At 39.5% G+C, this 72,089-nt stretch overlaps 2 protein-coding genes across 2 annotated transcripts; both read right to left on the reverse strand.

Annotated features, from left to right (window-relative positions):
- Positions 1-3,323: 3,323 nt before the first annotated feature.
- On the reverse strand, positions 3,324-9,692 carry LOC306875581 (epidermal retinol dehydrogenase 2-like). Its single transcript, XM_079426253.1, has 7 exons — positions 9,510-9,692; positions 9,021-9,359; positions 8,273-8,404; positions 8,089-8,188; positions 7,854-7,998; positions 5,308-5,433; positions 3,324-4,794 (listed from the first exon to the last, which is right to left on the reverse strand). The coding sequence occupies exons 2-7, from the start codon at positions 9,339-9,341 to the stop codon at positions 4,698-4,700; spliced, it is 921 nt and encodes a 306-aa protein (XP_079282379.1). The 5' UTR covers positions 9,342-9,359; positions 9,510-9,692; the 3' UTR covers positions 3,324-4,697.
- A 4,495-nt stretch (positions 9,693-14,187) lies between these two features.
- LOC306870290 (proenkephalin-A-A-like) lies at positions 14,188-45,786 on the reverse strand (the record flags this gene model as incomplete). Its single annotated transcript, XM_079417477.1, has 3 exons — positions 14,188-14,829; positions 18,263-18,403; positions 45,589-45,786. 3 exons carry the CDS (start codon positions 45,784-45,786, stop codon positions 14,188-14,190), a joined length of 981 nt encoding a protein of 326 aa, XP_079273603.1.
- Positions 45,787-72,089: the final 26,303 nt, after the last annotated feature.

Genomic DNA, 72,089 nt, shown 5'->3' on the forward strand with positions numbered 1-72,089 from the left:
CTATGTTGACCCTGCAACAACAATGTGATTAACAATCAGATTTGAAGAACCAGTTTACAGTTGTTGTGAAGTTTAGGCTTACAATCAGGGTTTGGTGCTTGTACATCAGTGTCATTCATCTATCATTTCCTTTTTAGGAATTAGGAATCATTTTAGGAATTACTCATGGTTAAGTTTAGGTTTAGGCATAGGGATATGGTCAAGACTCAATTTTTGGATTAAAATGTTCCAGGGTCAACAAAATATGTTGACCTAGGAACACATCTAACTCAGCAAAATCAGGACGTGCGGCAGAAATATAGGTATTGTTCAGTAGAATGTACGTTATACTACAACTACCACAAAAATTATTAAAACCTTATTTTTGAAGGAATAATCATACAATATTTCTTCAGCGTTTTAATGTTTATTTTCCAAAACATTTTATTTATTTAATTTTCATGAATTAAAAACTAAATTAAATGAATGTTTTATGTCTTCATTTAATAATCAGAAAAATGTAAATAACACAATTTCTGAGAAAAAAAAAAATGAATAAAATTGTTTTTATGCATTCATATAATTAGACATGCTAAAACAGAATTTGCTAACAATAAAACATAAGGTGGGGAGAAAATTTAAATGTTAAATTGTTTCATGATTATAATTATGTTTCATGATTTTAATTAATTAGACATGCTTTTTGATCAATAAAATAAAATTTAATTTAACCATTAAAAAAAATTAAAATGAAAAAAAACAAAACCAAAAAAACAACAACTGAATTTGGGAAAAATTAAAGCGGATTTCATAGGGCCCTAAAGTAGTAGTTGCATCTGTCCATGCCACCATCTTGGATTACATTACATGAGTGCTATTGATGGCTCCAACAACTTTAGGGAAGTTCGCAATCCTCAGAAAAGAGGCTTGCTTTTGCCGTATGGTTTGAAGGTCAGTGGGGAAGTCAATGAAATGCCATACCATGTTTGGTATGGTTAGGGCTGCAATAGTGGTATTTAATACTCTGCTTATTAGGGACTGTGTCGGGCTCCAAGTTATCACTTGTGCACTGCTGCATTTTTCCAGTTGCGAAAAATGTAATTGAGTCATTATAACTTTCATTTCTGCAGTCAGAGCATTGTTTCATAGAGTTGGAGAAGTTACTGAATTTCTTGCAAGGTCAGTAACAAAAAGAATACTTTCACAATCTGTATCATTTTCGCAACTCTGTGTCATCATATATTTCCAACAAATTCTTTCTTTAATAGAAAGTGCATGGTCTCCGACACCTTACTGCCATCTTGTTACTCCTATAGGTTAGGATACCTTAAATCATTTTTAATCATCTAATTTAGGAGCTGTGATCTAGTCTTAACATTATGAACATCCTTTGACATGCATACGGCCCCAGATTTATAACCGAGGCACTGTCTGTCAAAATTACAATAGACATAAGATAAAGGAAATTGCCTGGTGGTGATATCGGCTATTTCTACATAGAAGTTAGAAGAAAAAGAATGCCTTATTTTTTTTATTTTATTTTTTTATTATTATTTTTGTTTGTCCGTTTGTTTGTTTTATACAAAGCACAGCCTCAACTGAATAAACTGTTCCTCTCAGTTTATTCAGTGCCTCAGTGGGAAACCAAGACTTTGTGATACTGCAGTATTGGTGAGTGTCTGAAACTATATAAAAAAGTCTCTGCCCTGCCTGAGTGGAGGTCTGTGCATACTACTGTGCCTGAATAAGACACTGTGATAAATTCATAGTAAATACATATTTATAAAGCTTAATGCTGTATTTAAATCATCATCAATCATTAGTGAACTTGTGGGTTTTGTAGTCCTTCTTCATGCATGGCCCTACAAATTTGTGTCCACATAGTGGATCACCGCTCCCACAACAGATACTGCACTGAGATGTAATGCCCCAGCTAGTTTAGACCGCTTTAATGTTCTTGTCACAAGGCCAAGGGACAGTCTGATTCTACATTTAGAAGTCTAAATTATTATTTTTTTTATTTATTTATTTGTTTGGTGGTTTGTAACATTGAATTATTCCTCCTAGGTAAAAACAATAGGAAGCCTTTAATGTCCCTTCATTGGAATTACCGATATCCTGGGATTGTACACTCCTACTCATGTCATGATCCCTAATTTGTTAGTCATTTACAGATGAGTCACACCCTATTGCATTTTGAACATTGTTGACTCCACGATGAAACATGATTACATAAGATCAAAGAGACAATGTCATCGAAGACAGGACTCAAGATATAACAAAATGTTTAATTCATGTAAAAACCTAGTGCCAAATTAGCAGGCATTCGGAAAAAAAGAAAAAGAAAAAAACAACAAGAAATTCACATAAATTCTAACATTTTAAATAAATGTTCTCTGAAACAATAAAAGCAAGTGATTTAAGGAAATTCTGATCATTTCCTTCCAACACTTCAGTATAACTGCAGTATTCCGAAACCACACTGCCAAAAGCGCCTAAAAGCATTCTGCTTATACCCTAACACTGCGCCCCAGGTCTGCCTCCATTCTGGTGTAATGTATACCCACTTGTAACATTTCAATAAAATTATATATTTCAATCAAATAATAAATAATAAAATCATCACAAATGTAAATGTATGTTGATTTCAATTATATTTGAAGTAGTCATGTGTTGTCTCTTGTTGACACTGCATTGTAATTTATGATATATGTGTTTAAATGTAATTTTACATTAAATATATTAAGATATAAACATATATAAGTAAATACATTAATACATTTATATAATATAATGGTATAGATTTTAGCATAGACTTTATAGGATAGTATAGATTGTAGGATAGAAATTCCACTGAGACCAAAATGTAGGCCTATTTACTGCACTTCTCTAGTGTAGTTATACTAAATTTACACAATTCCTGTAGTATAAATAACGTTTTAGTGTTTTATGGTGCTGTTTTGTTTTCATAGTAGTGCATTGATTAAAAAAAAAAAAAATCCAATTCTCAGCAACCAATTGTAGCATACAGGCGACAGAGAAGTTAAGGCAATGATCAAAATGCCACAGATTTATAAAAAAACAAAATGAAAACAAGGTAATCCTAGAAGTCGGAAGTATCAAAAACAATGAAAAGGGAAAATGGAAAGAAATTAATGGAGAGATAGTGTGGTCTGTTCTGTGCATTCAACCCAGCCAAATGGAATGGCCAGAAGGAATTCTCTGGATAATGCGATACACATGCCAGATCTAAATACAAAGATGTGGTGGAGGAAGTGTACTGCTGCTGGCAGAGCCATGCCTTTGTTGTGGTCGATTATCCTGTAATGTGCAGGCTAAGGGTGAGGATTAAAATGCAGTAGATTTATTTAATAAATAAAAAAATAAGAATAATTTAAGTCATATGTATCAAAAAACAGGCAAAGGTAAACGTAACAGATCTGCTTAGCAAAGACAATAATCAGCCAACAAATGAAATAAACAGGGGTATAGATACAAGAGATAAGTAATTGAACAGGATACAGGTGAACAGAATGGCTGTCTGAAATCACCCCCATACCCTTAAATGGGGCACTGTTTGAAGGGAGAGCATTTGTAGTGGTGTCTGAAACCATAGTGGATGTTATCGAGTGTACTCATTCAATCCCATAATGCACCGCAATAATGAGTGTATAATAGATGCACACTCAATGAGTTGAGAATACCCATAATGCACTTAGAGGGTAGTGCCAAATTAATTCCTACATCTCACCAGATGATGACTCTTGCAGCTGAATCATCTATCCATCCATTTTCCAAACCGCTTGTCCAATGTGTGTACAGCGTAATATCATACAAGTACAAATTTCCCTTTTAATAAATTATTGGATATTTTATTAGATATTGTTAGATTTTTTACTGGAGCTGCCAGTTTGGTAAGTTATGATTATAAACTGCAACCACAAACTATGCTAAAGCGGCAGTCCTTCCCGTGTACTCAGTGTCTGAATTTGCTCACTTGTTCTCATTCACTCCTTCAAGTGGACTATAATAGTGGACTAATGTAGGGAATAGTGAATGAGGGTATAGGGGGCAATTTCAAACACAGCAAATGATTAACTATGGAAACCAACAAAGGAACACTAGCCACCAAGGACACAGAAACTAAGCACAGGAATTGAGAACATAAGGACAATGGAAAGCAATGAACATAAGAACAAAACAAAATATGAATAATGCACAAAATAAGAGTCGCAGAACAGATGATTTGTGACCAATATTATTATTATGCATTTATTAAGGAGCCATAATAATAAGCCAAGTCAATTGCTTGCATAATACAGTCAGCCATTAAATAATTAGAAAGTAGTTTGGTACTACTAAATACATAATAAAAAGAAAAAGAAAATCAACAGAAATAACTATCTACAATATGTAACCTAAAAGTTTTTCTTCATCAAAATGTTTTATTGGGTGCAAATTATGTGCAAATGGCTCAAGATGAGTTTATCGCTATTGTAAAAAAAAATAATAATAAAAAAATAAAAACTGGTTAATTGTAATGGTTAAAACAGTGCTGAATGTAAGAAGTGCTTTTATGCTTGTTTTATGTGTAACTATTCCATTCACTCTCTAGGTACTTTGTGGCAGAACACGGTTTTGTTTCCTCAAACATCTCAAAACATGTGATTTGTCCATCTGGTCCACTGGTTGGTTCTGAATTCCTCTGGTGGTGGAAATTATTTGATCTTTTTTCCATGGCCTTTGAACTTAGCCATAAAGTTGAACGCTCCTAGATATTCACCAAGCAGCACACCCATTTTAGTGGGTAAAAGACTGTGACAGAGTAAAAGACAGATGGAAAATGTTATACATGCAAACTGAAAGAAACACACACACACAAACAAATGAAACCATTTAAATTTCTCAATTATTTCTATTGCACCTGAACCAGAAAGCAGCGTTAGATTTTGGCTTCACTGAGAAAAAGACTTTAGTAGTCTTGCATGTGCCTGTCATACTGTTTGTGAAGAGACAGGCAAAAGACTACCCTAGATCATAAGGTTAAAATATAAGTTTGTTTTGTATTCTCACATTGTTGTAAATGAACAATGCCATACTCTTTATTATCCCTGTTTATTGTCAGAGCACAATAAGAAAAAAAAAAACATTTTACTGTATATATAGCTAATTTTTATTAAAACCCAATTGTGACAACGGTGATACCACACTATAAGTTGTATAGCTTTAGCATAGTAGCTATTTTATAACAGCTTAAAATGCTGTTATTATAATAGCTAAACATTAAATTAAAATAGATCTTTAACACTGAGGTCCAGCATGACTTACTTCTTCAAAACGATGGCAATGTAGATGCTTCGAGGCATATAAACATAAACCTGTTCCCTTCTAACAGCATCCACAATTTTCCTACACGCATACTCCGGCTCAAGAATAGGCATGATTCTGGGCCATCTGCAAAAAACACACATACACACCAGTATAAGCACTTTGTATTTGAAGACATTTACAAAGCAGATAAGAGGAACTACACGAATAATAAGGCATCCCAAGAAGCCCAAATATTACTCGCAAGTGACATTTAACTTCCCACATTCACTTCCAAAATATTCGCATATCTCTAGCTCCTTCTGTCTATCTATGAGGTATTTCATCTAATTTGAAAATACTTGTAGTTACCAATAATACTGTAGCACTCTTTGCTGAACACATTTTAGTTTTAATTTGAATTGAACAAATGTACAAAAGTAATCAAAAACCTCCTTAGAATCAAACAATGAAATGTATGTGTAAACTACACAGACCCTACAATATGCAAAATTATTAACATGATAAAGGCTGAATGAGAAAACTGACCATTGAATTTCAGTGTTTTCATGCACTGAACCCACCTGCAGCCCACCTTTTGGTTGTGAGAAATGTTAGACAATAGTTCCTAGTTGCATTTAGCATTGCTTTTTTCCCTATTGTCTGCAAACAGACCTGTAACCCATCTTTTCGACCAGCAATAAATTCCAAACAAACAAACACTCTTCCATGTTGAGAATAAGAGAAAAACACACTCACGCACAGATCTTAGAGAGCACTGGGTGAATTACATGACCTCTTATCGTATTATGTCTGTCCTACATGAGTGTCTCTTTCTCAAGCAAACTCACCGTTACTTTTATTTCATCATAATCCAGATGATAATTAAAACTGCATAATGCATATAGATATACAGAAACTCTGGATAAAAATGTTTCTATGTTTTTCAACATATTATATAACAATGAAATGCATGTTTAAGTGCACTGTATGTTTGTGTGCAGAACAGCCACTTGCTCTGCACTCTCTTACCTCCACTCATACAAATTTACATCCACTCCAAAAGCCTACAGTTATAAAGTGAGCCGTGACTCATACCACCACAGAAAGACACATTATCACTTTCTCATGTATTCACACATTTCATGTACATTGTTCCTCACTGGTAGAATGCTCTTAACCCTACAGACAGATGATTCCCTTATAATATTCAAGAAATGTTTAAAAAACTGCCATAAGAACATTACATTATCCGGTTGATGTTAAATGTATTAAAAAGAAAACTATGCTCACTAGGGTTGGGCCGATAGATAATGCCATCGTCCATCGCCGATGGCTGACAGACATCACGATGTTGAGCCAGCATCGTGATTTCTTTCCCCACCCCCTTTTCCGCAATCTACCACATCCCAATTCCGAGTTCGGATGGGAAATAAAGTATACTACGGAACCCCTAAGGGAAATAAATAGCCTACGAGAAAAAAAATAGTAGTGTCCTATCATCTCTCATTACTCTGTGTATGTGGTAAGTGAACTTTCATGTACTGTAATGTAACAGGCTGCTACTGTAGCAAGTGGCTAACCATGTCCCTTTAGTGGCTCCGTATAACTCGTTATTTGTTTTCCGTGCGTTTCTGCATACGGATTCACCCTTCAGGCACACCCCTAACCCTGCCCCCCGATGTCATCGTCCATCACGATGTTTCACTGTAGACATCGTCCGATGCCAATTTGTTAGGTATCGCTCAACCCTAATGCTCACTATTTCGTATTGTTCTAGCAAGTACTCTTATAGATTTTGTATTTTTAACACTTCTCATGTGATTCTTTCTATAGGATGAAACACTTTTTTATTTCTCATTTGTAAGCTGCTTTGGATAAAAGTATCTATTAAATATAAAGTTCTGTAATGATACTCTAGATGGCACAGGCCAATATGTTCTAACTCAATCTGATGTAATTACATCATCATTCAAATGGTGCAGTTGATTGGTTTCTTTTCACATAAGTAGTCAATGAGCTTGCTGCTCAACATTTAAATACTTGGATATTGCTTGCTGTAGCAGTTGCAGCGTGCTCAGAAACCCTCCACCTTCCCCAGCTCCACCTGTATAGATCTGCTACAGGTTAATTTTATGCGTGTTACATATGGGGGTTATTTCATATATGTTATATGTGCAGCAGCAGTATTTTCTACATGCTCACAGTAGCAGGTCTGTGGACGTACTGGCAGTAGTATTTGCTGTGCCGCAGCAGTGTAGTAGATCTATTCCGCCAAGACCAAACACATTAACATTGACATGTATATTATCATGCTAAACTCTCTGAGAGTTGTCATGACAGAAATTAATAATATGTAAAATTACATGCTTCTACAATGTACTGAGGCAGGTTGTACATGCTACATTGTCACAGATCTAGCATTCATAAATTATGCAGCCATGTCCACAGGTTTATCATAAAAAAAAAATTAAAAATAAACTGTGCTGAGCAATACAGAAAATGTTTGGTTAAGTAGGCAGGAAAAGTAGGTTATGTTTATTTTTTAGAAACAGTATGTTTCTTACTTTGTGTTGGCACCATCAAACATGCCAGTGTTAATGAAAAATGGGCAGACTATGGTGGTCTTCACTCCATCACAGCCCATGGCCAGCAGCTCTAGTGCCATAGACTCAGCAAAGCCAACTGCAGCAAACTTACTTGCACAATAATCTGTACAAAACATTCAAAATCACAATTGTCATATGAAATGTGTACTTATTTCTAAGTGAGAGATTTACATTATTAACTGAGAACATCTACCTGCCAGTCCATTTACTCCAATAAGTCCAGCGGAGCTTGCAATACTGACCAAATGGCCATGATTAGCAGCAATCATTGCTGGCAGAAATGCCTTGTACATCTAAGAGGAGATATAGTCTATCATGCATGCTTTGGCATCATTTAGAGGCAAACAGACAGACAGATAAATAGATAGTATACATACCCAGAAATGTGCCAGACTATTGACCTCCATAGACTTCTCTATGAGTGAATCAGGAGATTCCATGAACTTCTTCCCAGTAACGATTCCTGCATTATTTATCAAAATTGTGATATCACCAACCTCACGCTTTACCTTAATAAAACAAAGGGATTGATAATGAATTACGCAAGAGCTTATTAGACTGTCAAAATGTAAACTCACTAAAATTTAACACTTAAGGGATTACTGTCCTAAAGTTGAAAGTGTCAAAGAGGTGCCAAAGTTGAACTTAGTCACAGCAGTTCATTGTGGTTTTTCAACCATTTTGATTATACTTACTAATTACGAAAATGCAGCTGAAACCATAAAAAATTATTAATAGACACTGTTATAATGATCCAACATTTTACAGTGTACTGAAAATAAACGTTTAAGCAAAAGAGAGTGGATGTTTATAGTCATAACATTTATGGTCATTACAAATTTGGCACTTATGTGGCACACCTGTGTCCTTGTCCTGTGACACACAATGCCATTATTTTCCTGACCTCCAATAAATTAAAAGGCAATTCCCATTAAAATTGACAGATAAATGAATCCTAATACACATAAAGCATGAATGTGAAATATATATACAATATACCGAGTCTAGGCCTATGTCCAGTTGTCAGCTATGTACACTGCAGTTACCTACACAAGTATGTAGACGGAAGATTACATATGTAGTGTACTATATGTCTTTGTACTGAAGTGCAACCGTGTATTTTACCTGGTTTGCGATTCTGTACACTTCCTCGCGGTCGCTGCAGTCGCAGGTATATGTGTACGCTCGCGCACCGTACGTTTCTTTAATCATATGAGAAGTCTCTTTATTACCGTCCTCATTAATATCCCACAGCACAAGGCGCGCGCCCAGGCGCGCGAACTCCAGGGCCATGAGACGACCTATTCCGCTGCCCGCCCCGGTCAGCAACACGATCTCCTCGGTCACATTCTTCTTTCGAGGCGGTATAAATAACCTAACGAATGCTTCTAAGCTGTAGACCAGTGACATCAAAAGCACCTGTAGAGTCTCCAAGAGGAAGTTCATGATGATGATGAATAGATCCTAGAGTCAATGGTTATACGTTTAGCAAGTTTATTAATTTTTTCAACAATTGTAAATTTATGATGTCATCACAAATTAATAATTTAGGCGAAAGTTATCATGTAGTCGTATTTACTCGTTGTCTATTAATGCGCAACAACTGCGTCTTACCTCACTGTTTTCGATTAGCGCTCACTAATAAAACAGCAGGTTTGTTCCATTCATTTAGAATCTAACCGAGTGGATGGATGATCGACCTTCGCTCTGGCTGTCCAATTATTACCCTTCGTGTTTACCGAAAGACAAAGTTCAGTATTTGTGTAGCAAGAGAAGCCTACTAACGGGACAGGATGTGATGGGCGCGGCATATGTTTAACCATTTGACGCCCGCGAGTTTCCTTAACGCGCATAGGAGAAAATAAACTGGCTGACTATTAAATTAAACCTTTATCATTTGCCTTGAATAAATTCATAAAGTGAATTACAGCTGCAGGCAGCTCATTTTATTATAGTGATGGAATTAATATGCAACATTTACAAATCTTTTCTAAGCTAGCATTGTCAGGAAAACTTGTTCTGTAACAATATTATACAAGAAAGGTCTGCTCAAGCAAACATTGATAACCATAATCATAACAATAACAATAGTTTATAACAAAAAGAGAGCGAGAGAGAGAGAATAGAAAGCAGAGTATCACTAACATCAGTGTAGCCTAACAATATAATCGACGTCACTTACTGTGAATTTTGCCCAGCTGATGAATGATTGGCTAAAAACAGAACTGCAGCACATACATACACTGAATGTTTTCGTCTGTTATGTGGATGCTGGCTATTTAGTTACAGTTAGGTTATCATTCTTGTATGGTTTGAACAAGCATTTAGTTATTAGGTTACACTCCAAATAAACTGTATGAAAGATACTTGTGAATCATGAGACTTCTCACATTCACAGAACAAAGGTTAGCCTATATCTTGTCTTGATACCATTGCCTTTCATAGCCTTTAAAGGCCCGTTCACACCAAAAACGATAAGTATAGATAACGATACAGTTCTAAAAATCGTTCTCAATATTAAAGAATAGCAGAGTCCACACCACAACTATAAAGGCACAGAGAAACGATATCGTTGGAATCACTTTCAGAATGTTTTTTTTCCAGCTGATGAAAACTGACATCCAATCAGAATCCATCTGCTAAGGAGCTCGAGAATTTAAAGAGGCAGACGTGGCGTGCGCTTAGAATAAACAGATGATATCGTTCGCCGGTGTGGACGCTAATATCTGATATCTTTATAGTTATCGTCCTTGGTGTGAACGGGCCTTAAGTGACAAACAGTGCAATAAAAGTGGGATTTGGAAAGAACACTTACTACTATTTACTGATATTACTGAGTGAACTAGAACCTACAGCTTGCTTGATAACCTTAATTGATTTTATATACAGTGTACAAAAAATACATAATACTTTTAATTAACGCATGACAGACCTCTTGTTTAGCAATCACAGGGCTTTGCTAAGGATCAAAGGTAAGAAACATCTGGCTTAGATGCCACGTGTAAAATACATTCAAATAGAGACAGTGATAACATGCTGTATTTATTGCTTCTTCACACTAGTGGTGCTTAATCTGTATAACAAAGACCTTGCATGGTGAATTATTATTATTATTATTAAATAATGCCATAAAGATTTGCATGCGCAGGGTAAGATTTTTGAAAGTTTAAATCACTTTTCAAGCGCAAGAAAAAAGGATTTTGCAGCATTTTGCTGTTACTCGTAAGTGTAATTCATGTATTGTGAAACTGCAGCTTCATGCTAACACAAAATAAATATGATCTGCATTCTTATGACTTCCATTTTTCCGTGCTTACACTTTTGGCATGTTTTTTCGCCAAAATACAGTCAAAAGCACTGCAAGCCCGTGAACAGTGATTTGCAAGCGAAAACAACAGTTTAAAGAACTGCAAAACGGATTGACCGCATAGAACCAATCTGTATGTGTAAAAAAACAGACTTGTTGACTTGTTGTGTATGTAGGGCAAAACGTTTCCAAAATAATCCGATATGTACAGCTCCATCTTTCTTTTATCTGCGCTTACAGTTTTGGCACGATTCTCTCACTAACTGAGTTTTGCAAGCATGAGGGGGAGGGCGGGTCCACCTTCTTTTTTTAGCCAATCAAATTAGGCTCTGGCTGACTCTCCATTTACTCTGATCTGATTGGTTCAAATAAACACTTCATACGCCAAGACATTTATCTTCATTTAGTTTGGGAACATTCTCGCTGCCAGAATGATACTTTTAACATACACATACAGTAAAAATAAATAAATACCAACTTAATTAAAACATGATATTTTAAAAGTTGTGTACCATTAGGCTATGTTTTCATACTGAATTTCGAGCTGTGTAGTATCCTTCTCCTCCTAAACAGGCTATATGATATATTTAGTTTGTAATATTATATTGTAATTTTGATGATAATTAAAGAAGGCCTAATATCTGCACTAGCCTAATACATGCATAATTTCACCTGTCTACTGATCAGGGATGGTTACATTTTTTAATAATAATTGAACCAACAGAAGCAACAGTGATATTTTTTTGTTTAACATGTTGCAATTTAAGGGGACTTTACAAAATATTACAAAACTATTTATTATATATTTATCTCTAACTTATTCACTATTTATCATCTGTAATACCACCGTGTAACCACTAGATGACTGTTTATCTCTCTATATATAAACACATGGGAACTTTGGATTCCCACATAATTAGCTACTTGAATTTGGATATAGGCCTATATTTAGACATGATTAAATACATATTATTACATATGCAAGTTTTTGCATTAGTCAAATCTGGTCACAAAGAAAGCATTTTGTTACTCATTTTTGTTTCATATAATAGCTTGATCAGTCACATGAAAGTAATCAGAATCAATACTGGAATTTCAAAATATACAATTGAGTGTTAAAAACCATAAACAGAGACATGGTTTGAAAAATTGACAAATTCAGATTTAAGTAGCTTTATTGGCATAGCAAAAAAAAAGGTTTTACAAAGTGTAGCACTCTGTGTTGAGTATTGTCCCATAACATGATTTTAATTATAAAGTTTAACATCAGTGGTGTAAGTAGATTATGAAATTTCAATGTAAAGCAAAACCAAACCAAGTAATGTTAACACCAGCTCGTAATTCAATATGAACACATGGGAGTCTAGCCTAAAGGAACACAACTTATAAAATATCATGTTTTAATTAAGTTTATTAAGGTATTAAGGTATTTATTTGTTTATTTAATTAACTAATTGTTTATTTATTTTTACTGTATGTGTACGTTAAAAGTATCGAGAACTTTCCCGAACTAAATTAAAATAAATGTCTTGGCTTAGATGTGTTTATTTGAACCAATCAGATAAGAGTAAATGGAGAGTCAGCGAGAGCCTCATTGATTGGCTACAAAAAAAGGTGGACCTGCCCTTTGCAAGCATGAGGGCATGCTTGCAAAACTCAAAAAAAAAGTTAGTGAGAGAATCGTGCCAAAATTGTAAGCGCAGATAAAAGAAAGACGGAGCTGTTCATATCAGATTATTTCGGGAACTTTTTGCCCTACATACACAACAAGTAATTTAGACATTTGACAGTCTGTTTTTTTACACATACAGATTGGTTCTACGCGGTTAATCCATTTTGCAGTTCTTTAAACTGTTGTTTTCGCTTGCAAATCATTGTTCACGGGCTTGCAGTGCTTTTGACCGTATTTTGGCAAAAAAACCTTGCCAAAAATCTAAGCGCAGAAAAATGGAAGTCATAAGAATGCAGATCATATTTATTTTGTGTTAGCATGAAGCTGCAGTTTCACAATACATGAATTACACTTACGAGTAACAGCAAAATGCTGCAAATCATTTTTTCTTGCACTTGAAACACAAATGACACCTTTACAAAGCTTCTCTTGCACATGCAAATTTAATTTACGCTTACAGTCTTATGTACACTTTCACAAATCTTACCCTGCACATGCAAATCTTTATGGCATTATTTTACCTTCATATGCATTACCTTTTGACTTGATTGTATGAGTTCCATGATGATAGTCATGCCATTAGTAGAAGTGCTTTTCACTTCTAACTCACATCATGAAACATGCAATTACACTGCCACTTCAAATAAGCGTGTTTGGTCCGAATCATTATCTCAGCACAGTTCAGAAGAGGTAATGCAACTTGCTTATACTCACTAACAAAAGGCTGCTGAGCCACATACCTCAGACAGAAAATGCTGATGTGCACAAAAAAATAGCCTTTCTATTCAAGACAAACATTCTAGTGCAGTTTCGAGCAGTTTATTCAAGCTATACAGCAAATGACAATATTCAGACTGGTACCCAAAAAAATATACATCTGTGTAAAAGACAAGTGTCATGAAGAAATAATCACCATGTAATGGAGAAATAAATGTCTGTCTTGTTTTCTCTAAAATGTTCCTCTTTTAAGACTGAATGAATGTCTCATGCAAACCAGGATTGTAGTGTTGATTAAAAAAGGACAATGGTTGTGATACAGCATTTGTCAGAAGTAGGTCATCCTGATTATTAAAATCTGCTACACAACTTGTAAATGTAAATTTGAATTCAGATTCGATATGTAATGTTAAGACAATATATCCATGGTCTTTTAGGTCTTTAATTTCACATTAAATCATATCACCACAATAAAGACATAAACACTTCATTAAAACATTATGAGTACATTTAAAGCGTGTCTCCTCTTTTGGTTCTCAGGTGGTATTTAAGGGGCTAGAGAGGAAGTGGTCTAGGGCACAGGAGAAAAGACCATCTTAATATCCCATGAATCCACCATACCTCTTTTCTATCTCTGATGAATTTTCATCTTCATCTTCCTCTTGGGAGCGTTTTAAGAAGCGACCATAGCGTTTAGACTCCTGCCACCACTGTGGTCGATCTACACGCCTCATGAAGCCCCCATATCGTTTTTGTAGTGCCTTAACCCCACTTTCCAAGTCATAAAGCTGTCCCCTCTTCATAAAGCCCCCATAACGTTTTGCCATACCCTTTACACCCTGTGCTTCTCCCTTTGAATCAAGGACGTCTGTCAGAGCCTTCTCCACCCTCTCGCCATCAGACTCAACTTGATTTGCCAGCAATTCAACATCATGATTAGTCAGGATTGCTCTGCCATGGTCAACGTCCTCTGGCTCCAGCCCATAGAGTTCTGCAGTCTTCTTCATGAATCCTCCATAACGCTTCATGAAGCCTCCATAACGCTTCATAAAACCACCATACCGCTTCATGAAGCCACCATATTTTTTGTCTACAGGGTGCTGTTGGGTGTCCAAGTGTTCTGTTTCTGTGGATGCTCGGTTACCCCCAGGAGTGTTATCAGCATTCTGCATAAAATGGTTGCACAAACTCCAAGAGCTGCCTGCACTCAGATGCTCCTCACACTCCACCACGCATTCCTGTGAAAAACGTGAAAATATAGTCAATAGCCCCTTTCACACAGTAATACCAGTAAATTGCCATAAAATTACCGTAACGACTTTACCAGTAAATTAAAAAATATGCTGTTCACACATTTAACAACATTCCGTCTTTTTTCCGGAAAAGCACCATTCACACATTTCAAATTACCGGTAAATTCTGTGACATCATTAACCAGAAATGACCTCTTAACGGCTGTGCCTTCCGGTGTTGTGTTTGTAAACATGAAGGGGTATACGTGGTCAGTGTTTTTGTTGATGTTTTCATTTTGTATCAAACGTTCACATTCACGCAGCGATTTTGGCCCAGAGACATCGCATTACACGACTTCAAACCAAACTACACAGCGCGGAGTAAATGCGAATGTTATGATTGGCCCAGAGCCGCTGAATTTTTGAATTTCAACGGCTCTGGATTGGCCCAAAGTACACGTCTTACGTCTTACATCACCACGTTATGAAATTGTATGTCCTCATACCGGTTATCTTCATTCTGCGTTCACACACAGCAGAATTCCGGCAATTTACTGGTAATGTTACAACTTCTCATACCGGTAAATTGCCGGAACGAATTTACCAGTATTTCTGAAAAGGTCCTGTTTACACATGATCTCTTTACGGCAATTTACTGGTCATTTTTCAGAAAAGTCTGTATGTGTGAAAGGGGCTAGTGAGACATAAAGAAAATTATGTATAATATAATAATAATAAATATAATAAAATAATGGATGTCTCTTTTGCCCAGACACTTACGTTAAAAGAGGATATTAAACACTTGCTTAAACACACTTTTTTTTTCTCCCTCAGCCTTCATCTCCCAATTCATAACTGGGCAATATGCAAATGAGTGAGTGTGTTTTGGGTGATATGGGGATGAGTAGGTGTAGAGTGTGTGCTAAGCTTGTGGGAAACCATGGAAACACTATACAGAGTGACATACTGAATTTGAACAAAATACACCAATACCCTAGTCTCTCCAACACACAAACATCAATTTTTTAATTATATAACATCTGGTGAACTCAGAAACATGGAGAGAGCAGGATCCAGTTGCCTATTATTTAATGTTATAAAATAACAAAAGTACACAAAAGACTGGAACCAGGAAACGAAACAAAAGGGCTTTTATATGGCATATACTGTATATACCAGGGATAGCTCCTGTCATGCCAAACGACAACAAAACAATAATCAAATTTCAGCCGATGGATGACAGGACGATGGTCCAGGATTTTGCGGTGAACGTGGGCCTGGGCTCTCGGGCAGTGGAGGAACTGGAGACCACAGGGAAGCAGGAGACCACCACAGTGGAGCAGAGATCACCACTGCAGAGCAAGTGACCACAGAGGCGCCGGCAGACCAGAACACCACAGCAAAGCCAAAGACCACCATGGCTGAGAAGAATACCTCAGCAGAGAACGAGACCACAGGGGTGTTGGCAGATCAGAGCACCACAGCAGAGAAACAGACCACCACGACGGAATCAGTAGAGCTGGGACATATCATGATTTTTTTATTCAAAACAAGTGTTTGAGCCAAGAGGCAACCTCCAGGTCTCGGTCTTGAAACCAGCACAGAAGTGACTTAAACTGCAATTCATCGACTGGCCGCTAGAGGCTGGCTCCAAAAGGGAGTCAGTCCCACTCCCCATGTTAAAATGTTCAACTTTACATAAAGAAAAAAAACATGTTTACAGCCTGGTACAAAAAGTGGTTTTGGTCTATACAGCTAATTTTGCCCTTCATGACAACTCTGAGGGTGGTGAATTTTTTTTATTACTCATCCGTTTAAATTATATTAAGCCTTAAAGTTCTGCATAATTAAGGGCGTGGCCACTTGAGTGACCTGTGGATTGCAGCTGCTGTCACCACTGTCGCGCTAGGTGGGCGTGGTTTCAGCAACCAGCTCCACCCACGACCCGCCTTTTTGCCCATTTTCGATTATCCGGGAGTGACGCGCAGCCAAGATGGCGACGGCCGGCTCGCCTACTTTTTTTTTTACAGTCTATGGTTTGAGCACACAATCCCTCCTAGTCCACATAGCCAACCAGACCACAGTACGATTCAGTGTTGGCCATAACTTGTCGAAAGCTCATGAGTTCATCTGCTGCCTTCATAATTGGTCAGGTCTTCCAATTATGAATGTTGAAACTAAACACTAAAAGTCCATAACACAAGCACAAATAACAGGACAACAAATGTATAATTCTGTTTACCGAAAATTTTCACACACTGACAAGAATACATCCATGATGTTCAACCATGTTCAAATGTTATTTTCACTTCCTCATGCTTTTTTTTTTTTTTGTCTTGTGTAAAACAAATTAAAATCAAATTTTTTTGTATCTTTGTGTGTGTGTGTGCGTCATTCAATAAAAATAGCCTAAAGGTGATGTCAGAGTTTTATATTTATTTATTTTGGCAAAATGTTACAATTGCTGACATTTATTTGAACACTTAACACTTAGCCTAATTGTTCTGCAAGAATGTCAGAGTTCCAGACTTATTTAGATGAAAATTATTAACAGAAAGTGTGATCTTATGAATTGTTGCTTTAAATCAAGTAGGTCTATAGCTCTTTTAAGATGTATACGATTCTGCTATAAAATTTAAATTACTTGATCACGCCATTATTCTTTTGAGCCATTAGGTGATTAATATTAACAGCTGAGAACATCTTTCTGTTCCGACAACGCAATTTTCAGCTCGCTGTTCTTTAGGATTTAGGGTAAATTAGTGCAGCCTAGTGGTGGTCTGTCTCACAAACAGTCTGGTGCGTTTCACGATTTCAGACTTTTTTTTTTCTCTCTTTCTCAGATCAGTTCTTTGTCACATTAATAGCTGGCTGTAAAATCCAGAAATTTCAATCCTGGCCATGTAAATCGCTGCAAAATATAATTTTAAATTCACTAAATTTGTTGCCACTGCTGAAAATAAATAGCTACTCACCCTATAGTAGCCTACATAGAACTGTTCTTAGAAAAAAATATATTCTAAAATGTCTATTCAGCTTTTTGTAAGCAAGAGTTCATGCGTATAATCTTCCATCTTTTTTTTCGAATAAGTCATTACGAATTACTTAATAAATTAGCTAATTTAATAATGGTCTACAATGACAGTCTACAATGATTAATCTGATAAATTAGCTTCTCCAGAGTGTTGCAATAATTAATGAAATCACAGTTTATTTGTTTTAATTAAATATAAAAAGACTTATGTAAACATGTATGCAAATACCTTAAATAAAAAATAATAGTAATACTTTAGCAAAAGGGCGCTTCAGATAAGACATCAATATTTTGAATTGCCTGTATACCTTTGTATTTTTACAGGATTGAATTCCAAATAAGTAGCTTTTCACATAGGCTATGCGCGGTTTTATTTATGTACGTGCAGTAAAACAGTAGACTTACTATTGAGTGTATTTTTATGAGTTGAAGAGGCAGTTGCTGCGAGCAGTACGCGCAGTCTTCGCCACAGTCCGCGCTCGCTGTCAGCGTCAGATACGCGCTCAGCAACAGTGTCCACCTGGAGTTTACAGGAACTGTCAGGGTCTTTAGCGGAAAAGAAATAACAGATTACACTAATAATGCTTCCTATAAATGTATTCAAATTAGTGGCATGAAAACAAACAATTCGAAATTCATATCACTGGAAATACAAAAAAAAAAAAAAAAAACCAAAAACAAAAAGACATTTTGTATTTAAGCAGGTTTACTAACCTTCATGACGGCGCAAATTACTCCAGTCTGTTTGGTGCATGTAAAATCTGGTCAATACTAAACGTACATGTGTGCGTTACTCCCTAGAGTGCATTGAGTGTTTGGAGATTTGGAGAGAGAGAGAGAGAGAGAGAGAGAGAGAGATACGGGGGGGGGGGGCGGCATATGGGGATATTGAATCAGCTTAGAAAACCAATATGATCACTACACAAAAATAAGCCAATTTATGCAGTGAAATTCTTACTCTAGAAGATATAGTTCCTGACAAAACAGCAATATTATGCGTGAAAACAACAATCGACTGTGGGAGCTGCGGTGTGTACAACCGCCTTAAATTTATTGTTAACTGATGTGCAAATGATGAACTAAATCATAATGATATTTTTTTCTTGAGATTATTCATGAACAATGTGCAGTGTTTGACAACGGTTTATTTCTCTTCATAAAGCACATTTATGTCTGCAAATCAGATTGTTCTTGGTGGTTGTGAAAATATCCGCAATATTTCTGCATTGATTACTAATAAAATGTGTTGGTTTCAGTTAAGCTCAGAAATAAACAAACGTAATTAGACTCAACTAATAATACAAACAGTTTTATGTTATTATTTTATACTTTTCACATGTTTCACATCATAGATGAACCATTCACAGTATGGAGTAACTGAACCCTTGAATTTAGTGGCTTCTACCCTCCCTTTAGCAGCAAATCCTGCACCAAATGTTTCAGTGGGGGAGATATCAAGAGTTCTTTAATGGCCATATAAATATTACATGTGTTATGTGGTTAAATGTTTTTCCTTAATTCCTCATCTGACAGTGCAACAACAAACAGTAATAACAATGAATTAAGGACATACACATACATGATGATGATGATAAAAATAATAATAAAATGTAAAAGAAAAATAAAAGAAAACAATAAAAAGAAAACACAATATATGGAAGATAGAGAGAAAGATTAAAGCAAACATAAAAACAAAACAACAACAACAACAACAACAATATACAATGTTAACAGAAGCTGTAGTCCTAGAGTATAGTGCAATTTCTGCATATGTCTGTCTGTCAGGTAGAAAATAGAATATGGTAGAAATAAGAATAAAGTATACATCTTATTTCTTTTTTATTTTATTTTTTTCAAAATATATGAAAACTCTACAATGTACACAGACGCTGAATTGTATGTATTTAGTGCAATTTCTGTATGTTTCTGTGTATGCAGACTCTCCAATTGTCCTTCTTCAGTAGCCGGATTGCCTGAGGTTACAAACTCCTTTAGTCTGTATTTGTCTTCAGGATTCAGCAGAACTTACCTGATGGGAGCACTCTGAAGAATTTTTGTCCTGGGTGTTGAATGCCTGATCCTGCATGGCTGAATGTAGATGTTTTTAGGTGAGATCTTCTGTGAGATGGTAACATTCAGGGAGTGACTGTTAATGCAACACCATAGAGGATGTCCAGTTTCTCTAAGTACTTACAAGGCATACCACCACTGTGTTGTCAGCAAACTAAATGGCCGTGTAGTCGCCATAGTGGGAGTAAAGCTGAGGGTGGCAGATGAAAGGGTTCAGCCTTATGTTTTGCAATTGAAATAAATGCATAAAATGCCAAAAATAAATGTAATAAATGTAAAAAATTACATTACAATGCTGCTGATGAGAACCAATCTTTGAAAAATTGCGATCTGATCTAGATCATGATGACAATCCAACATGTGCTTCAGCCACATAAACTGGAAACAGATTGTGTTGCTCTCCGATAGTCTGTATGATGAACTGCCTTTGTTTTTCAGTCTTTGAGAGGTCCGTCAAAAGAGGAGACAGTCAAAATCAGTGAACAAAACTGAAAGTGAAAAGTGACGTGACGTGGCCAAGTATGGTTACCCAGGGGCGTAGCCATCATTTCAAAAGTGGGGGGGACGGAATGTCTATATACCTTTTTTTTTGTTGTTGTTTTTTTATAGTTAACCCTTGTCTAATTGACAGGTTTTATTTTTAATCATACCTTTTTGCTTAATATGCTTTATGATTATATTATTATATATGATTATAAAACAGAAGGAAAGAAAGAGAGAAAAAAGAAAAAGAAAGAAATACAACAGCTTGTCACTGGGACAGTACCCTTAAAATGACATCTTTGTACCTTATTTACCCCAAAAAGTTTCATAGTTGTACATTACGGTACATATTGGTACTCTAATGTACTAATGTGCACCTTTTTGAGTATAAGTTACAAAGATGTCCTTATAAAGGTACTATTTTTTAAGGTATAAGAAATATCTTATCATAGACAATGCTGTAAATAATCTTTACCTCTGAAGCCTCACTGAAACTTTCTGCCTCATTCACTCTCAGCTCTGAATTCACTTCTGCCTCTGTCTACAGCAAATAAAGCAGTGTTTGAAACATGTACATACAGGGAATAGTGACATACAGAAGAAAATAACACATTAAGTACACTGCTGGACAATAACCAATCATTTGTATCCTAAATTATTTTTTAACACTTTAGAATGATAAACACATATTCACTATTAACTATGACTTTTGCCTCAATAAACTCTTCATTTACTGCTTATTAATAGCTTGTAAGGTAGTTGTTGTAGTTGTTAAGTTTATAAGTTTATGGCTCAGAATGATGTGTTTATGTCCCACACTTCTGGCTTTTTTCCTCAGAATTGACAAACTCACTATTGCTGAGATAAATCGAGTTATAAATTCAGAACTAGGAGATATAAACTTGCATTTGTAAAAACAAACAAGAAAAAAAAAAAAGAATGTCAGAATTGTGAGAAAAATAGGTAAATTTTATGTGAAATGTTATAGGTTTAAATAGTATTTCATGCTATAACTGTAGGACTAATAAAATATATCCCCTATGAACTGCATATGTGAATATTGAGCCCGGTCTCATGAAAATGCATAGAAGTAGTACGCCAAATAAAAATGAAAACCTGTGGTATTGATACGCAAAAATGGACTTTGGCGTATATATGATACGAACGTATTTGGCATGCATATAATACGCAGTTTTCGCGTGCATATGATACAAAATTTGTTGGTGTGCATATGATATGCAGTTTTCGCGTACATATGATACGCATCTACCCCACAACCCTAATCCTACCCATTGCGTAGCATACTGTATACACGCCAAAGTCCATTATTGCGTATCAATAATACAAGTTTTCATTTTTATTGGGTTGACTCATGAAGACCTATGGTTTAAATCAAATTTATGCTTTAAAAGTAAAGTCATCATAGCAGGTTTCATCCATAGTCTGTCCTTTTAAACATCTGCGTTTAGCTTCAAATGGTGTCTTTGACGACAATATTCTATACAAATTGTTCTTCGGATTTGTATTCCGATTCTGACATCCAAAGTAAAGTAAAGTAAAGTCGTGACGTATTGTCAAGTATGGTGACCCATACTCGAAATTGGTGCTCTGCGTTTAACCCATCCAAGTGCACACACACAGCAGTGAGTAGTGAACAAATGCACACACACACACACACACACACACCGTGAACACACACCCGGAGCAGTGGGCAGCCCGGGGAGCAATTGGGGGTTCGGTGCCTTGCTCAAGGGCACCTCAGTCGTGGTATTGAGGGTGGAGAGAGCGCTGTACATTCACTCCCCCCACCTACAATTCCTGCCGGCCGGGGACTCGAACCCGCAACCTTACGATTACGAGTCGGACTCTCTAACCATTAGGCCACGACTTCCCCCTCACAAAGGCACAGCAATACATTTTTTCTCTTATTCCATGGATTTTAACTGTTTCCCTCCACTTGTTCCCAGTGTTTTTCTGCCACCACAATGCGCACGCAGCTGCAAGTGATGTAACTGTGACATTGTTACAGATTAGTCTATATGGTTAAATAATACCTTTCCCTAACAGCCACGTGTGGGCCACTTAAGGGCCATCAGCCCTTTACAGAACACATTATAATAACTGTATAAGATACTGTTTTGGTTCAGTTCTGACTACAAAGAAATGGACCAGATTTGGTTGGGCCCCTCTTTTATCATGATTAGCCCCTTTTCTGATCAGGGCCCTTGGAATCATCCTGACCTTCCCCCTGTTACAGCGGCCCTGCTTCATACACACACACAGACAGAGAGAGAGAGGGAAAGACAACCTAGTATTGGTAGAATGCTGGTTATTCATTCTTTTCATCTGGATTTGCACTGCTTTTATGTGTCTTTTCAGTGGTAATTATTGACCACTCTTCACCATAGCAAAGACTATTGATTTTACTGACATTACTACAGCCAACAACATTCTATTGACACCAACTCACTTAAAGGTCAGATAGGTTTCAATGTAGCACATAAATCATAAACACACAAAGATAAATGCAGGTACACACAAATTTCAGTCAGCAGTCAACCAGCAGTCACTGAAAAAAACTAATTTTTTTAAATCCTAATGGACATAGTGAACATTTTGTAAATTGCTCTATTGAATTTTTCATTAATAAGAAAAAGCACTCCACTTAGAAACGGGGAAGCACTAGATCCAGCAACCCTACCCCATACATGTCAGATTCAAAAAAGTTTTTAATCTTTTAAAATTATTTCAGGCTGTTATGTTTAGGTTCAGTAATTTCACTTTAATGACAATTAAAAGGTTATCAGTCAGTTATTCAAATGGCTTTTTTCAAAAATGTCCTTAAGCCAGATCAAAATGCTCATATATATATAAAAAAAAAGAAGTCAGACAGACTTAGAGGTTTTTGCATCTGAACTCTTCATAATATATATATATATATATATATATATATATAGAGAGAGAGAGAGATTTTTTTATTTTTAAAAAATCTTTATTATACATTTGAACTCTTTCACATCTTATGTGATATTATAAAATGAGATAAGATGTGAAAGAGTTCAAATTGGAGAAGTACTCTAAAAAGTTGAAAATAATATAAAATTATTATTTTCAACTTTACAGAGTACTTCTCCAATTGTCCAAATCGTTTGAAAATCCAGTAGATTTTTCATACAACAATAAAAAGAAAAATCATGCTTAATTCTTGTTTTTAAGTCCTTTAAAAACCTTCACTATATTACAGTCATTTCCAAAATCAATTTTCTGTTTTCAATTTAAATAAATAGACATCTTTGCTTGACCTATAATACAATTCAGCAAACGCCCCATTCTTTTCTTAACTTTAGATTCCTTAAAACCATAAATTAATACAGGTATACTGAACATTTCATTAAAGTCATCAAAAATCATTGTCAGCACTTCAATCAGAGACTGTAACTGTCACGAATCTGGTCCATGCTCTCCCGGTTAACCACCACTAGAGGTCACCCGCTCACCACAGTGACTTTTTCACTCACAACACATTGGACTCCATTTCCCACAATCCATTGCACTGACGACATGCACAGCTGTTCACTATCTCGCCCACACCTGATCATCATTTCACAATCACTACCACTCACTATTTAAGCCTGGGACTTGCGCTTGCTCACTGCTGAGTATTGTTAGCCTAGTCTCTTTACAAAGCGTTCTCTGTTTCCCGAGTTAGATTTCCTGTGTTTTGATTCCTGCCCGTGTTCTCGGATTATTCTCTCTGCCTTGCCCTGTTTGGATACTGTTCGCCGATCGTCGACCCACGCTTGCTCCACGGATTGCTCTGTCTTGCCTCTGCCATACCTGTTTGCTGTCTCCCGACCCTGCCTGTATGACCATGTTTTACAATAAAGCTTTGCAAATGGATCCGCACGTCTCGCGTCTCGTCAGCCCCGTAACCGAATACTCGGCCCAACAAGGATCCAGCGGCTTTCCCAAAGAACATCGGTCAGGTATGGATGCAGCGATCTTATTATTGGCCCTCAAGCAGGGTACACGATCACTAGAGCGTTACATCATTGAATATTTGGCTTTGGCTAATGGCTCAGATTTACCGGATTGTATGCTAATAGATTTTTTTTGCGATGGCCTTAAGCAGCCATTAAAAGCAAAAATAATTCATAAGGCTCCTCATTTATCACGGAGTCATTTTCTGGAGTATGTTCTGTGTACTGTTGGTTCAACATTCACTGTGGGGGTCGCGGAGGAAAGACACCGCACCCAATTGTTTGATTACAGCTGCGCTAGAGCACGCTCACAAAATGGCAACCATAACACCACCTCATAGCGTCATTGCTGCTTGTAAAGAGTCAAGTCCCAGCCTATGTCAAAGAGCCAGAGTCCCTTCACGCCTCAGCCAGAGTCCCTTCACGCCTCAGCCAGAGTCCCTTCACGCCTCAGCCAGAGTCCCTTCACGCCTCAGCTCCTCAAGAGCGCCCCAAAGAGGCCGTCCGTGAACTCTCTACCTGCCCGGTCACGGCCCCTGGGACCATGGGGACTCTCTCTGTGTTGTCAGTCTCTGTTCTCCCTGTGGTGTCTGTCTCTGTTTCCCCCGGATCCCTGATCCTGCCATGGCTTCCTGAGCAGTCTGCTCTACCGTGGAGATCCTCTGCCCTGTCTACTCCACACTGGTGGGCTCTGGTTCTGTCTGCTCTGCGGTGGTGGTCAGCTGTCTGGCTCTGGGGGTCTCCTGCTCTGCCCAGGTGCGCTCTGGTCCCGTCCTGCCCTGCCACGGCTCCTGAGACCATGAAGGCTCTCCCTGTGTTGTGTCTCCGCTCTCCCTGTGGTGTCCGTCTCTGTTCTCCCTAGATCCCTGACCCTGCCATGGCTTCCTGACCAGTCCGCTCTACCGTGGAGATACTCTGCCCAGTCTACGCCACACTGGTGGGCTCCGGCTCCGTCTACTCCGCCGTGGTGGTCAACTGTCTGGCTCTGGGGGTCACCTGCTCCGCCCAGATCCCAGTCTCTGTCATGGGTTCCTGCCCTGTCTGCCTCCCTGTGATGGTCCTCTGCCCTGCCGTGGTGGTCTTCTGCTCGGGTCTGGTGGTCTTCTGACCCGCCGTGGTGGTCCTCTGCTCAGGTCTGGTGGTCATCTGCTCTGCTGTGGTGGTCCACTGCTCCGGTCTGGTGGTCATCTGCTCCGCCCTGGTGGGTTCCTGCTCCGTCTGCTCCGCCCTGGTGGGCTCTTGCTCTGTCCTGGTCTCCGGTTCCGGCTGGATGTCCTGCTCATCCCCGGTCTTCCCACGTCCTCAAGGACCTGGCCCTCCGCCCCTCCCCCTGCTCCGCCTCCGCTCCACCGCCCTCCTGGATTGTTTAGGAGCATCTGGAAGCCGCTCCTTTGGGGGGGGCTGCTATGTCACGAATCTGGTCCATGCTCTCCCGGTTAACCACCACTAGAGGTCACCCGCTCACCACAGTGACTTTTTCACTCACAACACATTGGACTCCATTTCCCACAATCCATTGCACTGACGACATGCACAGCTGTTCACTATCTTGCCCACACCTGATCATCATTTCACAATCACCACCACTCACTATTTAAGCCTGGGACTTGCTCTTGCTCACCGCCGAGTATTGTTAGCCTAGTCTCTTTACAAAGCGTTCTCTGTTTCACGAGTTAGATTTCCTGTGTTTTGATTCCTGCCCGTGTTCCCGGATTATTCTCTCTGCCTTGCCCTGTTTGGATACTGTTCGCCGATCGTCGACCCACGCTTGCTCCACGGATTGCTCTGTCTTGCCTCTGCCATACCTGTTTGCTGTCTCCCGACCCTGCCTGTATGACCATGTTTTACAATAAAGCTTTGCAAATGGATCCTCACGTCTCGTCAGCCCCGTAACAGTAACCTTTGACAATAAATACAAAAATGAAAAATAGTTTCTCTCTGCCCACAAAACGTACAACTGTCCATTACATCAAAATAGAAATGAATTAATTCACTGCAACAATGCCATGAAAAATCCTCCACTGCAAATCTCCAATATATAGTCAATGGTGGCTTGTATAACGTACCCCACATTGGTTTAAAATCAGAAGCAACACATAAATGACTTCGCCATGCATTATCAGAACGATGTATCAACAATTGTTTGTTCAACACCTTTGAACAAAAATAAAAAAATTTATATGAATTTACCTGATAAGAGCATTGCATATGGTCATCTCAGCAGCAAATCATGTCCGTTGAGGTGCAGTACAGTTGAAAACTAGATTACCTGTTTCCAGCTGCTCCCAGGATATAACATATAAATATAACACATGTACATGTACCGAACTGATGTTTTTTTGGATAGCTGTTGTGTACTTGAGCTTCCGAATGTGGTTTGAGGCAAGTAGAATAATATGTACTACAATTTTCTTAACTACTATGCAAACATACACAGTATCTACACGTAACCAGGTTGTAAGTATAACATTTGCGGGCTGTAATCTAAAGTGATTGTTACCCTCTTGCTAAGTGTAGTTATTGTGTAAGTGTAACATTAAACAATTTTAGTCATGCTACAATGTGTTTCAAAGTTATTAACAATGAACAGTATTACATAATTAAATACAAGGTCCAAAGACCTTAAGTTAAAGATATATTTTTATTATTTAACAAAATTTTAATAGATCTTTTCCAGGAACATAATGCAGAAAAAAATAATTTGCAACCACTTATACAAAATACAAAGAACAGTAAAAAAAAAACACACACACAAAATCATGTTCTACATTTATTTTTAACAGGCATATTGTCAATTTTTCCTTTCAGCTGTGGGCAGGAATCAACAAATTTCTGGAGATCTTTTGCATATGCTTGCAAAGTTGTCCCTGCTATATGAGGGAGCAGAAAAGTCCTCCCCCTCTGATGCAATTTTCACCTGTGATCACAATACATTGCAAAAAAAAAAAAAAAAAATGTTAATACATGTCAAGTTTGCATAATGTAAAGAAGTGTTGCACAAAGCTTATATTTAACCAAATATATAAAATAAGGACTTCTGTGAGGACTCTGTCACAGCAATGTTTCAAGGAAAATCTGTAAGAGTTGCCAACACTGTTATTTTATTGTTAATTGCTTTACCGTCTCAAAGGACTACAAAAGTACACAGGTAACTGGAAAATTAAAACAGAACTTAACAGTATAATAAAATAGAGAATATGCGACAGTAAGTAGGTGATAGTCAATTCCACTCTGATGGGCTCCAATTCAACTTTTAAGGAGTAGTTCACTTCTAGAACAAAAATTTACAGATAATTTGCTCGCGATGTGCTTACAGTGTAGCTGCTTTGTTTATGTTGGGCATCTCCATTTGCTCGGGTCTCACGTGGATATTTACATATGAACGGCACGAGCCGCGAGGGGGCGGGACTGCATTAGAGATAATGAGTTGGATGGGAAAGACTGCACATCATGTTGGTTTCACACTGATATACTTCACACAATGTTTGTTTTCGATAAGACTTACATCATTTAAAAGTAGACACTTCAAGCTTTCTATAGATATACAGTCAGGTCCATAAATATTGGGACATCGACACAATTCTAACATTTTTGGCTCTATACACCACCACAATGGATTTCAAATGAAACGAACAAGATGTGCTTTAACTGCAGACTGTCAGCTTTAATTTGAGGGTATTTACATCCAAATCAGGTGAACGGTGTAGGAATTACAACAGTTTGCATATGTGCCTCCCACTTGTTAAGGGACCAAAAGTAATGGAACAGAATAATAATCATAAATCAAACTTTCACTTTTTAATACTTGGTTGCAAATCCTTTGCAGTCAATTACAGCCTGAAGTCTGGAATGCATAGACATCACCAGACGCTGGGTTTCATCCCTGGTGATGCTCTGCCAGGCCTCTACTGCAACCGTCTTCAGTTCCTGCTTGTTCTTGGGGCATTTTCCCTTCAGTTTTGTCTTCAGCAAGTGAAATGCATGCTCAATCGGATTCAGGTCAGGTGATTGACTTGGCCATTGCATAACAGTCCACTTCTTTCCCTTCAAAAACTCTTTGGTTGCTTTTGCAGTATGCTTTGGGTCATTGTCCTTCTGTACTGTGAAGCGCCGTCCAGTGAGTTCTGAAGCATTTGGCTGAATATGAGCAGATAATATTGCCCGAAACACTTCAGAATTCATCCTGCTGCTTTTGTCAGCAGTCACATCATCAATAAATACAAGAGAACCAGTTCCACTGGCAGCCATACATGTCCACGTCATGACACTACCACCACCATGCTTCACTGATGAGGTGGTATGCTTAGGATCATGAGCAGTTCCTTTCCTTCTCCATACTCTTCTCTTCCCATCACTCTGGTACAAGTTGATCTTGGTCTCATCTGTCCATAGGATGTTGTTCCAGAACTGTGAAGGCTTTTTTAGATGTCGTTTGGCAAACTCTAATCTGGCCTTCCTGTTTTTGAAGCTCACCAATGGTTTACATCTTGTGGTGAACCCTCTGTATTCACTCTGGTGAAGTCTTCTCTTGATTGTGGACTTTGACACACATACACCTACCTCCTGGAGAGTGTTCTTGATCTGGCCAACTGTTGTGAAGGGTGTTTTCTTCACCAGGGAAAGAATTCTTCGGTCATCCACCACAGTTGTTTTCCGTGGTCTTCCAGGTCTTTTGGTGTTGCTGAGCTCACCGGTGCGTTCCTTCTTTTTAGGAATGTTCCAAACAGTTGTTTTGGCCACGCCTAATGTTTTTGCTATCTCTCTGATGGGTTTGTTTTGTTTTTTCAGCCTAATGATGGCTTGCTTCACTGATAGTGACAGCTCTTTGGATCTCATCTTGACAGTTGACAGCAACAGATTCCAAATGCAAATAGCACACTTGAAATGAACTCTGGACCTTTTATCTGCACATTGTAATTGGGATAATGAGGGAATAACACACACCTGGCCATGGAACAGCTGAGAAGCCAATTGTCCCATTACTTTTGGTCCCTTAACAAGTGGGAGGCACATATGCAAACTGTTGTAATTCCTACACCGTTCACCTGATTTGGATGTAAATACCCTCAAATTAAAGTCTGCAGTTAAAGCACATCTTGTTCGTTTCATTTGAAATCCATTGTGGTGGTGTATAGAGCCAAAAATGTTAGAATTGTGTCGATGTCCCAATATTTATGGACCTGACTGTAACTCCAATGCCTGTGTGTTGAGAATTCGCAAGAGTTACAGTTCATTTTAGTGATGCGTTTCTAAAAGCAGTTCGCGGAGACGGAGAAGACAGAGCGCACACTGTTTGTTTTCTTCTTTTCCAAAACCACAAAAGTGTTGTTGTTCTTGTGAGTGTACACAAATAAAAGTAGACACAACAGTTTTGATTGATATATTGCTCTTATCTGTACGATCAAAACTGAAAGCGTAATTTAAGTTATTTTTGGCGTTAAGTCCAATTATACTTCTGCGTCGGACCTACGCCGTAGCCTCTACGCCGTAAGCTGTGTGTTTTCATTTATACTTCTGCGTCGTTGTCCGTGTCGACGTGCAGTACACATGCGGACCGCTAGTCTGCAGTGTCCAGGGGCATGTTGCTGATGTGACCCGCAGTACCACGGCAAAAGCCGAAGAAGAAGCACCTCGTCTGAGAAGCATTATAGCCTTGATGGCGGCAAATAAATATCAAATCATTACGTAAAATCATTATTTAAAACTACAAAAAGGGGACAACAACGGAACAGGAGAAGACGGCCTTCTTTCAATCACCACAAGGACGTGTACCATGGCAGATCAACATTGTTTGTCGCAGACAACTACTGATGTATAATTTTTCTTTGCTTTGTTTTATTTTAAATAAGGTGTAACATTGAACTATATTACAGTGATCATAAACGCACACAAAACTCACAGCGCTTGCATTCCGCGTAGAATTGACGCAATGTTAGATTTTTGGAGAGGTGCACGTCAGGTACGGCGCAGGCCTGTGCGTCTCTGCGTAGGCTATGGCGTAGGTTCGACGCAGAAGTATAAATTGGGCTTTATTAGGAGAAGATGCCACAAAACGCATATACGCATTTGTAGACCCCACAGCCAAAAATCCTTGAAACCACTAAAACATCTCTGATCAGTGAAATCAACAATTGATCTTTTGTGTATACAATATGACTGATCTTTATGTATTATCATTCCCATCACTTTTTTAAATCGATTAACCAAAGTTTTGGATAAGATTTTATAATCAGCACAGAATAATGCTATTGGTCTCCAATTTTTGATTTCTTTCAAATCACCTTTTTTTGGGAGCAGGGTTAAAACTGCCCTTTTACAACTCTGTGGCAGCTGTCCTCCATTCAAACTTTCATTCAGAACTTCAAACAAATCATCTCCCAAAAACTCCCAATAGGCCTTATAAAAATCAACAGGAAGACTATCAATTCCTGGTGCATTGTGACGAAAAGTTCTATTAATCAAAATATAAATTATTTGAGTATAATCAATGTGAATATGGTCATTTATGTATCAACTTATCCTACTATTATAATCATGTGTGTTTGCCTACGTGTATAGAAATCAGTATGAGAAGTGCAGACATAGAGGGAAGCTGCTTGTCGTGTTTTTCCTTTAGGCAAAATATATAATGGGGCCCTTATTTTCACGGAACATAAAATTAAGGCCTCCTGACTGCCTCCAGACTACATCGTGGTCCCATGACAAACATGTATACAATGTATTGAACACACCTAGAGAAAAAAACTGTATAAAAAAAGAATGCGAAAAAAAGATTAGTGAGATTACTCTGCAGGGATTTCTCAGCTTTATTGACTCTGAAAATAAAGCCTATCTTCTGGTATCAAAACTCTTTTGACAAAGGTTTCATCAATTTTTCAAAAGATTCTTTAGGCACTTGAGGAAGATCTTTGTAAAATTGTTGTGCCAGAAAAACATTTTCTTCATACTTGCATAGAGCTCTTCATAAAAATGAACTGCTATTCTGCGTATATCAGATATTTCCGTGAGTTACTTCCCATCAATAGATCTTAAACAATGAATTAACCGACACTGGCCATTTCTTTTCCGGCTCCACAATATCAACTTCTAAATTTGCAATGTACCCAACAATGCCCCTGGTTACATTGAAAGCATATTGATTACAAAACAGTTCTATTTGAATCTTTCCAGCATCCCACCATTGTTTCAATGAACTGAAATTTTCTTTTTGTAATTTCCATTTTGCCCCAACAAAATCTAAAAAAAATAAAAAATGTATATTTTAAAATTAAAATCTTCAACAAGTGCCTCAACAACTAAAATGCCAATATGCACTCTTATTTCTTATAGACTTGATATAAACATAAGTAATCACCATAGAATGGTCTGAAAAACCCACTGGATATACACTCACCTAAAGGATTATTAGGAACACCATACTAATACTGTGTTTGACCCCCTTTCGCCTTCAGAACTGCCTTAATTCTACGTGGCATTGATTCAACAAGGTGCTGAAAGCATTCTTTAGAAATGTTGGCCCATATTGATAGGATAGCATCTTGCAGTTGATGGAGATTTGTGGGATGCACATCTAGGGCACGAAGCTCCCGTTCCACCACATCCCAAAGATGCTCTATTGGGCTGAGATCTGGTGACTGTGGGGGCCATTCTAGTACAGTGAACTCATTGTCATGTTCAAGAAACCAATTTGAAATGATTCGAGCTTTGTGACATGGTGCATTATCCTGCTGGAAGTAGCCATCAGAGGATGGGTACATGGTGGTCATAAAGGGATGGACATGGTCAGAAACAATGCTCAGGTAGGCCGTGGCATTTAAACGATGCCCAATTGGCACTAAGGTGCCTAAAGTGTGCCAAGAAAACATCCCCCACACCATTACACCACCACCACCAGCCTGCACAGTGGTAACAAGGCATGATGGATCCATGTTCTCATTCTGTTTACGCCAAATTCTGACTCTACCATCTGAATGTCTCAACAGAAATCGAGACTCATCAGACCAGGCAACATTTTTCCAGTCTTCAACCGTCCAATTTTGGTGAGCTCGCGCAAATTGTAGCCTCTTTTTCCTATTTGTAGTGGAGATGAGTGGTACCCGGTGGGGTCTTCTGCTGTTGTAGCCCATCCGCCTCAAGGTTGTGCGTGTTGTGGCTTCACAAATGCTTTGCTGCATACCTCGGTTGTAACGAGTGGTTATTTCAGTCAAAGTTGCTCTTCTATCAGCTTGAATCAGTCGGCCCATTCTCCTCTGACCTCTAGCATCAACAAGGCATTTTCGCCCACAGGACTGCCGCATACTGGATGTTTTTCCCTTTTCACACCATTCTTTGTAAACCCTAGAAATGGTTGTGCGTGAAAATCCCAGTAACTGAGCAAATTGTGAAATACTCAGACCGGCCCGTCTGGCACCAACAACCATGCCACGCTCAAAATTACTTAAATCACTTTTCTTTCTCATTCTGACATTCAGTTTGGAGTTCAGGAGATTGTCTTGACCAGGACCACACCCCTAAATGCATTGAAGCAACTGCCATGTGATTGGTTGATTAGATAATTGCATTAATGAGAAATTGAACAGGTGTTCCTAATAATCCTTTAGGTGAGTGTATATGACAACATTTAAAAAACAGATTTAAATTTATAACAATAAAATCTATCCAACCTTGCTAAAGCAATGTGATTTTATCTTACGTGTGTCCATGTATACTGTCTTATATTGTTATGCAAGTTTCTCCAAATATCACAAAGTTCATTTGATACAATGAGTTGTGACATTCTTTGCCTTGAAGGGCCATGAGTCTCCAGATGATTCCTATCATTATCACTGGCAGTACAGTTAAAATCTTCAAAATAATGCAAAATAATGTTAAAGTGTCAAATAATGATCTTCACAATGCTGAATTGTATTAGCAAGTGTATCTAAAAAAAATATTATTTCAGATGCATTTACTGGAGCATACACATTAATCAATTCCAGTGTTATCTTTTCATAATTCACTGTAACTTTTAATAATCATCCTTTTTTTATTTGTTCTATCTTACAGGATTCTGGTAAAAATTCCTTGAAAATAAAATTCCAACTCCTGCACTAAAAACACTTTTATGACTAAGACCGATATGACCATCCCATTCATTCTGCCACTCTACTACATTATCTGGTGTGCTATGAGTTTCTTGAACAAATGCTATATATATATTTTTCATTTTCAAAATGTCATACAATTGTGCTCTTTTAGCAACATCTCTCACTCCATTTAAGTTAATGGATGAGATTTCAAAATGACTCTTTAGGAAAGAGTAAGTCAAAAAGCACAAAACAAGCACATTTTTATTATTGCTCCACCATTTGATCATTTTCAATTTGACTTAATCTAGAGCTCAATATTTGTACAGATTCACATCTGGATTGGATAGACAGTTTCCCCCACTTTGTCTCATCAAAAATCTGTCTGATTCAATAAACAATGTTTGACGAGAGAAGTAATCAGTGACTTCAACATTCCGCTTCCCCTTGGTAGACTGTAGAAAGCTTCTCACTTTCTCCAAACTATAGCCTCTAAATTCTTTCTTCATATTCACATTAGTGAATGAATCAGAAGATTCTCTCTCACTGGCCGAACCTGATATATCATCAGCACTGTAAGATTCTCAACAAGCACCAATTTCCTTAGTTACATCAATATTCAGCATTTTTTTTCTTTGATTTAGGCACTACCTCAACATTGATTTGTTTTTCTCTTAATTGTTGGAACTTTAAATGATCATTTCATCATCTCTGAGCTGTTTCTTCACTTTCCTGTGCTTCCTTCATATTATCCTCTACACTTTCACCTTGTCCATAGTTGTTTCTTTCTCAGGCTATTTCCTGTTGTTACCACTCACAATCACTTGTTCTGTGTTATTTTCTTCCTCAGCCCTTTCCACAGTACTATTATTTTGATTTTCTTATTCTGGACATGAACGCATTAAATGTCCTTCTTTGCCACATCCAAAACACTTCAAGTTTTCAATTCATGCAAAAATCTCATAATCAAACCCGTCAATCCTGAACTTCAGAACAATATTCAATTCCTCTACACCACTCTGCAGTAGCATGTATACTTGTCTCCTAAACGAAACAACATGTTTCAGCAATGGCGATTTACAGCCTAGAGGGATCTTTTTTATGGCAATCTGACAATCTGACCATGTCTTGAAAGTTCCCTTTCTACAATTTCATCCTTAATGAAAGGAGGCACATTTGACAGCAATACTCTCTTCGCTAGATTAACGAGAATAAATACTTTCACAAAGCTATCATTCAATGTTATTCCTTTTTCAACAAACTCATTCACTTTGTCAATCTTGTCTAAAAACAAAACGATCACGCTGTTCGTCCTTGATGCAGACCATATGCTGTTATATCCAACAACTTCTCCAATCGCTATACTAACTTTTTCCACTGAGCTCTCAACTGGCACTTTAACTCCATGTCGGAGAGTTAGCTGTTCAAAACCCACACCTCCTGAACTAGGCATGGCTGCCAGCTAAAAAAATAACTGGCCACCCCCCCCCAATCACTCACACTCCAAAACAACAAGATATAGCAACAATACATAAAAAAGTAACAGACCGTAAAGTTGCCAAAAAACTCCAATCACGCTCCGATTCACTCTCCACTCGCTCTACAAACACTCACGCATGTGCAAATGTGGAAAAAGAGAGAGAGAGAGAGAGAGAGAGTATCTTCTTACAAACACTTACAATTGATGATGTGTTGTGGTTATGATAATATATTCCTGTGCATCTGTAGGTAAAATGATGATGCCAGTCAGATCACATCGTGTATTCTGGAAACATGCTAATGCTCTGTTGTTTAATAACTGATTAGAGCAGGCAGGGGCAGACTGGCCATAGGGAGCACCGGGAGAATTCCCGGTGGTCTGGCAGCCAATTTGGCCCGCTGCCCTACATTTTTATATATATATATACACATACATATATATATACTGCCGTGCAAAGGCAAAAGACCGTAACTTTGATTTTTGTTGTAAATGAGTTATTGATATTTTTGGGACATTCAAGACATTATTTATCGTGTACTTAAGTATCTTGAGTCAATTTTGTTGTTTTTCCGAGAAAATAACGGGTGTTCTCAACTTTAACTTCAAAATGCCCTGGAGAAACCAAGGCAGAACACTGTATAACACCAGTAAAGTCTCTTTTGCTTTGTTTGGAAGGCTCAAATTGAGTTGCAGCGTTCTTTTTTAAGCCTTTGTTTAATCACGCGACAAAATGAGGTTACGGTGCCTGGTTGGAGTTATACGGTGTTCTGCCTTTTTTACTGTCCATTACAGTCTGCCGCATTTTAATTACAATGTAGACAAACGAATTAGATCGCGATCTTCCAAACCGCTCCATATAACAAAGCACTGTAAAGACCAGACACCTTGGCAGCAATACATAATCATGAATAACCTTTAAAGATTTTTTTTTTTCCTTTTTTGTCATGCAGATTATTCACCAGGCTGTCACTTCTAGTTGGATGTGTGTTTACTTGAACGCTGTAGCATGTAGCATGATCCGTCATAAAATCAGTACTAACAGTTCGCAATTTAATCCATATCCTACCTTTTTTTGTAACCCCATAAAATCAATCCCTAGCGCTGAACGTCGTCGGAGATGTTTAATCCACGCGCATTTCTGAGCATGCCTGCTTGCTGGTGTTCACGTAAATCCACAAGTCGTTCTTTTAGGTTAGGCTATTTAATTCAAGTCAATATAAGTAATTATGCTATGTCTAGAATTATTTTACGTTACTGAGCATAGCAAATAAATTGGTAGCAAAACGGTATCCACTCACGTTTAACTTTTAGTCTGCTTGTTACGGTCAAAAAAATTAAAAAATAATACAGTCACACTATATGCAATAGCCAATTTGAGATAGCCCATGATAAGTAGATTTGATATAGGTATTACTATAAAGATTTAGTAAATGGTGATTAGCAATCAAATATTGATAATGTGGAAGTTACTGCCTTTTGCCTTGGTGTGACTTCTCACTTTTTGCAGATAATGCAAAGGCAGAGTACATTAACTAAAAATCAAGTTTGAGCTCACTATTTTTTAATGTAGATCATTTTCATTACTAAAACATCTAATTGCCTACCTATAATTAATTTGGCTGGACAAGTAAAAAAACTTTAAAGTCATTTTTCTCAGTTTCACACTCAAGCGAGTTAAGGTATTTTTCCTTCGTATGGCAGTATATATATATATATATATATATATATATATATATATATATATATATATATATGTGTTGTTGTTGCCTGCTGAATGTACTAAAGTGACTATTTCCGAATTCACCATTCAATAATAAAACTCTAATAAATCAAGTCGGTTACTGGTCTTGACTGGCAACGCAATTCGCCTCGCGCACGCTCCTGCGTCCGCCAATAGGATGCAAGACTCGAGAATGGAGTGGAAGTGCCCAGGTGGAGCAGAGAGGCTAAACTGTCCTGTTCAGTTCAGGTCAGTTACTTCTGTAAACAGACTATTGTAGTTTTATTAAACATTAAACTTCTAGAAAATGTTAGCAGTAGCAGTCAATTACTGAAAAATTACCAAAAGGACGTAATTACTATTGTAAAGAGTAGGAATAGCAGACAAATATTCACATCGTTTTATAACAGGTTTAGAGGGCGCTAACCCTGCTGAAAAAAAAACAATAGAACCCTGCCCAAAACACAATAGAAAATATAATGGATTTAATAGCTATAATGGGAATTGTATTGGTTTTAATGGAAACTATAATGGTGTCTACTGGTATGTGATGGATTCTATTGGTGGGATGTTAAATCCTATTGGAAAAATGCCTAAAACACACTACAAAAGCATTTTGTAATGTTTTACTGGAAAAAGCTAATAGTTTATAATGGTATTTTATTGGAAACCATTGGAATTTCTGTGATGGTTTACTATTGGGCTTCTATTGTTTTGTTTTTTTTAGCAGGGAAGGCAGACAACAACTCAGCCCTTACAAAAATGAACCTGTCACGGTGCACACACGAGGGAGGAACCAGGAACACGCAGACGAGGATATAAACTCAAATAACATACTTTACTGACATCAAGGCAGGGCAAGACACAGACATCAAACACCGGGGAGTAACGAGTAGACCAGACGAAATCTAACTGAACAGACAGGACTAATATACACAGGTAAATCATAGATAATGAGACAAACATGGCTGGACAAGAATTAAACTAATGATTACATTTAACAAGGACAGGAAACAAACCAAATAAGGAAACATGAGGCAGGAACACATGACAGACACGAGAGAACCCTGACAGTACTCCCCCCTCCCGAAAGGCTCGTCCCGAGCCTCAACAGCTCCATCAGGGAGGGGGGGTGGGCGCTCTGGAGGCCCCTCAGGACAGACATCCACAGGAACACAGGACGGGGACCTCCAGAGCAGAACAGACGGAGGCCCCGGCGGTGCCAGGGGCTCAGGAGGCCATGGCGGGTGGTCTTCGTGGCCGTGGCCTCGTTCCTCGGCCCGCCCACTCCACCCAGAGCTCTACTACCCCCCTCCCCCCAAATTTCCATGGGGAATCCAGGGGGTATCAGGAGCCCTCCGGGGCCAGACAGACAGGAACAGGACAGGACAGGGACAGCCCTCCTGGGCTAGACCGACAGGGACAGGACAGGACCGGACAGGAACACCCACCTGGCCTAGACCGACAGGGACAGGACAGGACAGGACCGCCCACCTGGGCTAGCTCGTAAGTAGATGCTTCTTAATAGGCATGACAAGGAGTCAGGGGCCCTTACAAGGTTCCCTCAGCAACCGCTTCCACTTCCGCGACAGGGAGGCAGGCCGCTGGAATGGCCTCCATGGCCACAAGACAAGGAGCCTGCCCCAAACGAGTCTCCATGGACAAGACAAGACTAGGTTTTTTAAAATGTTCCTGTGGGCACAACAAACACAAACACGGCTCTCCTGGCCGTGACGTGTGGACTTGATCCACGGAGAGGGTATCGGCGGCCGACGGGCATGAGTCAGCGGCAATCCGGCGGGCTTGAGTCAGCAGCAATCCGGCGGGCATTGAGTCAGAGGCTGGCCGGCGGGCATTGAGTCAGAGGCGGGTCGGCGGCGTGCACAGGGTAGCCGCGGACGGCGGCGTGAACAGGGGAGCCTGTGGGTGGGTGGGCTTTCCCCACGGATGGCGGCGTGAACTCCCGCGAACGGCGGGCTCGGTGTGAGCGGCAAGGTTGGGAGCCGCGGACGGCGGCGGATATCTCCCACGATCGGCGGGTTGGATGAGCCGCGGACAACGGCGAACTTCTCCCGCGATCGGCAGGCTGGAGGGCTCTCGGCCAGCGGACTCGCGGCAATCCTGCCGAACTCCCACGCCCACTTGACGCGGGCTAAGTCAGGATGAAGAGCGGCGACTTCCATGCCGCGAGGGACAGACAAAACAGGAACTAACAAAAGACTTTTGAAAAACGAAAAACAAAACTGAGTGAAGGGGCGCCGCTTACTGTTATGGTCTGGTCTTCTGTCACGGTGCACACACGAGGGAGGAACCAGGAACACGCAGACGAGGATATAAACTCAAATAACATACTTTACTGACATCAAGGCAGGGCAAGACACAGACATCAAACACCGGGGAGTAACGAGTAGACCAGACGAAATCTAACTGAACAGACAGGACTAATATACACAGGTAAATCATAGATAATGAGACGAACATGGCTGGACAAGAATTAAACTAATGATTACATTTAACAAGGACAGGAAACAAACCAAATAAGGAAACATGAGGCAGGAACACATGACAGACACGACAGAACCCTGACAGAACCTGGTTTTACTAAAAAAAAAAAAAAACCTTGTTTGCTATAGTTAAATTACACCCTTAAAAATAAAGATGCTTCATTCACGATGCCAGAAGAACACTTTTTTGTCTACATGCTTCCATAAAGAACCTTTAACATCTGAAGATCCTTTCTGTTTCAAAAAAGGTTCTTTGTGGCTAAAGAAGGTTCTTCAGATTATAAAAAGGTAAGAAAAATATAGTTCTGTAAAGAACCTTTGACTGAATGGTTCTTTGTGGAACCAAAAATGGTTCTTCTATGACATCACCATGAAGAACATTTTAAGCACCTTCATTTTTAAGAGTTTAACCACAAATTAACAAGGGGTTTGCTACACTATGTTTCACCATGGTATTTGTTGTAAAACTTTGGTTATACAAATGGTAATCAATTCGCCAAAAAAAACATGGTTACTATACTTTTACCATAGGCCTAATAACACCATGGTTAATTTAACTTAGGTCAAAACATGACCCATGATAATGCAAAAACATGTTTAGTGTTAAGATTTTTCTGTAAAGATATATTCAAGATGTAGATATTAATGTACTAATTTTGATTCATCTATGGCCCCAGCCTAGAGATTTAAACTTTTTTCAAAATTTGTTGTGAATGTATGAGATGGCCTGGATGAGTGTGAGATTTTCCGGCCTGAAATTTTGTCCCAGTCTGCCCCTGAGAGCAGGGGTGGCGAACATCGGTCCTGGAGAGCTGCATCCCTGAAGAGTTTTGCTTCAACCCTAATCAAACACACCTGAACAAGCTAATCAAAGTCTGAAGGGTTACTAGAAAGCTACAGGAAGGTGAGTTTTAATTAGGGTTGGAGCTGAACTCTGCAGGGCTGCGGCTCTTCAGGACCAGAGCTTGCCACCCCTGAATTAGAGTACTGCCATGTTGTGTGGGACACACTGATATTTTGTTGCAAAAGGCCAGGAGTTGCTGCCTAAAATATAATCTTCAAAAGCATGTCATCCTAACTGTGTTTGTGTGCGTGTGTGTGATGAGTCGGGGGTGGACATAATTTAATTTCATTATAGTGCTCACTACACTGAGCGCTTCTGATGTATTATGTTTATTTTGATATTAATGTACAGTTTTGCTCAAGGGAATTTCGTCTTGCCTCTTACAAACAGACCTCAGATAATAACACGTGTGGAACTGTCTGTTATTGAAATTAGTGGGTCAGCATTACATAATTAATCAAGTACAAAATACATTTGAAATAATTCTATGTATATTAAATAATCATACACCCACCCCAAAACACCCTAGCAAATGCCCTAGCATCCACTCAGAACAGCCTGGCAAAGCTCCTGCAACAACCCACAACACCCTAACATTGTGGGAACCATTCATAAAGGATTGTTGTAATATTCTTGGAATAATCTCAGACTGAAATTTTTTTTTTAGATGATCATATTTGATGCAACTGCAGTCTGTTTTTCCCTAAAGATAGGGAATATAGACTTCAGGTTTGCAGCTGAGAGGATGGTGAGTGGAGTATATGCAATTATGAGGACATTTGAGTGATGGGGACAAATAAATAAATAAAAAAGTCATGGAGTGGCATGTTGCAGTATGTGTTTGGAAGATGACTGGGTGTATAGGACAAAGAAAAATAAAATGGATGACCTCCTTGATATATTTGTAAGTGGTTACATTGATTAGAGACTCTTCAAGTTTGTTCTTTTCAGTGTCACTTCTTTCATTACTTCTTTCTTTTGTATGAGAGATGGCGACATGAGCAGCAGAGTGTTGATGATGCAATAAAGTTAACCCTCTGGTTGTGTTCAGGTCAAATTGACCCAGAAAAGATGTTCTTTTTCCCGAAAATACTAGTTAACTAGTTAGAAAATACTTACTGATTTTGTTCACACAGGGTACATAAGTACCTATTTTAGCGCGCATGCGTGAAGCAACGCTCGTCCACTCACGTAAATCCCCTCCTGACAGCAAAATGGATATATTTGCATGACTTTCTAACATTTACAGATGAAAAATATACTCGTGACATGTCAGTTATGCAATGAGGAAAACAAAACGTCTCAAATGTATTAACAGGACAAATATATTCACGGTTTGCCATGGTGGATCGATTTGATCCATGATCGACATTAAGGGCTGCTTGAGAATAAGCCTGCACAAATTAGTTAGACTGTGTGAACTTACATTGTCGTTTATAACCTCTTAGCCCCGATTGATTTGTTAGGTTATTTCAAGTCAGATTTTGGACTTTAATCCCGCTTTTCCTCAGGTCTCCATTGTTGTTGTGATTCGTCATATTCACTCGCAGTGATGATGAGAGAACGCACTAGAGAAACCGTTTCGAGAGGAGTAATCAATCTACATATAAAATATTGGTCACAGATTATTGGTCACATTCTAAACAATAAAAGTGAAGCGCATCCACTAGTAAATAAATATTTTTTTACCTATGCAAATACACTCACCTAAAGGATTATTAGGAACACCATACTAATACTGTGTTTGACCCCCTTTCGCCTTCAGAACTGCCTTAATTCTATGTGGCATTGATTCAACAATGTGCTGAAAGCATTCTTTAGAAATGTTGGCCCATATTGATAGGATAGCATCTTGCAGTTGATGGAGATTTGTGCACATCCAGGGCACGAAGCTCCCGTTCCACCACATCCCAAAGATGCTCTATTGGGTTGAGATCTGGTGACTGTGGGGGCCATTTTAGTACAGTGAACTCATTGTCATGTTCAAGAAACCAATTTGAAATGATTCGAGCTTTGTGACATGGTGCATTATCCTGCTGGAAGTAGCCATCAGAGGATGGGTACATGGTGGTCATAAAGGGATGGACATGGTCAGAAACAATGCTCAGGTAGGCCGTGGCATTTAAACGATGCCCAATTTGCACTAAGGGGCCTAAAGTGTGCCAATAAAACATCCCCCACACCATTACACCACCACCACCAGCCTGCACAGTGGTAACAAGGCATGATGGATCCATGTTCTCATTCTGTTTACACCAAATTCTGACTCTACCATCTGAATGTCTCAACAGAAATCGAGACTCATCAGACCAGGCAACATTTTTCCAGTCTTCAACCGTCCAATTTTGGTGAGCTCGTGCAAATTGTAGCCTCTTTTTCCTATTTGTAGTGGAGATGAGTGGTACCCGGTGGGGTCTTCTGCTGTTGTAGCCCATCCGCCTCAAGGTTGTGCGTGTTGTGGCTTCACAAATGCTTTGCTGCATACCTCGGTTGTAACGAGTGGTTATTTCAGTCAAAGTTGCTCTTCTATCAGCTTGAATCAGTCGGCCCATTCTCCTCTGACCTCTAGCATCAACAAGGCATTTTCACCCACAGGACTGCCGCATACTGGATGTTTTTCCCTTTTCACACCATTCTTTGTAAACCCTAGAAATGGTTGTGCGTGAAAATCCCAGTAACTGAGCAGATTGTGAAATACTCAGACCGGCCCGTCTGGCACCAACAACCATGCCACGCTCAAAATTGCTTAAATCACCTTTCTTTCCCATTCTGACATTCAGTTTGGAGTTCAGGAGATTGTCTTGACCAGGACCACACCCCTAAATGCATTGAAGTAACTGCCATGTGATTGGTTGATTAGATAATTGCATTAATGAGAAATTGAACAGGTGTTCCTAATAATCCTTTAGGTGAGTGTATGTTAGAAACGATGCATCATGATACAAATGCCAACTTGTATCCGATGCACACTTTTTAAACCGATGCATCGCAAACTTTTGTTGCCGATGCACCGAGCGAGTCGGGGAATCTTCCCATCCCTAATGCCTATTATTAGCTCCCTATAAGCATACGGACAGAAAGACAAACGTTGTGCGGAAAGATACACAATCTTTCAGCCTAGGATAAAGTCATGAACATCAACAATAATTTAGGACAAATATAATGTTTTTTTTTTTTTTTTTTTGTAAACTATGTAAGTGGCAGCAGTGTGGTGCAGCAGGATCTGGAACAGCATCCTGAGTCGCCACGGACAGTCTTTAACTTTAAATTAATGTTGTTCAACTTAAGTTGTTTGGAGTCTGGTCATTTTTAACCGGGAAGACCACAAGTGTGACAGGAGTCCGAACACAACCAGAGGGATAAGCAGAGTTCAACTTTATGCAAATGCGTAGTGATGCAATGTTACAACTAACACATCCTGACTTTGAGAGTGCAGACTCCTCCCTAATCCTTCTCCTAGTACAGTTGGCTACATCTGAACTGCTAAAGTGACTAACAGTACAGAGACTTCACAACCTTTAGCCATTTAATGTGGATTAGAGAGAATGGTGTGAACTCACCATACACCAAACTTGTAATATTCTTGGAATGATCTTCCATCGCTAAATAGTTTGACCTAGAGGTTCTAGCATGTCAATTTCAGCCCCACCAGTTCGCAGTCCAACCATCTAGTCTAGCTTGAATCAGCTCATCACCATTCAGCTTGGACCAGATAGAATTATTATGAAAACTACAGTAAAAAGCTGGTTTCAGCTGGATTTTCCAGCAGGCAAACTATACACACAGATACTCTATTACTCTCCCCATCCCCCCAACTCTGACTCATTTTTCATTGTTTCTCTGTGACAATGTTATTTGTTTGTTCATTGTTTGTCTGTCATATGAAGTGGTGCTCTTTTAAACAGCTGCATTATTCAAATTTTTGCATTTATTTATGCATGATGATCAGCAGACAGATGAACAGTGAGCGACTGGTGCTCCTCTTAAAGCTCACGAAAGCTCTTCAGTAATATTAGTGACACGCAGACATGTGCACACTCACTGACATTCACACGCTGTACATTTAGAAAGGAAAATCAGAGATTAGTTTTTGTCTGTCTGAAAGTAATGACTACAAAATATGAAATACTAAAGTATGGAGTATAAAAAGTGCAATATGCAATTTTGCTCATGGGTACTGTATTAATCCATCAATGATTAGAGGGCAACAGGTGCACATTCACTGAAAAATGTACATGTAGTCCTCAAAAAATCCACCAAAAGTCATCCAGGTCATTCTGCAAAACAGTCTCCACTGGTGTCCCTTATGAAAATATGTGAACCAAATAATAATAATAATAATAATAATAATAAAAGCTGATACCAACTTTGACTGTATTTTCTAAACACTTCAACAGAATTTAAGAAACCCTTTTTGCCACCTCTTCTCTTTGCTGTAAATATGACCATTTTGATTTAAAAAGACAAAAACAAGAATTATGCAGCCAAACTTTCTTTTTTTTTTTTACTTTCTATCTTATTTGGAGAATTGTCTTAAAGGTGACCTATTATGCAAAAATTACTTTTATAAGGTGTTTGAGCACAGTTGTGTGGCCACAGTGTGTAAAAACAACCAGTCTATTGATAGTTTTCACGTGACGTCACACCCGTATAGGAACGCCGACCTGGTGGGCAAAACAAAGCTTTGCTCCACTGACCGCCAGCTATTTTTACGCAGATTGCATCAAGTAATAATGTAGGAAAACACAGATATTAAAAGGCAAGATTCAGTGGACACCTTATTGATGATGTATTTGTACAGGCAAGAGGATGAAGCCAGAATATAAACACAATGTGCAAAGTTTCACATTAAATGGATTCCAATAGAAAACCATTAGAAGGAAAACTCTTGCAAACTCTCTAAAAATTAAGCGGATTGCGTTCATTTTCCGGCCTCATCTGCTTGCCTGTGTAAACTATGCATCGTTAATATGGTGAATACTGAATTTTATCTTTTAATATTACCGTGTTAAATATATTACCTGCACTTTTAGTGTTTTTACGACGTTTTGTCGCACTGATGTCGATACAAATGTTGCTATAACAATGACCAGATATGTCGTTATTTTTATCGTGCCAGGCTCCCTGTCTGTGTAATTCATAAACACACATTTATTATGCACAGTACAATCAGATAGGCTGACTTTTAAACTGATACCAGTTCGAACATATACGACTGAACACTGCTACTGACAGTTTCTGACTTTTTCAGTCCGTGAGATTGTCCTGTTTTGCGTTGGTCATCACCAGCTCATTTGCATTTATATTTTGATTTGGCGAGTCCGCCGCTAGCTTATAGCCCGTTAGCATCGCTACCTGTGTCTACCTTTGAGTGCAGGTGAGGACACGTTCTGAACTCCGCGAAGCAGATCCGCGAGCTGCTGGAGAAGCAGGCCCAGCTGAGAGAGCTGAGAGCCGCTCTGGAAATATCCAGGGTTGACACTCACAAGTCCATGATAAGTATACAGCACGCTGATAACACTCCCACCACCTCTACTCCGTGTGTTTCTCTGCACAGGCACTGTGCACCCAGGACCCGATCTTACCAGGCCTCCTTTACTCCGGTGCCGGGACACTAGGGATCTTGGGTGCACCAGCAGCGGAAGACGTGAGCGAAGCCCCGGGCGAGGACCTCTCCCCCTCTGCCGCCTTCGGCCTTCGAGATCTCCACCCGGAACCACTTCGCTCCCCTCCACGAGACGGAATGTAACGCTGTGATCATCGGAGACTCCATCGTCCGGCATGTCAGTGCTACTCTAGCTAAAGTAAAGTGCACACTCACTGTTTCCCTGGCACTTGTGTTCTCGATGTTTCTGCGCAGATACCCGCAATCCTTAAGGATGACGAGAGCACAGGAGCCGTTGTGATCTACACAGGGTTGAATGACATCAAGCTGTGGCAGACGGAAACACTGAAGAGGGAATTCAGGAGCCTGATCAAGACAGTATGTAGCACATCGCCTGTGACAACGATCATCGTGTCAGGACCGCTTCCCACAAATCGACGTTGACACGAAAGGTTCAATAGACTTGTTTTCTTTAAACGAATGGTTATTGTCAAGGTGTAAAGAACAGAAACTTCTCTTTGTTAATAACTGGAATCTTTTCGTGGAGCTTCTTAGGCTTTTTTTGTGCAGATGGCCTGCACCCTAGCAGAGTCGGAGCGGAACTCCTGTCAGACAACATCTCCAGGACGCTACGCTTCATATGACTAATAAGCCAATTCTCAAATAACTGCTACGATGGCTTTTGTTCTACCTACTTAAATGATAGGAGTACTTGCGTTGTCCAATCTATAAAGACTGTGTCTGTTCCCCGAATAGTGAGGTCAAAATATAAATTTAATGCAGGATCTAGAAAAAAAACTGATTGTGATTAAACTGGAAGAATACAAAATAAATTAACAAAAAACATTTTTAAAGCTTGGGCTCCTAAACATTAGATCACTCTCACCCAAAACAGTTATTGCAAATTAAATGATCACAAAGAATAGTTTCAATGTACTCTGCTTGACTGAAACCTGGCTCAAACCTGGTCGTGGTGGCAGTGTTGCAACAATATATAGTGATATTCTCAATGTTACTCAGAAAACAGGATACAGGGTACTCATTCAAAATACTTCTACTTAATGTTACACTGTCAGATATGCAAAATAAATCTCTTCTATCTCTTGCTCTGGCTACTCTGTATAGTCCGCCAAGATTTCCTCAAAGAATTTGCAGATTTCCTCTCAGACCCATTGGTTAATGTTGATAAAGTGCTAATTGTTGGATACTTTAACATTCATGTTGATAATATAAATTATGCGTTAGGACTTGCGTTTAGACTTAATTAACTCTTCTGGAGTCAAGCAAAACATACCCTAGTGAAAAATAAAATACACTTAAATGCTTAAAATATATTTATTTCATGATAAGTATACAAAAAATAGACTGACATGTCTATACTTACTGAAAATACATTCTAAATGTAGTTATTTCATGCTTTCATCAAGAACAAACTTAGTGCACTAAAAATTCATTTGTAAAATACTATACTTTTTCTAAATGAATTTGGGGAATGATGAAATATATATATTCATTTTTAAAGGGATCCCCCAGCATTAAGACATGCATAGTTTAATATTACATAAATTATGTCTCTTATTGTAACTGAGTTATTTGGGACTGTATTGCACTGGTTTAGGGTAGTTGCATTCGCACTGGTGCGTTGGTCAGAACACAGGAGGCATGAATAAGAATCAACAGTCTTTAATTAAAGTTCAGCAAGTGATCAGCACGAAACAGCACAGCCAGACCACAGGGCATTACTTGGTATAATCTTCACAGCAGTGATATGTAAGGTAACTGTAGGCATGTGTGTGGTCTGAAACAATCAATAATAAACAACAATTAGAAACATGGACAACTTCAGCATAATAACTGGCATTTGTACTATTTACTAACTGCCCATTGCAAATATTAATTCTCGGCAGTAATACCACTTTTTAACGCTAAATGGAATTATTTGCTGCATCATCACACAATCCGTTAACTAGCACTTATAATCTAGAATAACTACAGAACGGGAATATACATACATACATATACATACTATAAATCTACATCTATACATTGATATGTAAATATCAATCAGTTATGTCCATTTGAACACTGAATCCAAGTATAGTAAATATATGGTGAATGAACGTCTTAGGTGCTGTGTTTAGCGTCGTCACTTATGTTCCCGAACGAGCTCACAACATCTTATTAATTATGCATCATAGGACACCTTCAGTAAAGGACAATCATAAATTAACTTACATGTTGTCATTAACGCACAACTTGGACAAATATATCTTCAATCAAGCAAAGTTAAATTCAGTCCGTATTCTGCAGAAACCTATGCGGTACCTCGTGTAATCGACTCAACTGGAACTGAAAGTTACTGACGTATGCAGTAACCCGTGACCTGATTGGTCATTACTTCTGAACACTTATTTAAATATGTAGTAGAAAACCGATGAAAATGTATGTTATTTAAAAAAATCGGCATCGCTTTTGGACTATGGCGGGGCCATAGTCCACGGTGATGGTACATTCTGTATCGGTGACGTCAAATGGTTGCACTTGGTGAGCTACTGGCGCTTATTTCTATAGTCTTTGGCTTTTTACTGCAACACCACTCAGAATACACAACTCAGAAAATAAAATACTGATACGATACCACATTGTGTGGCTTTTAGTTGTAATTTTCAGTCGAAGGGCAACAAGAGAAGCAATGTAAGACTAAGACTTCACTGTTTTCACCAACCAAGCACTAGGGGAAATACTATCTACTATCGAGCCTAAGCAAAAAGGAAAACCTATAAAGATTTAGCTGAGATAATTAAGTAACTGAAGGAGAGAAAATGAGGCCTAACAGGTGGATCCAAACTCGACTGCGAATTGAATTAAAATGTCAAATTAGAAATTGTGGTTTCTACTTAAAATTTAATGATGTTATCATTATTAATTTAATGATGTTATTGAAATTTATAGAATGATTAGGATTAAGATTGCTCAATAATGTACCATTGAAACAGGGAAGCCCAAACCCTACTTAACCAATGCTGGAATAAAAAAAAAATTCAAGGCAATAATGATAGATAATTATTAAAACCCAATGATGTTTGTCATTCAAATTATAAGAGCAATTAACATTTCATTGATCAGCAAATGGTGTTGCAGTATGGAAGCAGGAACTGTAATTAATTATAACACGAAATCAGAATTTTCAAATTCATAATTAGTTATGCAATTAAATTACAAACTTTGGTTCCCCAAGGATAGCAGGTTCTTAGCATCTACTGATGTCATTAAAATTCATAAGAGCTATTTATAATTCATTAAATTATTAGAGCACTTATAATTACATTAATCAGTCTATGTGGAAACAGGAACTGAAATTATTTATGAACTGAAATTAATTTCAAATCTGGGATTAGTTATGAAATCAACAATTTTAAATTCCCAACAATAGCAACTCATCCACTGATGTTGTTGAAATCATAGAGACAGCTTATAATTAAATTAATCAAAAGGAATCTGTTAGCAGATAGGCACGGGACACAGAGGTAAGTGCAATACCAACAACAGGTTTATTGAAAAGCAGCAGAGGGGAATGAGATGAGCAGTAAATCCGTGTAAGCTGGCGGGGAATGGGAAAGTCTCTTGGGGCTTATCTGAGTGTTAATGTCCTTGTTTCTTTATCCAGGCGATCCAGAGGGAACAGCGGAGCCTGGAGACGGTGAAGCACAGGAGCGATGGAGAACGAGGATAGGAACACAGGAGCAACTGGTAGGTAGACAAAAGGTAAGTGGATCAGGTTAGTCAACATAGAATGTTTGAGACCAGACAGTGAGTGAACGGGAGGAGTGCAGGGATATAGTGCTGCTGATTAGTGCTGACAGGTAGCGGTGATCAGAAATCAGGGGATTGGGATCTGGTGAGTGTCGTTGGTGGAGACTGCGGTGACTGTGGTGACTCTTTGACAGTACCCCCTCCTCCAGGGGCGGCTCCTGACGCCCTATTACGGCGACGGGGTCGGCCACGGCCTCTGGGTGCAGGACAGTCAGGATGGTTCTGGTGAAACTCGGCCAGAAGAGAGGCATCCAGCACATCGTCCCGGGCCACCCAGGATCTTTCCTCTGGCCCGTATCTCTCCCAAACAATAAGATATTCCAGACGGCCACCCCGTCACCGAGAGTGCAAGATGTCCTGCACCCGGCCCACGGGAGGAAGCGGTTCCAGCTGTGATGGTTGTCATGACAGTAGGCCCGGAAATATCTCCCAATATCCTGAATCTTCCGCTCAGTCTGGCCGTTAGTTTGGGGGTGATACTCTGAAAGAGACTGACGGTGACATTGAGGAGTTTGAAGAATGCCTTCAAGACATGGGAGACAAACTGTTGCCCATGGTCGGAAGAGATTATGGAAAAGGGCCTCTGCTGCTTCGAGGGCTGTGGGTAAACCCCACAGGGGAATTAACTTGCAGGCTTTGGAGAATCTGTCAACTGCAACGAGTATGCAGGTATAACCTTCTGACTTGGGGAGATCTGTGACGAAGTCGACTCCGACATGGGACCAGGGGCGATGTGGAATGGGTAATGGGACTAATTTTCCGGCGGGTAAGTGATGTGGAGTCTTGGAGATGGCACAGACTGAGCATCTATGAACGTACTGGGAGACATCCCGGGCCATACTGGGCCACCAGTACCGAGCTTGGAGGAGCGAGAGAATATGTATTGCTGCCTGGGTGTACAGAGCCCGGGGAAGCATGCAGGAAGCCCAGAAGGGAAGTCCTCAAGGAGGTGGGCACGTACACAGTAAAATCGTCAGTGTTAATTGAGCAGTGTTACTCTCCGTTTACGCTTAAGGAGTTAACTTAACAACAAATAGTGAAAAATGCCCTCTAGTGTTGGTGAAAATGATCAGAGTTGAATTCTGCATGGCTAACTTTACTCTGTTAAGCTCCGCCCCTCAAGACAACCCCGAAGACCAGAGCACAAGTTGTCTCGTCGCCATTTTCTTTTGCCTTGCGCCAAAAGGTAAGCTCTTTTAATTAATTTGTTAAAACATAAGTTTAATATTCAAGGTTAATAATTGTGTTACTATTAATGCATAAGTTATAGTTATTTTTAACTTTGGTTTAAACTCGGAAATATCGAATAGGTAATGAATAGGCAAGTCAGTATGTTGGAGAAATGTGCTTTTTCATCTCAATGTGGTAATGATAAAGTTTAAATGATGTCAGTAATCTTACTTAGATTTTCAGCTGTATTTAGCTTTGATGTTAGAAAGTAAGTATAATGAATAGCATGTTATGTTGTTGTGGAATGTAATGTCTTATAGCATGTCCTACGACGTTAGATACGTAACTCTGAATAAATTATATGATGTTATGTAAACCCCTGGAATGTTATATAAACTCTATATTTGCTGCTGTTCAGCTCACGAACGCCGCCATCGCATCTTTACTGAAGCCACATTGATGGCAATAAGTTTTTATTACTTATGCGTTTGGGGGACTGTTAAACTCATAAATCTACTTAAAAACACAACATTAATTTGATCTTTATAAGGTAAAAGTGTTTAAAATTAAGTATTGTTTGAAATAGTATTTTTATTGTTTATATACCATATTTATGTTTTTGCTTTGCTTTTTAATTTTTTTTATCATTATTAAGCTGGTCTGATCGATTCTCGATGAAAAAAGAAAAACTGTCAATATTCTGACAGCTGACATTAAAGAAAAGAATAGGTCATATTTCATATAAATAACTATATATATATGATAACGATATGATATATACATATATATCATTTTTATATTTAAATTTTTTTTTTAGATTTTTGCAGTATATCACCAGCAAGGAAGATGAACGAAAACTGTGCCAGAGGAATTGTGCCTTTGTTCCTGTACCTTCTTCAAAAATGGCTATGTAAGTATCACACTGTTTTTGTTTTAGTTTTAATGCATTGTTGACAACTTTTAAATGTTTTGATCACATGCCCATAATACAGTATGGAGTATTTTTCTCTTGGATTTTAAAACACTTTCTCCTTCTTTTTCTGTATTTTTGCCTTTCTAAGAAGCACCGGAATCATAACTATACAGAGAGGCATTTCTAAAGAACGAGGAATATAATTTGAAGGTACAAAATTAAAAGATAAATCTCATTGTGCCACTTTTCACAGCAGTTTTTAACTGTGACTAAGGATTAACTTCATATAGCATTGTTGATGATCTTAAAATGCTTTGTTGCTTGTCAAGGTGTCCACGTCTCAAGTAGGGGTATCTTCTAGAAGGTTTGTTTTTCATTATTATTTTTTGTAGTTTTTTAATTTAGCATATCAGTGATAGTCCTCTGCAATTTACTTGTTTTTTTTTTTCAGAGTGGAACAAGCATTGAGGAGCATATTCAAGACATTGCTGGAAGTGCTCAGCCCTGTCTCCTGGCTCAGGGAAGAATTATTCAGTTCACCAGTACTTCAGTTGTGATCAGCATGCCATTCCATGCAAGTCAATCTCTTCTCTTGTTGCCTTTGACAAACTGTTTAATGGGGTTAATTTACCCCAAAATGAAAACTGTCATCATTTACTCACTCTCATGTCGTTCCAAACCTGTAAGACTTTCGTTCATCTTCAAAACACCAATGAAGGTATTTTAATGAAATCTGAGAGATTTCTGTCCTAACATTGAGAGTCCATGCAACTAGCACATTCAAGGCCCAGAAAGGTAGTAATGACATCATTAAAGTAATCCATGTGACTCCACTGGTTTAACCTTAATTTTATGCATGCATTCACAAAATGTCAGCTTTAATTTCAAAGAAAACACTCATCTGTCATTGTGCTCTCGTGTATGCTTGTCAGGGATTAATATTTTTATAAAGTGGTAAATGTTTTTATTGTTTTTTCCTTTGCGCAAACAAAGCACTCGTGTTGCTTAATAAAACTGAAGTTAAATCACCAGAGTCTCGCGGGTTAATTTAATGATGTCTTTAACACCTTTCTGGGCCTTGAAAGATGTAGTTATAGGCTGTCGATGAAAGGATAGAAGTCTGCCAGATTTCATTACAAATATCTTCATTTGTGTTCAGAAAATGAACAAAAGTCTTATAGGTTTGGTATGACATGAGGGTGAGTAATTAATGAGAATTCAAATTTTTGGTGAACAAACGTCTTAAGGCACACTTTGTTTTTGGCACCACTTATAACACTATTCTACACAAGATGTACACTTTCATTCAGACCACTGTGTTCAACAAAGATGTTGGCAAAGTGAAGGTCCTTGTATTGCTGAGGTTAGAGCAAGGCTGCTTAGCTAGGTGGTTCAACAGCTTCTGTACTGAATATAGTGATGTATTGTCATTTCATGCAGACGTAATGTATTTTTGTGCATGTAATTGTGTATGTTTCTTGAGCATGACAGCATTGTAATAAATGTTTTAAATCTGATGTCGTTGATCTTGTTTTCTGTTCTGTTTTAAAAACACCAAATGGGATTTCAAATTAGAGAATTTTTCACTATTATAAATGTAAATTAACTCTACATAAGTGAAATATTAACACTAATTAGAGTAAATTTTCTGACTAGAACCAGAAAATCTGAGCATATCACACCAGTCCTCAGGTCCTTACACTGGCTTCCAGTTACATTTAGGATTGATTTTAAAGTACTTTTACTTGTTTATAAGTCACTCAATGGCCCAGGACCTAAATATATTGCTGATATGCTCACTGAATACAAACCGAACAGACCACTCAGATCATTAGGATTGAGTCAGTTAGAAATACCAAGGGTTCACACAAAACAAGGGGAGTCTGCTTTTAGCTATTATGCGGCCTGCAGTTGGAACCAGCTTCCAGAAGAGATCAGATGTGCTAAAACATTAGCCACATTTAAATCAAGACTCAAAACTCATCTGTTTAACTGTGCATTTGTTGAATGAGCACTGTGCTATATGTCCGAACTGACTGCAATGAATTTTATGTATAATAATTTTCTTTAAATTCATTTTAAATCAATTTCTATATCATCTTAAATTTCCTTGTTTTTATTATTTTTATTTCCATGTTTTTATTGATTTTTAATGTCTATTTCACTTTCTTTTATGTAAAGCACTTTGAATTACCACTGTGTATGAAATGTGCTATATAAATAAACTTGCCTTGGCTTGCCTTGCCTTAAATTTTCCTGCAGACTTAAATTGTGGTAACACAGAACAGAGTTAATTTCCCCTAGTGTTAAACTCTGGTAACACTATTCAGTGTTGAGCAGTGTTAATTTTTTACTCAAAATAGAGTTAATTTAACTCTGAAACTTTAACACTATGACGAGAGTCAATTTATCACCAATTCTGAGTGGGACCAAATACACTCGGGCCGAGTGTTAAATTTAACTCTAATAGAGCTCATTTAACACTGCAAAATTTACTGTGTAGGTTTTGCCCTCTGGGCCTCCGAGCAGAGCGGTTTCGGTGATGGTCTCGATCTTCAGCTCGGCCTGTCTCTGGCGGGTAAATCAAACTGCTTTAGGAGGGTTTGTGAGATGAAATTGCCTGAGGATCCCGAGTCCACGAGGGTGGATACTGAAATGAAATGACGTGGGGTGAGCAGCTGTACCCTTAGCAGTGGTAGGGTAGAGATAGCAGGCTCCAATTGGAGGGTACTCACCGCAGGGCGTGGGGGGCGAGAGGGGCATACCCGAATGAAGTGCCCCGGAACTCCGCAGTAGAGGCACAGCCCCGTGGCGAGATGTCGAGCACGCTCAGTGCGTGAGAGGCGATTAGTATCCATTTGCATAGGTTCTGGTACCGGAGGACAGGCAGCTGGCGAGGACAGAGAATTAGCGGTTATGTCCTGCTGTCAAGCCGAGAGACGTTGGGAGATCTTAACGGCCTTCTGCATAAAGCTCTCCAGACCGACAGTGTCATCATAGATCGCCATTTGGGCCCTGATCTGTGGATCCAAGCCCTGACGATAAGCAGTGAGTAGCGCTGCCTCGTTCCATCCACACAAGGCCACCAGAGTCCGGAACAGAGTATAGTCACTGGCCGAAGAATCTCCCTGGCGGAGGCGGATGAGTTGATCGGCAATGGAGAGCAAGCTGGTAGATAGGCCAAAGACCTCCTTGAAGTGGGAATAGAAAGCATCAAAAGAGTTAATTATAGTGGTCTGTGAGTTCCAGATGGCTCGTGCCCAGAGTAATGCCCGTCCAGTTAACAGGGAGATCAGAAAGGCAACTTTAGCCCATTCGCTGGCAAATTTATGGGTTTGCATGTCTATGTAGAGTGAAACTTGGAGTAAAAAAATGCTACATTCAACCGCCTCACCCGAATAGTTTGCAGGGATGGCCATGGGACTGGCAGAGTCAGACTGAGGGTGTGTGACCAGAGAGAGAGCTGTTCGAAGAGCGCTGACCAGCTCTGATACAAGTGTAATCTGTCCAAAGGATGGGCGAGACGTCACGGGCGGGTGACGTAATGGTCAGGAATCATAAAGCAAATGCCCCCGGGCCGAAGGCTTCTAGCAGAAGGCGGATCTGCGGACCGTCATTCTCACTAGATAATCTTCAGCTAAAACATCCTGCTGCCGATGGCCCAGAACTTCTGAGGGCTGGCCCCTCTGGGGAAGAGCGGCGTACACCACGGTACTCGATGCCCGTCTCTCCTCAGTGCCCTCAGGAGATCGGCCTGCCAACACTGCCACGTACGGTGTTCCAGGGCGCAGCGATCTCCAGCGAGCACACATCTCAGTTTCTTCCACCCAGGAACGTAGCGGAGCTGAGATGCTCGACACCCCTTCAAATCAAATCAAATCAAATCAAATCAAATCACTTTTATTGTCACATCACCACAGCACGTGTGCCTTCGTGAGTGAAATTCTTGAGAGCGTGCTCCAGACACTGCAAAAACAATTTACATATAGACATTACCATACATACGTACAGACTTATACAGATGACAATGTGTAATATACACATACATATACTCAGTACACACAGTGTACTATTAGACAGACATACAGTTACCGATACACATTATACACAGTATGTAGTACACATTCTACGTTATATACACACAGTAATATGCGAAGATGCAGCAGATTATATATAAACCGGATGTGCAAATGTCATGGATGTGCATTGGTTGGTATCCGGTGCTGGCAAAAAGATTGTTGTATTTGTGCAGTAGTGTACTGGTAGTCCAGTTTGAACTGTGTGGAATTAAAGTGCAGTGCGTATACTGTAAGGTGGGATTATGCTGTAGGTATATTAGTTTTGACTGTTCATTAGCCTGATAGCCTGAGGAAAAAAGCTATCCCTCAGTCGGCTAGTGCGGGATCGGATGCTGCGGAGACGTCTTCCTGAGGGCAGCAGAGAGAGCAGTCTGTGGGACGGGTGGCTGGAGTCACTGATGATCCTCCGGGCTTTCTTTATACACCGCCTGGTGTAGATGTCCTGGAGGGAGGGAAGCTCACCTCCAACAATGTGACGGGCAGTTCGCACGACCCTTTGCAGAGCTTTGCGGTTGCCAGCAGTGCTGTTTCCAAACCAGGCGGTGATGCAGCCTGTCAGGATGCTCTCCACAGTGCAGGTGTAGAATGATCTGAGGATGCTGGGGTTCATTCCAAACTTCCTCAGCCGTCTCAGGAAGAAGAGGCGTTGGTGTGTCTTCTTCAGCACTGCATCTGTGTGAGCGGACCATGTGAGATCCTCAGTGATGTGAACACCGAGGAATTTGAAGCTGTTTACTCGCTCCACAGGTGTCATGTCGATGGTGATGGGTGTGTGTTCTCTGCTCTGTCTCCTGAAGTCCACCACCAGCTCCTTGGTCTTGTCGATGTTGAGTGAGAGGTGGTTCTCTTGACACCATTTAGTCAGGGTTCTCACCTCCTCTCTGTAGGCCGTCTCATCGTTGTCAGTGATCAGGCCTATCACCGTTGTGTCGTCAGCAAATTTGACGATGACGTTGGAGCTGTGTGTTGCTGTACAGTCGTGTGTGTACAGGGAGTACAGGAGTGGGCTGAGGACGCAGCCCTGAGGAGCACCAGTGTTGAGGGTCAGCGGGGATGAAGTGTTGTTGCCCATTCTGACCACCTGACATCTGCCTGTCAGGAAGTCCAGGATCCAGCTGCACAGAGATCCGTTTAGTCCCAGAGTCTGGAGCTTCTCAACCAGTGTGGCAGGCACTATGAATGCTGAGCTGTAGTCCACAAACAGCATTCTCACATAGGTGTTCTTATTTTCCAGGTGGGAGAGAGCAGTGTGCAGGGTGAAGGCAATAGCATCGTCTGTGGAACGGTTTCTGCGATATGCAAATTGTAGGGGATCCAGTGAGTCAGGCAGCACAGAGCAGATGTAGTCTCTGATGAGTTTCTCAAAGCACTTGCTGAAGATGGGTGTCAGAGCAATGGGCCTCCAGTCATTCAAGCATGTGATTTTATTTTTCTTTGGTATGGGCACAATGGTGGATTTTTTGAAGCATGCGGGAACCACAGACAGAGAGAGGGAAAGGTTAAAAATGTCTGTGAAAACCCCGGCCAGTTGGAATGCGCATGCTCGGAGCACACGGCCTGGGATGCCATCGGGACCCACAGCCTTGCGGATGTTCACCCGTCGGAAGGATCGGGTTACATCTGCGACAGAAAAGGAAAGTGCGCTCGCCTCTTCTGCTACAGCCGCGGGAGCGCGCTCTGTGTGGGCGGTGTTGTGAGCCTCGAAACGAGCATAAAAGTTATTAAGTTCGTCCGGTACAGAGGCGGCAATGTTCACAGTAGCTGGTTTATTCCCTCTGAAATCTGTGATGTTGTTGATACCCTGCCACATGCTTCTTGCGTTGTTGGTTTTGAATTGTTCTTCAACTTTGTTTTTATATTGTCGTTTGGCAGCTTTGATTGATTTCCTGAGATCGTAACTGGCTTGTTTGCGATCGTCAGAGTTTCCGGATTTAAAGGCAGATGTCCGCGCTGACAAGGCTGCTCGAACATCGCTGTTAATCCACGGTTTTTGGTTGGGGTAGATGCGGATTGTTTTTGTCGGTACTACATCCTCTACACACTTCCTGATGAAACACGTTACAGTATCTGAGTACGCCTCTGTCGTCATCAGACGCTGCCCGGAACATGTCCCAGTCCACGTGATCAAAACAGTCCTGTAGTATAGCGTCTGATTGGTCCGACCAGCATTGAATTGTCCTGAGGGCGGGTGCTTCTCGTTTCAGTTTCTGCCTATAAGCAGGCAGGAGCAGAACGGAAGTGTGGTCCGATTTGCCGAAAGGTGGGCGGGGGAGCGATTTGTAGGCGTCCCGGAATGGAGAGTAGCAGTGGTCCAGTACACGATCACCACGCGTGTTGATGGTGATGTGTTGAAAGTATTTTGGAGCTATTGTTCTGAAGTTGGCTTTGTTGAAGTCCCCCGTAACAATAAACGCTGCATCTGGGTACGCGGTTTCCTGCTCGCTTATATTCCCATACAGTTCCTTGAGTGCCTGGTCTGTGTTGGCTTGAGGGGGAATGTAAACAGCTGTGATTATGATCGCTGTAAATTCCCTCGGTAGCCAGAATGGTCGACACAGAAGCATATGAAATTCCAGATCAGGGGAGCAGGAGGATTTAATAGAGTGTAGGTTCCTTTCATCACACCACGAGTTGTTGATAAAGAAACAGACGCCCCCGCCTCTGCTTTTCCCTGTGAGCTCTTTCGTTCTGTCCGAGCGGTGCACGGAGAACCCCGTGAGCTCGATGGCTGAGTCTGGAACCACTGCCGACATCCAGGTTTCTGTGAGGCAAATAATGCAGCAGTCCCTTGTTTCCCGTTGGTATGAGATGCGTGCCCGCAGTTCACAGAGTTTGTTGTCCAGTGACTGAACGTTAGCCAGCAAAATAGTTGGGAGAGGAGGTCGGAGGGGACGGCGTCTGAGTCTGACAAGGACGCCGGCTCTCTTCCCCCTTTTCCGGCGGCGTTTCTTCGGTCGCGATCGTGCAGCCCAGACAAAGGGCTCTGATGCGGTGTCTGTAAACAAGGCGCCGGCGTTCAGGAACTCAAAGTCCGGTTTGCGTTGCGCGACGAAGGAACCAATGTTTAAAAGCGTGTGTCTATCGTAGACAGTTATACTGACAACATCTAACACGTGAAACAACAAAATAACAAATAAAACATAAAAAACATAAGAAAAACTGCAGAGTTTTCTTGGAGCTCGCAACACGGCTGCCATGCTCGGCGCCATCTTGGTTCAGATGGTCTTCGGGGGTCTCTAAAGCAGCTAGTTTGGATCTGATTACACCAGAGGCCAGTTTCAGGAGACTGGTTCCCTTAGAGCTCCGCTGGGACAGTCTGTGAGTGGTAGGCCCCAGCTGAGCCTCCTTACAAAATCCCAGCGTATGGAACGTAGCAGGCCTCCTCTCGGTTCTAGAGAGTCGTTATGCTGAGGCCTCTGCCTATGCTGAGCCTGACCGTTTCAGCAGGTGTCGTAGGCCTCCTCTTACTCAGGGAGTTTTTGAGGCCTCCACTCTACAGAGCTCTGCCCTGACAGCATCTGTGAGTAGTAGGCTCTAAGTGAGTCTCCTTACAAGACGTCCACTGTGTGGAGTGTAGAGACCTCCTCTCGATCTAGAGAGTCGTCATGCAGAGGTCTCCGCTCCAAGAGCGCGACTGTTTCGGTGAGTGTGGTCAGGCCTCCTCTCGCTCAAAGAGTTCTAGAGGCCTCCGCTCACTGGAGCACGAGGAAACTGTACGCCCTGAAGCGGAAGTCTCACTTTATGGTGCAGAGACCGCTAGCTCTACCCATTCAACTGCCCAATTGGTACAGTTCTGGAGCTCCTGCAGGCCCAACTCTCCGCAGGGTTGACACACTCCACCTTGAATGTTTACGTGGCGGTAACTCGGCCTACCACACCTCTCTTGTTGGGCAAACAGTGGGTAGACACCCCCTAGTTACACGTTTCCTCCACAGCATGAGGAAATTGTACGCCCTGAAGTGGAAGTGTCACTTCATGGTGCGGAGGTTGCCAGCTTGGTACAGTTCTGGAGCTCCTGCAGGCCCAACTCTCCGCAGGGTTGACACACTCCACCTTGAATGTTTACGTGGCGGTAACTCGGCCTACCACACCTCTCTTGTTGGGCAAACAGTGGGTAGACACCCCCTAGTTACACGTTTCCTCCACAGCATGAGGAAATTGTACGCCCTGAAGTGGAAGTGTCACTTCATGGTGCGGAGGTTGCCAGCTCGACCCAGTCAACTGCCCGATTGCCGCAGTTCTGGAGTTCATGCAGGCCTGTTCCTCCACAGGGTTAACCCACTCCACCCTGAAGGTCTACGTGGCGGCTTTACCGGCCTACCGCGCCCCTCTTGGTGGCCAGTCAGTGGGTAGATACCCCCTAGTCACATGTTTCCTCCAGAGGCTGAGGCCTCCGGCCAGCGAGCTTTTGCTATGTGGTGGATCAGGATGCTATTCCATAGCCTCGAGTCCTCTGCTCTCCACTTTCTTGGGTATCAAGACTCACTTCTCAGAATTTGGCCTTCGGGGCGCAGGCCCCGCCCACTTTATCCACTTTTTTCTCTCGCCCTAGCTGTGCTCCATCCACACTGGGCAAGGATTTGTCAGTCTGGCGGCGTAGGCATCTCGTTCCCCTTCTCGGATGCAGCTCGAGTTCCTGAAGAAGAATGTCTCTAGGTTACGTATATAACTCTAGTTTCTCAAGGAAACGAGACGCTGCATCTCAATGCCACACTTCCGGCATCCCTGCCAGCGCTTGCTTCATTCCTAGAAGCTGACGCCGGTTCCACCGCACGTGCTTTATGCTTCCTGGCCATTATGTCTGTAGGATATCAGAGACTGAATCAGACAATTTTAAGATGCATCAGAACATTGAAACCTGAGGAGCTGGAATGCAGAGAGGCCTTAAGGAACAGGACGTCATAAATCTAGTTTGGAGCAAGCAACTCCTAACCAGCGAGCCTCTTTCACCAAACAACTTGCAACACTGAGACAAACGAACACTTATTGATAATTCCAATTCAAGAAGGAGACTGTCAAATTTGTTGCAAGTAATCAAGACTGATGTTCACATGTAAACCTGTGATAGGAAATCACTAGCTACAGACTCTTTCGGGCGTGTCTCCACACATAGAAGACAGTCCAAACCAACATTCCTTTGTCTAAAGAACATGCCTTCGTTCTCCTTAGAACTATACAAAGACTTTATTTTTCATATGCACATAAAATCATCCTAAAAGGACATTTTTATGCAGAACCTCATGTTTTAATCAAATAATATGTATGTCTTTTCAATAAGTATTGAATAGCTCGAGCCTTAAAGGGAAATATTGCATATTTAGTATGTATGAGCTTGAAAATTCATGCTTTAAGTGTTTCTTCCAATCAATTCTTTGTCAAATGCATCAGTCTTGTTATTATGAAATCATGTTCAAAAGGGTGTACTTTGCCAAAGCCTGTAAAATTCGGACCATGTGACTGATAACAAGCTGATTTATTATGTAAGGCACACACCCTAGCTAAGATAATAGCCTATCTAATTGGTCAAGACATCCAGATGGGAGGGTCTGAAAGCTGAGTTTAAAACTCTTGTCCGCTTTCTCCTCCCTCTCTCTTACGCTTTACGCTCTTACCCCTGCTCTCCAACCCTTGTCCCTCTCACCGAGTGCTGCTCTTTGAGCGTGCTCTGGCCCACGTGCCATAATGAGAAGGAAAACAACTTAGTCTCGTTACATCATTTTATTTTTATTCTTTTACTTTAGTTTCTTTTCTTTCCGTGGAGTTTCGTGTGTTAATGTAAGTTTGATACAAAGTCCAGCTTCGACTGCATTCCTTCAAACGTCCAGCAAGCCAACGCCCAAAGACGTCACTTCAAAGACTACTGAACTTCCAGCCAATCAGACACTTCGGGAAACCCCCCTGTCTGCAACGAGGACACAACCCTGTTACACAGGCAAAGCAAGCAACACACCTCCAGGTTCTAACAGGTTCTAATTGGTGTATTTAATATAAATTTTAGCCTCATTGAGAAACTCAAAGCGAGGGTTAAATAAGTGATTGATGGTTGTTCAGGTCTATGCAACAGCACATATTGCTGTAAACTTGGGATTTCACATTTCCATTTTCTTAAACTCATCCTTTCCTTATTTTCTCTCTTTCTGCAACGTGTGAATGTGTGAATGCTTGTGTTCATGTGTTAGATTAGTTTGTCTTAGGTTTATATAAATAAAATCTGATTTATATTTTAAAAGAGAAGTATCTTGTGTTTTCTGCTCACAAGTTAATGCCTTAATCTGTCGATTTCGTTACTGTGCTATTTAATAGTGTTTTCACTATATTTGGGATTTTAATATCCAGTGCAGAGTTTGTCATACGGCTCGTTCAGTGAATCGCCGTAACACTGATTCTGTTCAAATCCCTATAAAATCATAAATTATTCCCTTTGAGCTAAATTAAACTATTTCTTTAAATTACGTATTAGTATTATAAAATGTATAACCCCTACATTTTTATTGGTGGAGAATGCTTGGGCAGATTAATCTAAATTGTGAGCATAAACCAAGTAATTTAATCTTTTTCTATTGCCGCGGATGAGAGACGAGACTATAGTGTGTGTGTGTGTGTGTGTGTGTGTGCGCGTGCGCGTGAGTGACATCAACTGCGCGCGCACCGCTTGAATGAATGAAGACAGCAAAAGAGCTTCTCAAACTGCAGTAAGTGAACTTAAAGTTAACAGCTGAGATCGTACAATAAGGTCGAAATTGAGCGTGTTCCTCTCTTTCTGTAATGCCTTGTTTTATAGTTGAAGTGATGTCCTGCGGGTTCCAGGTCAGTCAGTAGCTATTCTCCTGAATCTCAGTCTGTTAGCAGAACGAAGCTAAACTGCAGTGATTCAAAGGGAAATAAATCGGTGGATAAAGAATAATTTTGAGCGTGTTCCTCAATCCTATTCATCAGAGCCATTATTATTCATAGTTTGATTAGCAGTGCGTGTTCCATTGTTAAATCATCTATGACTGCCTCAGTTAAACATTAGAGAATAATGCTTACCTGTTTGTGTAACGATACTGAAGTTAATCTCGCTCAACACTGCGTGTGTTCGGGAGATTTTAATGGCAGTTTTAAAAGCTTTATCAAGTAAAGTTTAACTTTGAACCAACAGCGAAGAAAACCTGTTGTGTTTATGTGTCCAGAGAAACTGGCACGGCTTCTGATACAGCACTGTTTCCCTGCAGCACCAAGCTGTTATTTTAATAAGTTTAACTCTGAACGAACTGAGAGTTTAAGCGCCACATCGCAGAACAACTAAAAGCGGTGTTGTTTATTTGTACAGTGTTGAAATGCGCTGACATTTCATGTAACATGCTTAACTGTACTGGAATGCAACAATTCATGTGCTAATCCACTAGAGTTTGTTTTGATTTCCACAGTTACGATCGTGACACGGAAGTCTTAACCTACTTCCGGAGCAACTTTGTACTGTGCACGCGCAGCACATCGATGCTGATGTAAACAAACTCATGCTGTTGCTAAGCTAACGAAACGGTTGTTTACATTGAAGTCTATGCTAAAACCATTAGCCTCAAAGGTTAGCAGTTAGCATTAACATCCGGTGGTTTAATTCAGTGTGTGTGTTTGGAAAGCTAAAGTGATTTAACCCTTTAAACACCTCTCAACTAATAGACTTGTTGGTCTTTCTCTTTCTCATTTCTCTAATTTCTCACTTCTTACCACTTATTTGCATTTTACTAGAAAGGGAAATACTAGTTCACAATTATTAATTGTGCCAAATTCAAAATTTAATTAAAACATTAAATTTATTTGGAATCATTCAAATTTCCCTCAGATCATTTCATATGATCGATACTTCTATTATTCTCTTCTGGGCCTAATCATTTTAGATACAAATAAGTCTTGAACTTGGAACGTTTAAGTAAACTTATTCTATCTAATTGATTTATTACCCATATTAATAGATTCTATTCAGACTTATACTCACTCATTACTTTATTGCGTTTTATTCCCTCATTCTTCCCGTTTTGGTTATACACTTAGCCACTATTTTTATTTACTGATTTTCTCCTTTATTTAATTTCATGCTTTTGCTTATTTTATTACTTTTCATTTTACTTTGTCTCACCTGAGCCTTAATAGGAGACAGTGTTATCCCTCACTACGAGTTCAAATAAATTAAAGAGACACATCTCTTGCACCCAAAATTTTATTTTTGTTGATTAGTTGTGGAGCAACTGGCAACAACTCGTAGTCGGCATAACTGCTTGCTAGTGGACCCGATCCACTTGATTTACTGTCTCTTTCTCTTCTCTCCTGTTCTCTCCTGCTTTCTTTCATCTTCACTTTTCACATTTGTGGGGACCTGTAAGAACCATCAATCAATTCTAAGTGAATGAGATGCACAATCTTGTCAAAAAAGGACTAATCATCTTTACGAATTTGATTGTAATTGTTCTTCCTAACCTCCCTACATTAAAACGCAATCAAAATTTTAACATTTTAACAACGACACCCAGTTGCATCACAACACCAGAGTCCTCCATCAAGAGCACAGAGAACGTGACCCCCATGTCCACGACAGCTATCAGCCCGACCGCTGGAAAAATCCATGGGACCAGCAACGCTTCTCAAGAAACCACAACAACTGGAAACCTAACCAGACATCCAAAGGTAATCGCCTGACTCATCCAAGGGCGACTCGTATGGGTAAGCGACAACGAAACCCACCTCAGCACCACTCAGACATGCACAGTGCTGAGTATGCACAAGAACAAGACAGCTTACCATCAGAAGACATGGAACAAGTCATGAGACAACTGAACGAGTTCCTTCAAGATAAGCTGAACACGGATGACTACCAAAATTGAGTCATGCTCGCTGTGACCAGCGACAGAACGGAAGGCCGGTGATCACATGGTACAACACCATATCAGAGATGACAAGCACCTGTTCAACAACCACCCAGAATGAACAAGTCTCTCACGGCCAACCATTTATGAAAACTGAGGTACCAGAGAACATCACCTCAGTCACCCATCACTCACTAGCAAACTGCTAAATGAACTCCAACTTCAAGAACCACATTCATGTCTGTGCAACAGCAATCACCAAAGCACAGAAGGTCAGAACGTCTGCCACATCCACAAGGCAGCACAAGAGGAATGCAACATAGGAGACACTAGCTTCACACAGCCATGCCAATCTACCTCCGACTGTCTGCTAAAGAACTTCCTGCCTTGCTGGACTGACCCCCATTAGATCATGGACACGCCCTCATCCACGCCAAGGATGCAGAGAGCCAGTCTTCACTGACATACCAGAAAAGGGGGGAGACAACACAGACTGAAACAGATCTGACCACACCTACACTACACCATTAACACACATAACATTACCTATACCCAGAGGTAACCACATCTACTGATAACACATTCCACAAACATATTCTTCTCACAAGTAGAATATACAAATTAGAGCATAACATGAAGTTACATACACCACCATGAAGAAACATGCAGCTATCCTCACAATAGGTAGAGCACCTGACACTAAGTTAAGGTACATTACTTCCTAGCTGCACATGACATCCTAGCTCAACAGAAGTTGCAAACCACGCTAGGAAAACCCACAGCAGCTTTGTTTTGTTTTGTTCTTCTTTCACCTATACTTTTCCTTCCCCTCTTTCTTTAGTAGGTGAAATACCTAGACACCCTGCAAGGGTCAAAGGTCTGATATTAGGATTGACTCGTCACACCTAATATCCGCAAGCCACTCTAAACTGAATGGAAGCCAGAGAGCTCCATGCACGATAGGTCAATTCATTTTACCACAAATGATGCCACCAGAAACTAAAGGTGAACATTCTTAAGTTAATAACCCTCTGGGGTCTGAGGTCATTTTGGGGCCCTTGAGATGTGTTGACATGCCCTGATATTTGTGCTTATTTCAGCTTCTTAAATCATACTATTGACCAACATGTAATTTTTTTTGTATTCAGCACAAACTGTGCTACAATAATATGTGACCAAGATGGATGTACATGTCTGCATTTCTTAGAAAAAAAATATTATGCGTGGTTAGTAAGTTTTGGGGAAAATAATGTAGCTGAAATAAGGCCATAAAAGCCACACTAAATCGTCCTGAATAAGATTGTTGAGTAATCAGTCTTGTAAACTAGAATATTTACTTCACAATTATGTGAAAATCATTCAGCTTACTCATTCACAGAAAACAATATATTGATTTAAATTTTTGAAGACATGTTTTGTGATCTAAAGCCAATATGCGAGGGAGTGGTAGTGGGCTTGAATATTAAGTGATTCTCACCTGAGAGACAAAGGGCCCTCCCCTAAAGCTGCTAATGGCCCATCAGTGTGACTGTGACTGAGGCAGGTAAGACAGAGAGTGTGAGGAGACTGAAAAAATTGGGTTTTTAAATTATTTGTATTTTATTTACAACACAGTATAATCAAAACATACATAATGAAGGTCAAAGACACATTATTGTGCACACTGATCTAACCACAGAGATGTGAACAGACTTTGAGTTATTCCTGCAACAGATTCTGTTCAACAAGTGAAACAAATACCTGATATTTACTTATTTCCATGGATTCAAGAAGAAAAAAACACAATCAGTAGTCAAGGATCTTGTTTTACCATAGAATATCAGTGTAGTTGACCATCTGATGTTGGTACAGCGCTCTCAGAGGAAAACATCTTGAAGAAAGTCATCAGGATTCATCTGTGGTTCAGGTACCTGGTCCAAAAAAATACAAACAACCAAAAAAAAACATTTGTGAGCATAGACTCATGCATGCTTTGTACTATCGTACACACAAAAATACATTTTATATCTGAGAAACTAATTATTATTGTTTAGTACGTTATTAAAATCTATTTTTGAACAGAGTAGGCTATTAATAATAAACATGTTCTAAACAGACTCGTAGTATTCATCATGTTACAATGTACTCTCATATTACTTTTATTGTTTTATACAGAGCATGAAAACAACAGTTTGGGGAAAAAAACAACTATGATTGTGTAGTCATATAGCTTAGTATGCATGATTTTATAGAAGCTGTTATGATTCTGCAGCCATAGACTCATGTATGCTGTGGACTACAAAAGGATGTACTTTGTACTATAAAAAATTATATTTTATATCAGAGAAACTATTATTGTTTAGCACGCTATTATAATATATTTTTGAACAGAGTAGGTTATTAATAATAAACATGTTGTAAACATACTTGGACTCGTAGCATTCATCATGTTACAATGTACTCTTATATTACTTTTATTGTTTTATATAGAGCATGAAAACACTCGTGCCGTAAGAAATTTAAATACAATGAATTGTCCATCATATTCAAACACTGTAGTCTGGAATTACAGTTTGGGAGAAAAACAACTATGATTTTGCAGTCATATAGCCTAGTATGCGTGACTTTATAGAAGCTGTTATGATTCTGCAGCCATAGACTCACGTATGCTGTGAACTACAAAAGGATGTACTTTGTACCATAAAAATGGATATTTTATATCTGAGAAACTAATTGTTATTGTTTAGCACGCTATTAAATCTATTTGTGAACATTAAATATTCTTCTAAACATTCTTAGATGCATAGCATTCATCATGTTGTCGGTTGGGAAAAACCCAACTAAACGCGTTCAAGTTTGTCACAATAACACGCTAACTAATGCACAAAAGAAGCATTACTTACTCAGATCGATCTTCTGTATGAAGTCTTGCACTTATTCTGAGGTAAATCCAGCCTTTACTCAGCGCGTCTCCTTCCAGAAACGAGCAGCAGCAGAGTCTCGTTACTGTGTGTTTGTTGTTGGGCGTCTCCAAGCGCGCGCGGGTCACGTGGTTATTTACATGTGAACACGAGGGGGCGGGATCTCATTAGAAATAATGAGTTAGACTGGACAGACTGAACATGGTGTCGGTTTCATACTGATTACTTTATCACAGAATATTTGTTTTCGATAACACTTACTTCATTTGAAAGCAGACACTTTAGGCTTTCTATAGATATAACTCTCATGTTTCTGTGTTGAGTATTCGCTGAGTTACACTTCATTTTAGTGACGCGTTACTATAAACAGATCGCGGAGACGGAGAAGACAGAGAGCGCATCCTGTTTGTTTTCTTTTTTTTTCAAAACCACAAAGTTTTGTTGTAATCGTGAGTGTACTCAAAAAAAAGTAGACACTTAACAGTTTCGATTGATGTATAACACTTATTTGTGTGACCAAAATCAACAGAGCATTTTTAGTGTCTTTTGCACTTATCGTAAAAAAACCGAGTTCGTATCACCGGCGATACAGCGGGCCCCAGAGGGTTAAGACAACTTAGAAGGAACAAACAAATTTAATCACATAACTTGATCGAAGAATCAAAGTATTCAACCGAATTAGAACAACAATTTCCAAATTGTACTGTTCAAATTACTAAACTATATTGACTAATTGAATTTAACCGTCTGTACCTCAAATAACCTGAGGACCTGCACCAATACAGTAACTGTCATGGAGGTGTTGTCTTGTTGTTTGCTGTGTTCTTGTCTGCTTCTTCTGCCTTTGTGTTTCCAGCGCTCGACGACGTCTTCAACTAAATACCTCGCCGATCGAAAAGGGGGAGATGTAGGATATCAGAGACTGAATCAGACAATTTTAAGATGCATCAGAACATTGAAACCTGAGGAGCTGGAATGCAGAGAGGCCTTAAGGAACAGGACATCATAAATCTAGTTTGGAGCAAGCAACTCCTAACCAGCGAGCCTCTTTCACCAAACAACTTGCAACACTGAGACAAACGAACACTTATTGATAATTCCAATTCAAGAAGGAGACTGTCAAATTTGTTGCAAGTAATCAAGACTGATGTTCACATGTAAACCTGTGATAGGAAATCACTAGCTACAGACTCTTTCGGGCGTGTCTCCACACATAGAAGACAGTCCAAACCAACATTCCTTTGTCTAAAGAACATGCCTTCATTCTCCTTAGAACTATACAAAGACTTTATTTTTCATATGCACATAAAATCATCCTAAAAGGACATTTTTATGCAGAACCTCATATTATGTTGTAAACCACATATCATGTTTTAATCAAATAATATGTATGTCTTTTCAATAAGTATTGAATAGTTCGAGCCTTAAAGGGAAATATTGCATATTTAGTATGTATGAGCTTGAAAATTCATGCTTTAAGTGTTTCTTCCAATCAATTCTTTGTCAAATGCATCAGTCTTGTTATTATGAAATCATGTTCAAAAGGGTGTACTTTGCCAAAGCCTGTAAAATTCGGACCATGTGACTGATAACAAGCTGATTTATTATGTAAGGCACACACCCTAGCTAAGATAATAGCCTATCTAATTGGTCAAGACATCCAGATGGGAGGGTCTGAAAGCTGAGTTTAAAACTCTTGTCCGCTTTCTCCTCCCTCTCTCTTACGCTTTACGCTCTTACCCCTGCTCTCCAACCCTTGTCCCTCTCACCGAGTGCTGCTCTTTGAGCGTGCTCTGGCCCACGTGCCATAATGAGAAGGAAAACAACTTAGTCTCGTTACATCATTTTATTTTTATTCTTTTACTTTAGTTTCTTTTCTTTCCGTGGAGTTTCGTGTGTTAATGTAAGTTTGATACAAAGTCCAGCTTCGACTGCATTCCTTCAAACGTCCAGCAAGCCAACGCCCAAAGACGTCACTTCAAAGACTACTGAACTTCCAGCCAATCAGACACTTCGGGAAACCCCCCTGTCTGCAACGAGGACACAACCCCGTTACACAGGCAAATCAAGCAACACACCTCCAGGTTCTAACAGGTTCTAATTGGTGTATTTAATATAAATTTTAGCCTCATTGAGAAACTCAAAGCGAGGGTTAAATAAGTGATTGATGGTTGTTCAGGTCTATGCAATAGCACATATTGCTGTAAACTTGGGATTTCACATTTCCATTCTCTTAAACTCATCCTTTCCTTACTTTCTCTCTTTCTGCAACGTGTGAATGTGTGAATGCTTGTGTTCATGTGTTAGATTAGTTTATGTCTTAGGTTTATATAAATCAAATCTGATTTATATTTTAAAAGAGAAGTATCTTGTGTTTTCTGCTCACAAGTTAATGCCTTAATCTGTCGATTTCGTTACTGTGCTATTTAATAGTGTTTTCACTATATTTGGGATTTTAATATCCAGTGCAGAGTTTGTCATACGGCTCGTTCAGTGAATCGCCGTAACACTGATTCTGTTCAAATCCCTATAAAATCATAAATGATTCCCTTTGAGCAAAATTAAACTATTTCTTTAAATTACGTATTAATATTATAAAATGTATAACCCCTACATGTCACCCACCCGTGACGTCTTGCCCCTCGTTTGGACAGATTACACTTGTATCAGAGCGCGGTCACTCTGGAGGCGTTCTCGGATGCAGCGTCTCGTTCCCTCGAGGAACTAAGGTTACATACGTAACCTAGTGCCTTTTTCCTGTAACTCAGCTGCTGGGTCATTTTCACTGTCATACGTACCCAGAGCTGGGTCAATGTAACCCATTGTTTGGTAAAATGTGCCAAACCGGTTAAAACTGGATACATTTGTCAATGGTCACTTTGTTTTCTGTCCTGAGATAAAACTTGACTGATGGGAAACTTACTGAATGAAATTAAGGTTTGTATTACATTGTATTCCTGTCAAATTATTACTGTGTATACAGTCTCACGTTTTTCCCTTTTTATATATATAATGCACGTCGCAGCTAACGTCTGCTTGGAATTCTAGCTTTCTACAAACTCAGCATTCACCGGATCTACACTCAAAGCAAACAATGTGCCACCTTGGAAGTTTCACCTTTTGCTACTCCTGTCACGTCCTAAAACATTTACTGACTGCTTTTGAGTATTTTATGATTGTAAAAGACTAACTTGTCAAAAATATTGTATACTGTTCTTGTCCTATATAAAACAGATTTAAGAGTGCATTTTATTATTTAAAATGAAAAACCTTCAGTTGGTTGACTGACCCAGCACTGTCAAAAAACAACCCAGCAAATGTTAATGTATAAAACCCAACAAGCTATCAAAATAACCCAGCATTTTTTACCAGTGTTGGGTTGCCAAATAACCCTAGAAATAGTTTTAACCCAAATTTTTTTAGAGTGCTGCTTTCAGTTTTCAGTTAAGTGGCAAAGTACTGGCTGTGTGTATTTTGCACACCGCTTCTCCCCTTCCCTGCTCCTAATCTATGTCTGAAGACTAGATCAGGGGTTTTCAACCTTTTAGGACATGCGCCCCCCTAAGTTTGTCTAATTTCACTCGCCCCCCCCCCCCCCCCCCCCGCGAGCCCAAAGTGTGCGAACATCATTCACATATTGTTTGCTGCGTTTCCAGTGCGTAGCATTAAGAAACATAAACATATAACCAGTTTACCTGATTCAGTGTGATGGCTGAGCTTGTTTCTGAGATAACAACATGCCAATCTGTGGTTGGATTTCTGACATGACTAACCGTAAATCATTTTACACTAGGGGTGGGCGATATGGGAAAAATATCATATCACGATTTTTTTTTTAAATATCACGATTCACGATTTTATCACGATTCTTTGTCATGTTAGTTTTACTAATTTGGTTTTACAAGTTGTCTGAGCATTACAGCCAAACTAGAAAGGCAAAACCTTTCAAGGTAGAAAAAAAAAAAAAAAGACATTGCAGATATTTAGGCCAAAGTGGGCAAAAATAAAAATCTTTGTCATCATTTTATCTTTCTTATTAAAAAATAAGAACAAAGATACAATGATGTATGAAGAACAGTGATGAAGAACAGTGCTTTATTTTCAGGTACAATAGGTGTATTTAGCAGGAGCATTCAATGAAATTGAATGAACAAATATAAAACACTAGATAGACTTTCAGTCAAGAATAGTGAGTGATTTTTCTCTTTGCGTTTTGTTGTTTTGTTAACGTTACATGACTAGTTCCCCCAAAAATAAATATTCTGTCATCTGTCTGTCAATTCTGTCATAATGTTTTATTTTTATACCATCATTAACTCAAAAGTTGTTTTAAACCTGAATGAGTTTCTTTCTTCTGCGGAACATAAATGCTATTTTGAAGAAGGTGGAAAACCAAACAGTTGCTGGTCCTCAGTGACTTCCATAGGATTTTTCTTTCCTGCTATCAAATTCAATGTGGACCAGCAACTGTTTGGTTACCCTCATTCTTCAAAATATCTTATTTTGGGTTCAGCACAAGAAATTAATAGAGGTTTGGGACAACGTGAGTGAGTAAATAATGACAGAAATTAACATTTAGGGTGAATTATCCCTTTAATGACAGTCGACAGCATGTTTAGTGTCCTGTCTCTTTAAGAGCTGCACGCATCTAATATACAGGCACGCATCCGTTTCTCTCTTAACTATTTACTTTCATTTTAGAGATAACCAACTGAGTCTGTATGTAAACCTTGTGTGTTTTGACAGTATTAGCGCAAAAGATA

The sequence above is a fragment of the Barbus barbus genome, assembly GCF_936440315.1.
Source record: "Barbus barbus genome assembly, chromosome: 1".
Classification (NCBI taxonomy): Eukaryota; Metazoa; Chordata; class Actinopteri; order Cypriniformes; family Cyprinidae; genus Barbus; species Barbus barbus.

Bases quoted from the DNA above. Each gene is read 5' to 3' on its own strand.
- LOC306875581 (XM_079426253.1), bottom strand. From the start codon at position 9,341: ATGAACTTCCTCTTGGAGACTCTACAGGTGCTTTTGATGTCACTGGTC. The intron at 7,999-8,088 runs GTAGATGTTCTC...TGTTTTGTACAG, and splicing joins TGGAGTAAATGGACTGGCAG to ATTATTGTGCAAGTAAGTTT. The intron at 4,795-5,307 runs GTAAGTCATGCT...ACTCTGTCACAG, and splicing joins ATTGCCATCGTTTTGAAGAA to TCTTTTACCCACTAAAATGG.